Source organism: Bombina bombina, chromosome 1 (genome assembly GCF_027579735.1).
Source record: "Bombina bombina isolate aBomBom1 chromosome 1, aBomBom1.pri, whole genome shotgun sequence".
In the NCBI taxonomy this organism is placed as follows: domain Eukaryota; kingdom Metazoa; phylum Chordata; class Amphibia; order Anura; family Bombinatoridae; genus Bombina; species Bombina bombina.
Genome location: NC_069499.1, coordinates 1,232,550,490 through 1,232,622,578, shown reverse-complemented (window position 1 = coordinate 1,232,622,578; position 72,089 = coordinate 1,232,550,490).

The following is a 72,089-nucleotide window of genomic DNA, read 5'->3' as shown; positions in this document are numbered from 1 at the left end:
AAAAATCTTGGCTGTCTGCAGTAAATTAGTAATCTGAATAGGAAGTAAGAAGAACAAGAAAATGCAGAAGAATCCTGCACTGAACTGTTAGAGGAGCAGAAGTGAGGTAAACGCGGTAGCAAGAGCTACTGTATTTCAGTTATCGAATCTGTATTCTAGAAAATAAGTAAAGAAAATGTATGTGGAACTAACTGCACCAGAACCCTCAGTTAAAGAATCTGGAATATGGTATACCAAGCTGAGAACAGGAAAGCATGAATATTGTGTATGTTTACTGTACAGTCCTTAGCCCATAGCCCAACAGGTACAGGAATAGTATGCTGGAGATCTCTGTGTATTTATTCTACATGAATAGAACAGAGAAGGGTCAAAATATTGCAATAATTATTATTTCTGTCAAAATGGAAAACTTAATTTTGACTATAACTTTTCTAAATTCCATTTGAATTAAGACTCCCCGTCACAATTTTAACAACCCCAAAACACGTTCATACAGAAGAATATTAAGCCCATGCATACTGCACCATTAGTGAAAAAATGTCTATGTCTGGTGTATTTCAGATCAGCTGTTCTTAATTTCTCAAGGATTCAACAACAAGACTGGTCTCTGATTAATCACCTGTTCTCAGGTAGGGATATCCTGAAATCCTGAGGGCTGGAGCTAAAAATACTATCCTGAGGGCTGGCGCTAAAAATACTGTTTCAGGTTTTAATAATATAAAGGACCACCCAGAAATAGCTCAACATACTGTATAAGTCTGTTTAGTGAGCAGCAAATCGACTTTGTGACCAAAATGTATCATTTCCTGCACAGTGATAGCAATATGAAGTATTTTGAAACAACGCATACCTCCTTCTGGTGCAATAATATTTTCTTTCCCACCAATCTTCTGTTTTAGTATGTGTTACAGGATTTAAGCAAGGCGGTGAGGCATCTTTCTCAAATACTTCCAGCCTTTAATAGTAATAAATCAACACTGCATGAGCACAAAATGGATAAGCAAAACACTGATCTACTCAGAAAACTTGTAACCACCAGTCTTTTTATAAAAACATTTAAACATTTTACATGAAAATAAAGAAATATAGTTTCTAATTTAAGATACAAAAAATAAAACCATATACTTGTAGTAAAGGGACAGTCTACACCAGAATTTGTATTGTTTTAAAATATAGATAATCCCTTTATTACCCATTCTCCAGTTTTGCATAACCAACACAGTTATATTAATATACTTTTAACCTCTGTGATTATCGTGTATCTAAGCCTCTGCGAACTGCCCCTTTATTTCAGTTCTTTTGACAGACTTGCAGTCTAGCCAATCAGTGCCTGCTCCCAGATAACTTCACGTGCACGAGCACAGTGTTATCTATATGAAATACGTGAACTAACACCCTCTAGTGGTGAAAAACTGTTAAAATGCATTCTGAAAAGAGGTGGCCTTCAAGGTCTAAGAAATTAGCATATGAACCCCCTAGGTTAAGCTTTCAACTAAGAATACCAAGAGAACAAAGCAAAATTGGTGATAAAAGTAAATTGGAAAATTGTTTAAAATTGCATGCTCTATCTGAATCATGAAAGTTTATTTTGGCCTAGCCTGTCCCTTTAACATTAAAGCTGCAGCTATCATTCAGGCAAATTAAGTATCTTTCTAACAATTATGTGCTTGAACAATTACCTCTGCAGAAGCTGGTTTAAATCCCAAAGGAATATCAGATTATAAATATGTTAAAACAATAAACATGTGAAATGAAAATGCTCAAAAGTCCATTAGATTTCTTTTTGCAAAATACTTATAAAAAGTTTTCTCAGAACGTTTCCTGGCCATACACATCTAACACTTGAGCATGCTCTGAGTACAGCACTGTTTCTAATACAATTGTAAATGTTATTATTGTGCCTTCTTTATTCAGTTATATTGAATGTTAAAACTCAAGCCTAGTCATTGAATGTTACAGGAATTATGGACTCCTCCTAGAGGATGATTTGGAGAAAATAACTAAAGAATAAAAGCCACTGGACTGATAAGAGTATAAAAATCTTGTATTATTTTCTATGTGCACATTACAGCAAAATAAGATTAAACACATTTGTGTAAATGTTATCTGTATATCTAGTCATTTGTTACCTGAACGAACTTTCTTATATCATTAATTCAATATTTAAGGGACATACAACTGCAAAAAGAAAATGTTCTGTGTTAAATCGTTTTATTATTGCACTATTCCTTGCAAAGGTATTAAACACATACTTAAAGTCAGCTGCAGAGCATTAGTGAACTACTGGTACTTAGCTGATGTCAGGCTCTGAGGTCCTTACCAAAGCATGGTAGAACCAAGTTAATCCAAAATCTGTAAACAGGAAGATGGTTTGGGGTCTCGCTGGAAAGGAGGAGGTGTTAAAAGACTCCTGCTAATGTCAATCTGTTCTTAGTTATATTCTAATGTTATTCCTGGTGGGGTTTTTGTCCCTGATATCTGTGTCCCTGGTTTTGACCCCTTCTTATGTCCTGGTTTATACTCCTAGTCTTACCCTTGCATGTAACTTGCCTGATTGATAACACAGGTCTACAAAAATTCTTTAGTACAATAAAAAGTGTTGACACATACAGCAATATTGGATTTAAGCTAGTAAATATTACTCAAAAATGTGATGACTGTCCATGTCTTTGGTATACTGCATCAGGAGCATCATAATATTATTATTACCAGGTATTTGTAGAGTGCCAAGAGATTCTGCAGCGCTAATCCTGATACAACATCTAACAGTAATCTGCCATCATAGAGACATTCCAGAATCATTGGAAGCACTGGTCTATTGACCTGATATCTTGGTAGAAACACTCACCTTATTCATCACTTACATCACCAAGGTTGGTAGGGAGGAAATGTAAATCAATTATAATTTATTCAAGTATTACACTGTGTGTCAGACAGCCCTTTTCTGTGGGATGTCTTGCGTGACGTCATTTTTGCAATCATTCTTTTTTTTATTATTATTTAGAAGCTATGTTTTTCAAAAAAATTTAAGTAGGTTTTACTTTTATAATAATTATAATTCAATGTGGGTATTTTGTTGACCTAAATTGGAGCACAGTTTTATAATCCTTTAACCCCTTGAGTGCTAATGACGGCTCTGAGCCGTCACAGAGTTTCCCACTCTGGTGCTAATGACGGCTCAGAGCCGTCACTAGCACTCTCCCACCTTGAGGGAGATCTGGGGGCTCCCACCCGCTCCTACCCCGGCGATCAGGCCTGTATATTGACAGGCATCGCCGGGGCTTCACGTTTTGCGTGGTGACATCACACGCCATGACGTGATGACATTACCGCGCAACTTTATTTATACTTAACAATAAGTATAGGAGCAGGGGGCATGCTGCTTAGAAGCCTGTATCTCAGGCATCTAAGCAGCTACAGACCCCCAAGGTAATTGCCTAACCTTTCCAACAGTGTAAGTATTGGGGATCTGATAAAAGAAAAAAACAAAGTTAAAAAAAATGTTCAAAAAATAAAAAAAAACTTTAAAAATCTTAGCACCCAGGTGGGAAAGTGCTTAGCACTCAAAGGGTTAAGTGATATGTGACATCCCATTTTCCTAAATGCACACACAAGTTTATTGACACCATCACAGAAATCAGGATATTTCGTTTTACATAGAAAGTGTTCATAAACCCACTGAAAACTCGTCTAAGTTTCTCATTCTTCACCAGTCAGAGTTTCCATAAACGCTCCATCTTTTAGGATATCTCGGATTTGGGGTCCACCGAAGACTTCTTTAAGTTTACGTGTGCTAATGCTTGGAAATTTTCCAGTCAGGTATTGGAACCCTTTAGAGTTCATTTTTGCCTGTGTAATCAGGCTGCTAATTTTTTGGAAAATAACTTTTGACTCTCCTTTTGCTGTGACATTTGGTTTCTGACAGATACTCTGGTATTGAACCTTTGATTGGCTGCTGACTATACCTCTGGATTCTCCCTGAGTAATTATATTTGGTTCTGGTTGAGCTGCTTCACATTGTTCCTTATATCCTTCTTCAACACATCTCCTCCCAGCTTGGTTCCAGATCCTCAACAAGGTAAATCCGTTATAATACCTTATGACAAGACCCATATGTGTGTAACCACCAATCACCAGCTACCTCCTAGTAGTGCATTACTGCTCCTGAACCTACCCAAGTATGCTTTTCAATAAAGATTATAATGATAACAAAGTATATTTTAGAATTAAAGTAAATTAAAGTCTTTTAAAATTGCATGCTCTGTCTAAACCATAAAAGTTTATTTTGACTTTCATGCCCCTTGAGTTTTTGTGAATAATTTCTGTGAACAGTCTAGATTTTCATTTGAGAAATTAAATGTTTTTATGTACAGACTAATAATAAACAATGGATATTTGAACATAAAGTGTTCCAGTTTTATATGGAAAAATACTATAGAATGTTATTTTAAAGATTTTCTTTTTAGATTTTTATAGTAAATAAAGAGATGACAGTCTGCAGAATCTACAATAAATTTACTTTCCACAGTCAATAAAATCTGTATGGCCAATTAAAAAGGTAAATAATTTAGTCAATTCAGGGCCTAATTATAAAACATTCTATTTGTATTTATATTCTTTTTTTAATACTTCTCATCTTGCTATGTGTTTTATGGTAATAACATCCATCAATTTGATGTGGTTAAGGAGAATTGCTTTTCAGAATCACTTGAAGCATAATGCTTCTATTGAAGCTAATTGTTCTGGGTAGTATAATGCCAAAGGGTTTACAAATGTCTAAATACTGATGAGGTCTTAAAATGACCCTTTTGCAGAGGTGGTAGCAGTGAGCAAAAACCAAGCGATTAAAAAGAACACAAAACTTAAGCTATTGCTATATACAGATAAACCAACAAGTGTATGACTGTGTGTGTGTATGTGTGTGTGTGTGTATGTGTGTGTGCGCGTCTGTGTGTGCATCTGTGTGTGTGCGTGTGTGTGTGTGACTGTGTGTGTGTGTGCATCTGTGTGTGTGTGTGTATCTGTATGTGTGTGTGTGTGACTGTGTGTGAGACTGTGTGTCTGTATGTGTGTATGTGACTGTGTGTATGTGTGTGACTGTGTGTATATCTGTATATGTGTGTGTGACTGTGCGTGTGACTGTGTGTGTGACTGTGTGTGTGCCTTTATGTGTGTGTGTGACTGTGTGTGTGCATCTGTATGTGTGTGTGACTGTGTGTGTGCCTTTATGTGTGCATCTGTATGTGTGTGTGACTGTGTGTGTGCCTGTATGTGTGTGTGTGTGGGCATCTGTATGTGTGTGTGTCTGTATGTGTGTGTGGGACTGTGTGTGTGTGTGCGTCTATATGTGGGTGTGTGACTGTGTGTGTGGCTGTATGTGTGTATGTGACTGTGTGTGTGCGTCTGTATGTGTGTGTGTACGTCTGTATGTGTGACTGACTGTGTGTGTGACTGTGTTTGTGGGTGCGTCTGTATGTGTGTGTGTGTGACTGTGTGTGTGCGTGTCAGTATGTGTGTGTGTGACTGTGCATGTGCGTCTGTATGTGTGTGTGTGTCTGTCTGTGTGTGCGTCTATGTTTATGTGTGACTGTGTGTGCGTGCATCTGTATGTGTGAGACTGTTTGTGTATATGACTGTGTGTATGACTGTGTGTGTGTGATTGTGTGTGTGTGCGTCTGTATGTGTGTGTGTGTGTATGTGTGTGTGTGTGTATATCTGTGTGTATATGTGTGTGTGTGAAAGAAAAAAAAAGAAACATATTAAAGGGACATGAAACCCAAACATTTTCTTTCATGATTCAGATAGATAATACAATTTTAAACAACTTTCCAATTTACATCTATTATTTAATTTGCTTCCTTCCCTTGTTATCCTTTGCTGAAAGGTTTATCTTGGCAAGCTCAGGAGTAGCAGAGAACCTAGGTTCTAGCTGTTGATTGGTGGTTGAATATATATATCGATTGTGATTGGCTCACCCATGTGTTCAGTTAGAAACCATTAGTGCATTGCTGCACCTTCAACAAATGATCCCAAGATAATGAAACAAATTAGATAATAGAAGTAAATTAGAAAGTTGTTTAAAATTGTATTCTCTATCTGAATCATGAAATAAAAAAATGTGGGTTTCAAGTCCCTTTAAGTGATATTTAAGCATTTACAGGGACATGCTAGTGAAAAATAAAACTAATTGATGCCATGTTGAATATTTAAAAAAATAAATAAATAAAAGTTTGTCTCTTTTTTTGTCTAGCACCATTATAATCTAACAAAGAGTGGTTTCCGGTATGTCACTACCATGAAGGGAAATATACTGAAGTACCACTACTGTAGGGATGGGCGAATGTGTTTATATCCGAATTCGAATGTTAGAACGAATGTTATTGTAGAAATTCGATTTACATAATAGAATGTTGATAAGAACAAATATTCTTAAAAATTCGATTTTCAAATGTTATTTACAGTTTTGGAATGTCACATTCAAATTCGAATGTTACATTCAAATATCACATTCGAATATTACATTTATAAAACACAATTGTAGACTAGAAACACTATTTCGAATTCGAATGTCACATTTAAAACACAGTATTAGACTAGAAATACTATTTCAAATTCGAATGTGACATTCGAATTCGAATGTAGCATTCAAATTCGAATATTACATTTATTAAACACAGTTGTAGACTAGAAATACTATTTCAAATTTAAATGTCCCATTCGAATTCAAATGTCACATTCAAATTTGAATATTACATTTCGAAATTGAATGAATACATAGCTAAACATTCTATTATTCGAACGAATATTTTCGAATTTTATTGAAAAATTCGAAAACGAACATTCGAAAATAGAATGTTAGAATGTTATATAAACATTTGAAATTTGATTCGAACAAATGAATGTATCAAAATTCGTTTTAAATTTTGAATTTTAGAAACATTCGCCCATCCCTAGCAAACATTAAACACAATTAACAGTTTCACTGGTTAACTTTTGTAATTCACCCTGTTAAAAGTGGATCATGCATTTCAAAAGAGCATTATTTAAACATGCCAAAATATGTTTCTATATATAGAAAAGGTAAATTTCAAGCAGTTTATATTCTATAAAAACTAACTTGAAGTACATGTTTGTACAAGACTGGACAGTTGCAACAAAAAAAAGCACAAGACTATCTGTTTTGAAAGAAAAAAAAAAGTATTTTTTCATTATCTTTTTAAACCCTACAAAATGGTAACAGTCAGGTGCAATTGGTTACAGCTCCTGGAAAAAAAATCACAGCAGGTGAGCCAATCAGAACTGGTATGTGTATGTTTCCACCAATCATCAGCTATGTTCTGTTTCTAAGTTGCATGTCAGTGTACCAGGTGCTTAACTTTAACACATATAAACCTTTTTACTGGAATAAAAAGTGATGTATTTATTTTTTATTTGACTGTAAAATAGAGATAATTTGAAAATTCTAGATATTTTATATATTTTTTTAATCTGCTATCAGATTCTGTACAGATTTGCTGTATTATAAACTGCAATACATATGCTCAGCTTTGTGACTAACAAAACTGTTCTTTAATTGTTTTAATAATGAATGGAGTTAAACGCTATTAAAAATGCCCACAGCAAAAGGAATATGTTATATGTAAATATATAAGAACCTCAATGGATTGCAAACTGCTCAAATGGCTTAAACAAATGACATTGCTTTCTTCCTACAATTGTTTATCTTTCATTACCAGCAAACAATATATTCTAGGAAACTAAACAGCTGTTGCAGCAAAGTGTTGCTTGAAGCCCGTGTTATCTAAATGAATTTATCACTTCAGTCTCAACTGGCGCCATATGTTGCCCAAGCTCTGACATGGAGGTAAGACGCGAGGTTGTTTACCTGGGCGCTTATAAAAGAATACAGAAGCAACTGAAGACCTCAAAAGGAACTGCTACAAGATACGTCACATAACAGATAAATGTATAAAATGTGATGCCATGAATTAGATACAATTGGTGAAAATAGGTTACATATTGTGAGAAAGCGCATTTAAAATCCTTCAAGAACTTTTTTTTTTTTATTTACAACCATCATACTGAATGACTATATCCTGGTAGAACAAGACCATTTTAATAAATTATTTAAAACTAAAAAATGAAACGCGCACAAATGGATTTCGGTTTTGATTAGAAGAATTTTCATATAACACAAGTAAATGTATCATTATTTCAAGGAGAGGTTTTACGGTGAGCAATGCATCTATACATATACGCCATGTATTTTTATTCCTACACCAGCACCTCCTTAAAAAGAGAGAGACTGCATGTATTTTATTCCTACACCAGCACCTCCTTAAAAAGAGAGAGACTGCATGTATTTTATTCCTACACCAGCACCTCCTTAAAAAGAGAGAGAGACTGCATGTATTTTATTCCTACACCAGCACCTCCTTAAAAAGAGAGAGAGACTGCATGTATTTTATTCCTACACCAGCACCTCCTTAAAAAGAGAGAGAGACTGCATGTATTTTATTCCTACACCAGCACCTCCTTAAAAAGAGAGAGACTGCATTGTATTTTTCATCTATGGCACATAATGAGTCAAACTGCAAACTCAATATATGCTCTATGAGCAAGCGCAATGTAGGGTAGCAACCTGTCCGGGAATGGCACTGAACCCAAATTTTTTCTTCCGTGATTCAGATAGAGCATTCAATTTTAAGCAACTTTCTAATTTACTCCTATTATCACATTTTCTTAATTCTCTTGGCATCTTTATTTGAAATGCAAGAATGTAAGTTTAGATGCCGGCCCATTTTTGTTGAACACACTGTGTTGTTCTTGCTGATTGGTGGATAAATTCACCCACCAATAAACAAGTGCTTTCCATGGTCCTTAACCAAAAAAATAGCTTAGATGCCTGCTTTTTCAAATAAAGAAAGCAAGAGAATGAAGAAAAATTGATAATAGGAGTAAATTAGAAAGTTGCTTAAATTTGCATGCTCTTTCTGAATCATGAAAGAAAAAATTTGGGTTCAGTTTCCCTTTAACCTTTACACTTATATTTTCAATATTTAAACAACTAACATAATTGTAAAAATACATTTACATATTATTCTAAGGCTAATCTTTGCTTTGAATACATTGTGTCTAGCATGTATTTACTATTAACTATCCCTTAGACTTCTATTGAAAATGAAAAATATTCATTATGTTATGTCCCTTTAATTAAAATATAATATATATATGAAGTGGATCTAATATTTTAGGGTTTGCACTTGTGGCTGTTATTTAGTTAGATCACTTGTCTGGGAGAGTCATAGTGGGGGCATGAACAGCTGAGATTAATTGTATTAGGGGATATTGTGGTGGGAGCAAATAAGAAGGAGATGTTATTGGCTAAATTGGTTATGACGATGCAATGAGGATATTGTCATGGTAAACTTTTTTGAAAGAGGGCATAAAAGAGTGGGGAAACGTCATTTTAAAGCATATTAAAGTTTTTGAGTAAAAAAAATGAGGTGTGATGTTGTCCATCAATGGAGAAGTAGAAGTCAGCCAATGACCAATCACTGCTTTGAGATTGTGATATAAAATTGTGACTGAGCACATGGTTCACAAGCCTAGTGTCTATGGGGTATATTTATTAAAGTGCGGACAGACATGATACAATGTAGCGTATCATGTCCGCTGCACATTGATAAATGCCGACAGCATACACTGTCAGCATTTATCATGCACCAGCAGTTCTTGTGAACTGCTGGTGAAATGCCGCCCCCTGCAGATTCGCAGTCAATCGAGCGCTAGCAGGGTTGTCAATCAACCCAATCTTATTGGATCGGGTTGATTTCTGTCCGCCGCCTCAGAGCAGGCGGAGAGGTTATGGAGCAGCGTTATAGAGCAGCGTACGGAGCTTGATAAATTGACCCCTATGTATGTAGATGTTCTAAAATATTTCCCTAACTGATCAACATGGGATTTGTAAATAGTGTAGTATAGGAACTGTAAATCTGTCAATAATCTGACAAATAATTGTGAAAATTACAATCTTTGAGACAGTGCAGAAATGGTTTATTTGGTGTTTTATTTGAATTCTTAGCAACTTTGTCCCACTGACTTGGACTTTCTAATGTAAATCTCTATAATCTCTGAAACAGATTCACTAAAGCACGATCTCTGCATCATTTTGTGTATATGTTCCATAGACATACAGTACATCCCAACATTGCCCACAGAGACAGGGAAATCAGAGGAATTAAAGGAACAACAAAAGAGACAGGGAAATCAGAGGAATTAAAGGAACAACAAACCCAACCTTTTTATTTCATGATTTAGACAGCAACTTTCCAATTTATGTCTATTGTCTAATTTGCTTCATTCTCTTTTTCTTTTGAAGAAGCAGCAATGCACTACTGGGAGCTAGCTGAAGGCATTGGGTGAGCCAATAACATGAGGCATATATGTGTAGCCACCAATAAGCAGCTACTGAGCCTGCCTAGGTATCCTTTTCAATACAGGATACCAAGAGAACAAAACAAATTAGATAATAGAAGTAAATTGGAAAGTTGTTTAAAGGGACAGTCAAGTATAAATTAAACTTTCATTATTCAGATAGGACTTTTAATTTTAATTGACTTTCCAATTTACTTTTATCATCAAATTTGCTTTTTTCTCTTGGTATTCTTAGTTTAAACTAAACATAGGTAGGCTAATATGCTGATTTCTAAGCCTTTGAGGGCTGCCTCTTATCACATGCTTTTTTAATCTCTTTTCAACACAAAGAGACAGAAAGTACATGTGGGCCATATAGATAACACTGTGTTCAGGCACAGGGGGTTATTTAAGATTAAGCACAAAACAATGCTAAATTTAAGACAATAGATAATAAACAGTCACAGTCATGTGATCAGGGGGCTGGAAGAAGGTTCCTAGATACAAGGTAATCACAGAGGTAAAAAGTATATTAATATAACTGTGTTTTCCGTGCAAAACTGGGGAATGGGTAATAAAGGGATTATCTATCTTTTAAAACAATAACAATTCTATGGTTGACTGTCCCTTTAAAATCACATGCTCTACCTGAATGATGGAGGAAAAAAATGTGGGTTTCATGTCCCTTTAAGCCCACTGGTGTGTATTGTGGGCAGGGCTATGGCATGGGGTTGGGCAGCTCAAATCCTGGGTGGAGCTTGGGCAGTCCCTAAAAGCTGAAACATTTGCCGTGGATGAGATGCTGCAGGCGTTTTAGGAGTGAGTCCTTCATAACTATAGCAATACCCCAGGATCTGGGAAGGTTGGGAAGTCTGCGTAGGTAGCAAAGAAATTATAGCAATATCAACTAGAGAAACCTTCCTATTCTCAGTAAATCTAGACTGCTGTCCAAAATATATTTGTCACATTGTTTTCCATATTTTGACAGCTCTGACTTTCTATAAACATTCAAAACACAGCACATTGGGCACATTTCCAAATACTGAAGCAAATTTTTGCACGCAAATATATTCCCAGCAAAAAAAAAAAAGTATGTTTTACAATCTGTCTGTAAGTGAAAACCATTGCTATAGTCTTTGGAACATTTTAATTAAGCTAAAATTGCAAAGCAAATCTCTACTCACTCCTTGGGGAACAATATTAGAAATACAAATCGTATACGCTGTTATTTGCCTAAATTCCTGTTTGCTAGTTTATAACCCATCTCTTGCAGTATCATTCTTACAACATATTGGCTTGATGTAATGATATGTAAAAAAAAAAAAAATCCAAATTATCATTTAAGAAAAAAATGTCTTAAACAGTTTCAGCTGTTTTATGTTTTTGTTGTCTGTTTTAGAAAAAGGAAAGTTTACAAAATGTTATGCAGGGCTTGGAAAAAAAAAAAGCTTAATGTAAATTAAAAAAAAAAAAGTTTCATGAAACAGCTGTCAAAAACTTGTCTTGTGAATGGCATATTTTGATCTTCATTGTTTTTTTCATTCAGCAACAAACTTGCAGATAATTGTTCCAGTTCTGTTGGCTTTCTATAAATTATTAAGCAATATTCAGTTTCCAATTTATGAGTTCCTAAATTCATCCTCTATTTGTTGTTTGCACATTGTGTAGGTGTCTAGAGGCATTAAACATTGGTAAGAACAGCAAGGTAAATATTCTTGTGAGCAGTGTTCCCTCTAAGGACAGTTTTGTGTGCAGCCCAGCAGTGAAACAGTTAACAAGAGTACCATAAATTGCCATCTGCATTGTGCAGTGTTTGCTAATTGCAGGGTGTTGTTACCCAATTAACTGTTTCACTGCTGGGCCGCACACAAAATTGGCCTTAGAGGGAAAACTGCTTGTGAGTTATGTGCATGATCTGTATAGGATTCACACGTTGAAACTAGTTCTTAAAGGGAATTCTATTATAAAAATTGACTTATGCCATAATAAAGACAAAACACAAAATGATTAAACTAGTACATAATACGTAAACATCCCTTTGCAAGCTCACATCATAGGTGGTGACCTGGGAAAAAAGACAAAACCCCTTGAAGGTTCTATTTGTGAATGGTAGGTGGGTTTGTCTTTTTCTGAATAAGCAATCTTTTATGCACCATTTACATATATATCTTAATGCATCTTATACTCAATGGTTGTGTAAGGTAGAAAAGTGGTTTTTACTCAACAGATATAAGGCCAGGAAAAGGGGGTTCCAGCCTCTTTCTCCTGGGATGTTCTACAGCAAACGTTTCCCCAGACCCCCTTTAATTTACTTGTTTACATTTTTACCCAAATAACATGCTAAAAATAATGCATATTGCAGGATTTCAAGAGAGTTTTCACAAGGATTTTTAAAGACCCCCCATAAAAGCAAAATATACTCAGCCATGGCGAAAGGTGTTTATTCAATAATTAGTGATTTATATGATAATAACATTCTACATAAAATAAAATGTTATATTTCACTGCAGCATTTAAGTTAGTGTTTTTGTTGTTAAAGGGACAGTAAAGTCATAATTAGACATTCATGATTTAGATAGTGAATACAATTGTAAACAACTTAACAATTTACTTATTTTATTTAATTTGCTTCCGTCTCTTGTTATCATTTGCTGAAAGGTTTATCTAGGTAAGATCAGGAGCAGCAAAGAACCTAGATTCTAGCTGCTGATTGTTGGCTGCATATACAGTATATACCGATCATCATTGGCTCACCCATGTGTTCAGTTAGAAACTTGTAGTGCATTGCTCCTCCTTCAACAAATGATACTAAGTGAATTAAACAAATATGATAATATAATTAAAGGATTACTGTCTTTAGCTTTTCTTAGGCAAAACTCACCCAACATTAAACATTGCAATTATAAATTAAAGAAAATCTACCTTTTCATTTTCAAAAACGAAGCTCCCTTTAGCAGAAAAATAAACTTTTATTTCATGTCACTGACGTCACGTTAACCAGCCCTCAAATGTGGGCCGTCTAAGCAATAATATTCTGGCCAATCGTATCCCCAGTATTAACATGTAATTAAAATATAATTTCGTCATTAAACGCATGCGCAATCGTTTTCTATTAGTATCGCATGCGCATATTGCGGCATAGAAGCCGACATCACAGACAGCAGAGAAAATAACGCATGCGCACACTGCGCAGCATACTCATCTGAAGCTGGATCAACAGAGAGTGTCTTCTTAGCCCTAAGACGGTGACGTTGCCGATGACGTTGCGTGTAGTCGCGCATGCGCATTGTGTCCGTTAGTCGCCATGTTCCAACTGGAGTTGTCCTCCAGGATTGGAATACAGTTAGGGAGTATCAATACGTGGGTTTGGAAAAAGGTGAACATGATTAAACTGATATATTGCAAACAACAAAGATTTGAAATAGGATGTACTTTAAAAAAGTAATTATTTATTGGTATACTATTGTTAGAACACGAGTGAATATTTGACTACAGTGTCCCTTTAAACTGGAAAGTTGTTTAAAATTGTATGTTTTATCTAAATCACAAAAGAAAAATGTTGGGTTTCATGTCCCTTTAAGCAAAAAAAAAAAAAAATAGGACCACCTATAACCCCACCAATCAGGCCTTACATATGAAGCCACGCCCTAGAGGGACTAGACTAAACTCCAAACCAACCTAAGTCCACCTGTCCCGAGTCATGGGCATCCAAATACATTTTCCTGGAGAGGGAGGAGAAACATAACATGTCCCAAATATAATAATATTAGTAAAGATAAACAAATACAAAATATATTTATAGTTGTAAAATCCACTTTATTTTTATTTTTTTAAATCCAAAGCAAGTATCTAGCAAGACAAGAAATTTGCATCTGTACGTCAATCTGTTCCAATATCATAGGATCTTAAAGGGACAGGAAACACCTTATACTTACAAACATTTTCTGCAGTCTTCCAATAGATTAACATACCATCAGAGATCAAATTACATTAGAACAGATTAACACCTTGTTTGCTGGGATTGTTTTTTAATGTCAACCCCCCCCCCCCCCCAACTTTCTTTATTTGGAGGAGCAAATTAGAGAGTCTTGAGTCTGTAGATGATAAGGCTTTCCCCTGTAACTGTGTTAAAGGGACCGTATATACCAATTTTCATATAACTGCATGTTATAGACACTACTATAACGAAGAATATGCACAGATACTGATCTAAAAATCCAGTATAAAACCTTTTAAAAACGTACTTAGACGCTCACAGTTTAGCACTATTAATGAGGTTAGTCTGGGACACCCACTGAAAGCGGCTGGGTAAACAAAAAGAGCAGACCCCCCCTTCCCTGCATTTTAAAAAACAGATAACTTAAACATGAGTTTGCAGGAGTCTGTAGACACGTGTATACATCTGACACTGTGGAGCTTGGTTAGCAGTCTGAAAATCAGCACAATGTTCTTAAAAAAATAAGCAAAACTATACATTTTTTTTATAAAAACACTACAAGATGGGCTATATAAATGGATCATCTACAAAACATTTATGCAAAGAAAAAGCTAGTGTACAATGTCCCTTTAACAAAACCTCAATTGTCTAGCTTCAACAGAAAAATGTTAGTCTTAAAGGGACAGTCTAGTTCAAAATAAACTTTCATGATAGGGCATGTAACTTTAAACAATTTTCCAATGTACTTTTATCACCAATTTTGTTTTGTTTTTTCTATTGCTATTCTTAGATAAAAGCTAAACCTAGGAGGTTCATATGCTAATTTCTAAGCCCTTGAAAGCCTCCTCTTCTCTCAAGGAATTTTGACAGTTTTTTACCACTAGAGGGTGTTAGTTCATGTGTGTCATATAGATAACACTGTGCTCACGCACGTGGAGTTCTTATGAGCCAGCACTGATTGGCTAAAATGCATGTCTGTCAAAAGAAGGGGGCAGTTTGCAGAGGCTTAGATACAAGGTAATTACAGAGGTAAAAAGTGTATTTATATAACTGTGTTGGTTATGCAAAACTAGGGAATGGTTAATAAAGGGATTATCTATCTTTTAAAACAATAAAAATTCTGGTGTAGACTGTCCCTTTAAGAAGCCTGCTATGTGCTCTTCGGTTTTTCAGACTGGAAAATCTACACATTTCGGACTCAAATTACATGAAATGGGAGAATCATAAATAATTAAAGTCTATTGCAAAGTTGTTTTATTGTGCATATTTATGCATTTTATATTGCAATCTTAAAATGTTTACTGTCCCTTTAAAGTTGGGATCACCTACCTCCCAAACAACCACTGCATCTGACAAAGCCACTGTCTGTCCAATGAATGTGAGGGTGGTAAATGGTAAATTTGAATACACCTTCCAGCCATGAACATACATATTCAAATAACTCCATAATAAATGTAAAGTAATACAAATGAATAGTCTTGAATATTACAAACTCATAATATGCAAAGTTCTGATGACATAAAAGATACATTTTTGCCAATAAGGTTTTACCATATAAAAGAGCTGAGAAACGTATTAGAAAACAAAGAGCAAGAATGACAACATTCTGTAATATTTAATTGGAATAAAGTGGTATCTTATAAATTTTCTATAATTCATTTACCTTTCTCCAAGAACCCTACAAGAGCCAACAGATTCCACATCTTATAATTACACTTGTGTGCAGCATTAAACTAACTTCAGTAGTTAAACCACTAGTGAGATAACATTACTTTGGCATTGTTTGCTTTAGAAACGGTACTTAATTTTTACTTTTACTGCTTATCAAATATTTATGGAAAAGCTGCCTAGGTTTAAGAAATATTTTTAGGGACTTTTTTTATGGTTCCTGTGAATTTTAGCTGTGAGGTGTTTTTTATTTTTTTTTAACAAAGAGATATTTTTTTTTTCTTGGGCAGGATGTGAGCAAACATTCCCTTCAGTGATTAGTTTACTCTGGATTTTCTTCTATTGAGGATGTTTTAGAGCCTTACAGTAAAAACATTTCAAGTGATGTGTTTCTTAGACAACTCATCAAACAAATGGTTTAGCATACTGAGAAGAAAGTGGGCATCTGCATGTACTTTTTTTCCTGGAGGGGGCAATAAAATGTTACAAACATATAACATATATATGTTTCATTTTTAAAATAACAATATGATGTTTTAGAGGGTCGTGTGAGTTATGTGACCCATTATTTGATAAATTAGCTCTGATCTTTTTAAAAGGAAATGTGTGTTGCTTTTATTTTAGAGCAGTCAGTGAAATGTGCCATGTAATTAACCACTTGGCTGCCAGAGACCATTAGCGTTAGAGGTGGTTCTTATGCCATTATATTTGGGTCTGCAAAAAATGATCCACAAAGCTAAATATTAAGAGGGAACTGATGGGGGCTGCTAAACATATTCCTACCTTATTTTTATTTATTTGTACCCCCTTTAGCTTTCTCCCTGATCTGTGCAAGGAACAAAACGTAAAGAAAAAAACAAATCACTTTTTGAGGGCACTACAGAAGAATGGGGGTGCGTGACTCTAGAGCTGCCAGAGGCTGGAAGCCAGGAGACTAAATCAAACTAAATATAGACAGCTTGAGTAAACAGGTATCATAGTGTGATTCCCTGAAAATAATATTACAATGATAGCAATGCAACACAAACTCAAGAGCGCCATCTATCTGTATGTTACCTCATTCGTATGCCTTGAAAGAGACTAACAAAAGAAAGAACCAGTGGAAAACAGTGGCCTTTCTACGGGGGTGCTATGTACCCCATTCTGTACAGTGACATCAACAAATCTTTTAAATGCTAGTTGTCCTCGGTTTTCTAGGCAGTACCTTTTTTTTTTACATGCCAGGTATGCGGTGCAGAGCAAGAGGAGATACAAAAGGGAGAAGGGGACTTTAAAAAAATTAAAAAAGATAACAATAGGTACCCAGCACCCCCTGTACCCTTGGCATTTACCTTTGTGGTCAACCTTTTTTGCACCCTTAAATGTGGGTATTAAGGCAGAATTACACTATAGAATTGGGAGGTGGAATAAAGGGAAATTGTATGCAAAATCTTCCTACCATGCATATAAAACAAGTAAAAAATTTTTGCTTAATTCTCTTGATATCCTTTGTTGAAAAGCATATCTAAATAGGCTCAGAAGCTACTGATTGGTGGCTGCACATAGATGCCTCATGTGATTGACTCACCCATGTGCATTGCTATGTCTTCGATAAAGGATACCTAAAGAATGAAGTAAATTAGATAATATAAGTAAATTGGAAAGTTATTTTAAATTGTATTCTCTATCTGAATCATGGAAGAAAATTTTTGGGTTTCATGTCCATTTAAGTAAAAGCTGAATAAAATGAAATTTAGAGTGTTCATTCTGATAAGATGATAAAGGTACCAGCGAATAGGGACAAGATATGAAAAAAATAGTTGTATAAAACATAGGAGCTTACTGTTTAAAAAAAAAAAAAGCTGTAATACATTTTAGATTGTTTCTCCCTCCCCCAGTTTAATGGTACAGAGAACATAATTGTTTAATGTCCTTTTATAGTTGTGAATGGGAAGAGGAGAGAAAAGTGTCTGATAAGAAAAAGATAGAAAAGAAGACGTGGTCTGGGCGATGGAAGAAGGTAATAGTACAGGGAGAACATCTAAGAACACAAAAAGATCTTTGTTCAATATACTGAACCAGATTACAAAGGGAGTACAATATTGCGCTTACGCAAGCACGATATTTGCACTCCACTCAGTAATACCATGGCACCTAAATGTGTGCTGGTATTACAAGTACAGTGCAATGTGAACACTACCTCACGTTCGCATTGCCGCAGGCCAAGTGCTCACGAGAGTAAGCTTCCATAGGCTCCAATCGGAGCCTTGTTTTCATGCCGCCAGCCACAGCAAACAACCTTGTGCAGCACACCTCCATGTAAAGGTACATCCCCTCACTTTAATCCCTTATAATTGCTTTGTGCAGTTTTTATTTTTTATTTTTAAAAAGATGCTCATATTTATATTTTATTTTAATGTACAGTCCTCTTTATTTTGTGGGCAATTGGGACAACTTTGCGCAAAGTGAAACCTCGAGCTCGCTGTAACCAGCCACTTGTAATGGCTGATGATTTAACGTGCGCCCCATAAACGGGCAAATTTGCCCCTTTACGGGTGCATGCTAACATATCGCTCTACTTGTAATCTGGCCCACTGAAAGGCTTGATGGGGCTGTGAACTGCATTGACATCAGTTTCATATAAATTTAAATTACACCTATCTTGTGCACAAAGGAAATGGCTGTAATCTCACAGGACACAATTATATTTAGTTGTAAAGTAGTATTCAAGTGAATCAAATCAGCACAGTGGTTGAGTAACAAACCATTGCTGGACAATCTCATTTACTTAAATGACCACATACACAGCACCCAATAAGTTGTCTGCTTACTAACTTGTAGTTGTACTAACAGTAAAACAGATAAGTCCATTGTCTATATATGCATGTGTAATAGTGTAGGTTTGCAGTATTCAGCTTATTTTTATTTATCGTTTCCACACAAAGGACAACTAAACAACCTATATATATATTATATTAACATAAATCTCAATATGTTGCTCTTATAAATTATAATCAGAGGATGATGAGAAGAAGGTATGGGGGGTCCATTCTTCACCAATCTAGGTGGAACTTGGAAGAGGATCACATGGAACAGCAAGACAACCTGGAACATAAATACAAAAAGACCCAAAAACAGGTCATGATCATAGCCCTAACCCTAGCCCTATACATCAATGTCACACACTAACCTTCCCTCAACATAGTCAATACGATTTTTGCACTGCGGTGGTGAGATTTTAGTATAGTAGGAATTGCAGCCTGGGATATTGTGCTGGGATAACAAAACACCGTTTGATGAAATGGGAGCTACAGTGACTCACAGGCTTTATGCTGGAGAACCCCAGGATAGTGTTTGTGTGTGTGTGTGTGCACTCGTGCATATGTTTGTGCATGCATGTGTGTATACGTTCATGTGTTTGTGCATGTGTGTGTATGAATGCGAGCATGTGTTTCTTTATGTGTGTGTGTGCACTCGTGCAAATGTTTGTGCATGCGTGCATGCATGTGTGTATACGTTCATGTGTTTGTGCGTGTGTATGCACACGAGCATGTGTTTCTTTATGTATGTGTGTGTGTGCACTTGTGCGTATGCTTGTGCATGTATGCATACGTTCATCTGTTTGTGCATGTGCGTGTATGCACGCGAGCATGTGTTTCTTTATGTGTGTGTGTGCACTCGTGCGTATGTTTGTGCATGTGTGCATGCATGCATGTGTGTATACGTTAATGTGTTTGTGCATGCGTGTGTATGCACGCGAGCATGTGTTTCTTTATGTGTGTGTGTGCACTCGTGCAAATGTTTGTGCATGCGTGCATGCATGTGTGTATACGTTCATGTGTTTGTGCGTGTGTATGCACACGAGCATGTGTTTCTTTATGTATGTGTGTGTGTGCACTTGTGCGTATGCTTGTGCATGTATGCATACGTTCATCTGTTTGTGCATGTGCGTGTATGCACGCGAGCATGTGTTTATGTGTGTGTGTGCACTCGTGCGTATGTTTGTGCATGTGTGCATGTATGCATGCATGCATGTGTGTATACGTTAATGTGTTTGTGCATGCGTGTGTATGCACGCGAGCATGTGTTTCTTTATGTGTGTGTGTGCACTCGTGCAAATGTTTGTGCATGCGTGCATGCATGTGTGTATACGTTCATATGTTTGTGCGTGTGTATGCACGCAAGCATGTGTTTCTTTATGTGTGTGTGTGTGTGCACTCGTGCGTATGTTTGTGCATGTGTGCGTGCATGCATGTGTGTATACGTTCATGTGTTTGTGCATGCGTGTGTATGCACGCGAGCATGTGTTTCTTTATGTGTGTGTGTGCACTTGTGCGAATGTTTGTGCATGCATGTGTGTATACGTTTATGTGTTTGTGCATGCGTGTGTATACACACGAGCATGTGTTTCTTCATGTGTGTGTGTGCACTTGTGCGTATGTTTGTGCATGCGTGCGTGTATGCGTGTATACGTTCATGTGTTTGTGCATATGTGTGTATGCACGCGAGCATATGTTTCTCTATATGTTTATGTGTGCACTCGTGCGTATGTTCGTGCATGTGTGCGTGTATGCATTTGTGTATACGTTAATGTGTTTGTGCATGTGTGTGTATGCACGCGAGCATGTGTTTCTTTATGTGTGTGTGTGCACTTGTGCATATGTTTGTGCATGTGTGCGTGCATGCATGTGTGTATACGTTCATGTGTTTGTGCGTGTGTATGCACGCGAGCATGTGTTTCTTTATGTGTGTGTGCACTCGTGCGTATGTTTGTGCATGTGTGCGTGCATGCATGTGTGTATACGTTCATGTGTTTGTGCATGCGTGTGTATGCACGCGAGCATGTGTTTCTTTATGTGTGTGTGTGTGCACTTGTGCATGTGTGTGTGTTAGCTATGATGGTTTGAAAGGTAAAACACAGGAAAGAAAAAGTGTTTTTGTGAGACAATGTTATAAACAGTATGTTGTGTAATATATATTGTGTTATTGCATGCCTTTGCTTCACTTATTATGTGTAATGTGTAAGAGACAGTAAAACCTTTTAATTTCAATATATTTCCAATTGTATGCTATAGAATATCAGCCAAGTCTTAAACAATTTCAAACAAATTAACATCTTGTTTGCTGCAGTTGTTTATCAATAGTCAAACTCCAACCATGGAGGAAACAATCTAGGGTTGAGTCTGCAGACAAGGCTAGCAATCTAGGGTTGAGTCTGCAGACAAGGCTAGCCACGGTCACTAAGTTAGTATAAAGTACATTGTTTTGCAGTTATCAGCTAAACCCATTTAGGACAGATGTGTAGCAGGTTCGCCTTGATGAGTCAGCAGGGTGCATTTCCAGTTCTGAGAATTAGGAAATCAAAAATATGTGAAAAGGTGGCATAATAAATAATTAAATTAGTTGTTTTACTATGCATAACTAAATATTTTATAATAAAATCTCAAGGTGCTTACTGCATCTATAAGTATAACACATATACTGTGTGTATAAAATGACAAAATATTATTAAATTACAATTTTTATACTGTGAGTACGAGGTAAAACATGAAAACACAACTAACATTATTCTGTCTAAAGACCTAGTTGATCCTGCGCCAGCACGCGGTGAGATCACTTTGAAATACTGTTTACTTAAAAGCTAAGTATTTGAATTTTCGTTGTCTGATCTTTCTCTTGAAACAGATTAATATTGCTAGTTGAAACATACACCAGGATGTTTATTGCTATTTGATTTACTGCACTATATTTTGCTCTGCATGTGAATTATCATTTAATGCAGTTTTGTAGATATTATGCATTTTATATCTAATGTATTTATATTTTTATGTCCACTGTGTTGTGTAGTGAGATTTTAGTAAAACTGTGTGGATTCTGCTGCTATTTTTTTTTTTTTTTTTTTTTTGGGGGGGGGGGGGTACTTTATTAACCATTAAGGTAAATACATTTATAGATGTAACCATCTGCAAATCTCTAGATTGCACTATTGCCTGGAAAAAAGAGATATTTTAAATATACCAAATTTTTAGAAAAGAATATGTGACCTTCTGGGTTTGGGGTTTGTCAATATTACTGGAAATCACTATGTAACAACCATTTCCTTTTGTGATAAATTCAACAACTGTAGGAGCTAATTCTGTAGATGGAATGCATTTACCAGATGCAAAGCAATACTTTCTCTAAGGGTGTCCTGTCCACATGTTTTTTTATTTACAGAGTTAAAGGGACCAGTGGCGTCACTAGGGCTGGTGTCACCCGGTGCGGTAAGTTATGGTGTCACCCCCCCCCCCCCCCAGAAAGCAGACACACACAAAAACACAGGCAAACACACATACAAACACTCAGACACACTTAAAAACATACACAGATGCACACACAAACACTCGGAAACACACTCAGACACACACACAAAAACACACACACAAAAACACTGAGACACACACACACACACACACAAAAACACACACACACAAAACACTGAGACACACAAAAACTCAGACACACACTTACAAAATATATAAACTGCACTGCATTAATTATAACGCTCATGCCTAGAGATGCTCCCTGGCTCAGCAGAGCATCAAGTGAAAGATAAACAGAGCACTCTAAAAATAAATCACTAAAGAAAAGGTTTAGGTGCAAACTATGAATATTCTGCTCTCTGACTCTGTTCCAAGTCTGTCAGTGCACAGCCCCGGGCCGCGTGTCTACCGCTTCTTATGGCCAATCACCTCTGCACTCTGTGCACCCCCAGACCCCCGCCCGCCCTCCTACCTGTTCAGTGTGCACTTAGTGTACCGTAACCGTAATGGTCTGGTGGGCATCATACGTGGCTCCTTCACTTTAAAGACAGTGTCAAACAGTCATGCGGTCAGGTACCAGGCATCCCCTCATGATTTGCCAGTTCCCGTTTAGAGAGACAGCACAGCAGTGAGTGACTCCACTGCTCCACATGTCACTGAGCAGTGAGCACAGATAGGCAGGCAGGTTTAGGCTAGCAGCACAACTTTGCAAGCCCCACGGCATGCCCACAACATTCATAGCGAAATTGGGCAGGGGAGAAGCAAAGTACAAACAAGCAAAAGCAGCCGGGAAAACTATTTGTTGAAATTGCAGCACTGGCTCAAGGGGCAAAAAAATAGTGTGTCTACAACTTCCCCAGTCCCACCAATGTTCACAAATGCCAGCCCCTCTAATAAAAAAAAATCTATGCATCTCAACATTGTATTTCTTTGAATTTCAATAAAATTAAAAAAAAAAAAAAAATATATATATATATTTTTTTTTTGGTGTCACCCCCTGGAGGGTGTCACCCGGGTGCGGCCCGCCCCCTTCGCCCCCCCCCCAGTGACGCCACTGAAAGGGACACTTTAGAGTAAAATTTAAAATTCTCTGTGTTGGCCCCCAATTCCATTGCTGTATGTTTAATCCTATAAAGGGATTATAGAGATAATTAAAGTTACACACCAGGCACATTCAGATAAGGAAATAGCTGGTGAGCCAGTCAAATTCAGGCATATATAAGTATGCTAAATCAGTGACCACATACTCCCCTGAAGTGACTTGGGGGCATTGCCCGTAGGGTTTCCAGTATTTCAACTTACTATCCAATGAAATAAATATTTAAAAAAATATTCTGATCTCAGTCAACTGTGGGCACATGTAATTGTTCTGAAAGGTAATTAGTTTATCAATAATATGTACCAATGGACAAGAGTATTTTATTTTGCACTAGAATATCATATTATGTTCACTGATCAAACATTCAGCTTTATATGTGCAAGACATATGTGCATAACTATTATTTTAGCATTATGCTAAAAGCTAACAGAAAAAGGTTAAAGGGATAGGATGTTCAAAACTAAAATGTGCATGGATGCATTTCAATTTTAAATAGAAGCACTTTTGAAGTATAATTCCAATAGCAAACATGCTTCTATTTAAAGTTATTACATACGCCGTGATGGATGTGCACCAGTATTTAGACACCACCCCCTCTCAGAGAGTCGGCAGTGGCTAGGGACACAAAAAAAACAATTTTTTTTCTTTCATGATTCGGATAGAACATGTAATAAGATACTTTCTAATTTATTTCTTTTATAATTTTTTCTTTGTTCTCTTGCTATCTTTATTTGAAAAGCAGGAATGTAAGCATAGGAGCCGGACCCTTTTTTGTTCAGCACCTGGGTAGCCCTTGCTGATTGGTGGCTAAAAGATCAGCAATTGCTACCCAGACGTTGAACCAAAAATGAGCCTATGCTTACATTACTGCTTTTTCAATTAAAGATAGGAAGAGAATGAAGATACATTTATAATAGGAGTAAATTAGAAAGTTGCTTAAAATTGCAAGCTCTATCTGAATCATGAAAGAAAAAAGTTGGTGTTTGTGTCCCTTCTCACCATTACACACCACCGCCAGCTCTCAAAGTTTAAATACTGGTGCACGGCGGCAGGCCCGCTGCCACTGAAAAACATAACGTTTACTAGAAGCATTTTTGCTTAGAGAATTTTTTTGTGCTTTTATGTTCCTTTTAAAGTTTACCAAACCTACATGGCTACTTTTACAAGGACCTTCTAGCCAACATGCATAAAATGTTATACAATTTTCATGAGATGGTATCTCTGTATTTTGTTGGTTAAATATTAGCATATCAATTATCAAATAAAGATAACAGGGTATTTTAATTATATATTCAGTGCTCATACATGAACATTTAAAGATCTACAAAGGTTTGAGATTAATTTGGCCAATAATAATAGTAGTAATAATAATATAAACTTACTGTATATGCATAGTAAGGTTGATCATTTCCTATCTGATTTTAATTTTACAACATAATTGTAAAAGCTGTGAGCAGCATCATTTTACAAAAACACCTCTTTATTATATTACTTAGAAGGTTTCAGATGAGTGGGGAGAGGCTGAGAGTCATCTGTGAGTGTAAGTTTGAGAATATGCATATAAAGTCTGAGAACAAACTGAAATGCTGGCTGAGCATCATGAAAACTTTATTTCCAAAATCTCTGTAATGGTGGCTGAGCATCATGGGAAATGTAGTTCCAAAACCTCTGGAGGTCCACAATTGATGACCCCTGCTCTAACTTAGAGAATTTTATTTTTATACTTGTATGTCGCTTTAAAATGAATGTATCACTTCCATGTCCCTTTAAGCAGAGTCAGCTTAAACACTCATCTAGCCTTTAGGTAGATAGCTGAGTACACAAATCATTCTGAATGAAACAGCTTATAACACCGATTCTCCATTCAGCAAGAAGCTTTTGTGTGTATTTGAAGTTCTTGATGCTCAGTAATAACAGATGGTTTCACGCAATAAACAGGTCAGGTGTAAATCGGAGAATGATTATTTTGTTAGAAGTAAACAACAAGTGGTGAAAGAAAGTATTATCCATTGATAAACAGTACAAGCTTAAAAAACAGGAAGCAAAAAAAATCTAGATGGGAATTTATTACTGAGCTTTGAACTAAATGGCATATGCAGACTTTGGCGTTCATAAATTAGACACGTTGCATTAAAGTCTAGGGTTGAAAAACACAGGAAAAGGTTGAGTCAGTCAGAAAGCACTTATTTTCTGAATGTCAACTAACAGTTCCCAGGATATAAAATATGGCGCTTGTTGTGACACTATTGTAATGGCGCAGTTGTACACTTGCCTTGTTTCTGTGGGCTTTATGGTCCATAAAGTTTAATAACAAAATCTTAACAGCTCAACAGTGAGTGAACAATACTGGGAGGCTGCTGTATAAAACCAAATCGGTATTTTATCAAGGTAATCTTGTGAGCGTTTCTTGTAGCTTTCTCACACTTTAAGTGGTGTTATGGGGGCTGTGTATTTCTATATACAGACTCCTGAAATGTTCCTTTTCTTTTAAATAAAATCAATAAATAAACTATAAAAGAAAAAAAAAATCTGGAAAGCAGTTCTGGCAATATTAAAGCAATTATACTAATGATTAATATATGTAATTTATGGGGTGAAAACCCTTTATCCAAACTACTTGGGACCGGAAAAGGTTTGGATTTTGGAATAGTTTGTATTTCAGAATATTTGTATAATTTGCACTTGTAAACTAGAACAGCTTGGGGAGGGGTGGAACCAAGTGTAAACACCAATATCTTATGTTATTTAGGCAATATTTACTGTACATGTCATAATACAGCCTATACATGCAACCTAAAGGCTTTTTACATGATTTTTAATATTTTTGTATACATACTACCACCAATCACTATGGTTGAAGCTCACATGATCGCGGCTTAATCACCATTGGTCCGTGTCATGGCACATCACTACAAACAATAACAGATGACACATGGAGATGCGATCAGAGGGAGACTAAATACAGAATAAAAACAGAATGAACAATTACTCTAAAATATTCCTCTATTGCAACCACATATAGCAGTCTCTCTCTAATCTACCTAAGACATCATATAGCTTTGAGTACGGAGAAGAGTTACTAAACAAAAACAAAGAAGAAAATCATATATTAAATTAAAATATTATAATGCCAAAATGTTATAGTCTTTTAGAGACCATGTTATTATTAAGTAGTCCCAAAGATTCAAAGGTATTAAAAAGATATGCATATGCTAAAGAAACATACCATCATCAATTAAAATATTTAACCCTTTCAGGATCAGGGTGTCTCCGTTTGAAGTAGCTTTTTGCCCCTGTCACCACCACATCTCAACGGTAGCACATGTTTAATGAAGTGAGTGCATCTAATTAGGAATTGTTTTAATGCACCCTACACATGAGGAGTATTTCCTCTATGATATACTATGGTGGATTTTGCAATAAATGTATGGACTAAAATGCCACATATAACAATCTATTTAACATCCGTTGGATGCATTTGTATGGATGAAACAACTCTGCAGTGATTAAGACAACTTAAAAGGGACATTGTACACTAGATTTTTTTTCTTTGCATAAATGTTTTGTAGATGATCCATTTATATAGCCCATCTGGGAGTGTTTTTGTAACAATGTTTAGTTTTGCTATTTTTGTAATAACATTGTGCTGATTTTAAGACTCATAACCAAGCCCCAAAGAATCAGATGTACACATGTGTTTACAGACTCCTGCTGGCTCCTGTTTTGTAATCTGTCTTTTCATATGCAGGGAAGGGGGGGGGGGAGTGTCGGCTCTTCATCCTTTTCCAGCCTAACCTCATCAACAGTGCTAACCTGGGAGCTTCTAAGTAAGTTTTTGAAAGGTTTTATACTGGAGTTTTAGAACAGTATGCATATTCTTCTTTATAGTAGTGTCTATTACATGTAGTTATATGAAAATTTGTGTATTCTTACTCTTCAAGTATTTCTAATTAAAATTTTTACGATGAAAGAACTGTCAAATACTCAAATATCTAACATCAATATAGGCGAAGATGTGGTAAATACCAATCTATTTATGTTTACTGATGAGGATGCAGAGAGGATACGGGTTGCTACAGACTTTTTGGAGCTGAGAGGTAAGACATCTTTTGATGTTTATCATAAATTATTGGGTTTGCAAAAGAGAGAATTAGACCACCACTTGCATGCAGTATATCTCCCAAATTATCACAGAAAAAACAAATACTAATTGGGTTTCAGATAAGAAATATCCCAACTATAGGGATATCCAACCCGGAGTTCTGTAGGAAATGGTGCTCTATTTTAAAAAAATATTTGTATGATTTAATTTTGTTGGTCATAGAAAAAACTAATCGGTGAAGAAATTTGATCAAATTAGAAATTCAGGTTGGGAAACAGAGTTACGATATCTTAATGGAGGATACTTCTGAGAATCAGGTCAGTAAATTGCATACCCAGGTGGCATAATACAAAGAGGAACTAATTAACTTTAAAAATAAGAAGTTAACTACTGTTGAGACAGATTACTATGAGAAATGTATATATCGCTGGATGTATGGTAAAGAGGATATTCAGTTTGGTAATAGACATAGGAGACTCCTTAGATTTACAAGTAGTGTGGAGACCGTTGACAGTAGCAGGGGTGACTCCTCAGAAGGGGACTCTATGGGGAAAGGAGATCCCAGCCTCTGGGGTCACCATTCGCTCAGCGACCAAACATCTGTTACCAAAAAGAGAAGAAAGCATCCCCATACCAGGAGGGAGGGTACAAACAAAAAGAAACCAAAGAAATGACAAATAAATCTAAGCAATCATGTATTAACTGAGGATGAATTGAAACTACTTAATCATGGTCTATCTTTCATCCCTGGACCTAAAATTGATCAATTTCAAGCTAATATAGATATTTTTTAACTACAACGTCAGCTTAAACTGAGGGAGAATTTTAAAGATAAACAAAAAACAAACAAGTATAAACTTTTCGAAATGTGATCCCCCTAACACTAATCCTTCTACACGTAGTTTCACTAGAATACTTTCTGTAGATTGTGACCTGTTTGATCCATCAGCTATCATTATTCACCCTGCTGATAAGGGCAGGTCAATTGTGATTCAAAATTACACTGACTGTAGGATGGAAGCTTTGAAACAATTAGCTGATGAATCTGTATATAGGCATCTTAATGTTAATCCCACTCAAAGCTTTAAAAAGATAATAGATAGTATTTTACAACCAGGATTGGTTATGGGTGTTATTGATGATAATGCATTTTAAAAAAGTTTTAGACTTTAGAAATACTGATTTTTCATACAGTAAACAAATATTTAAAAGGTAAACTCTTATTACAGGGGTTCAAGAACAGTGGGAATTTTTGAAGGGTGCCATTTTAGATGCAACTGCACACTGTATTAGACATGTCTGTAAAAGTAAAAGAAAGTAGAAACCAATATGGTTTTCCAAAGAAGTAGCACATGCTGTAAAGACAAAAAAGATATCTTATAAAAATTACAGATAAACACAGTCAGATGATGATATGCAAATATGGAGACTCCAACAAAAAAAGACTAAGCAGTTAATTAGGAAGTTTAAAGCTTATGCAGAAGAGAATATAGCACAGTCAGTATAACCTTGGGACAAAACATTCTTTAGATTTATCAGTGAGAGAAGAAAAATTAAGGTTGGAATAGTAAAATTGAAAACAGTTGATGGTAGAATAGTTGAAGGAGATAAGCAAATTGCAAAATGTCTCAATGATTACTTATGTCCATACATTAAGGGATGCTACAAAAATGGAAAAAAGCTTAACACTAATCTTTTTACAGCGGATGAAATTTTGTTAGCATTATCAAAAGTAAATGTAAAAAAGCCAGTGGGTCCTGATAATTTTCATCCAAGGGTTTTAAGAGAACTTCGATCAGTGCTAACTGCCACATTAACTGATCTGTTTAATCAGTCACTATTAACAGGAGCTGTTCCAGATGATTGGAGAATAGAGAATGTAGTACCTCTTCATAAAAAGGGCAGTAGGGAAGAATCTGGTAATTATAGGCCAGTTAGTTTAACTTAAATAGTAGAGAAATTAATGGAAAGTCTATTAAAAGAAAGAATTATGACTTACATAAATACAAGCAATTTAGAGGACCAAAAGCAACATGGTTTTACTTCAGGGAGATGTCAGACTAATCTAATTGACTTCTTGAATTATGTAACAAAAGTATTAGGCCAGGGTGGAGCAGTTGAGGTAGCATATCTAGATTTCAGCAAAGCATTTGACACCATCCCACACAACAAAGTAATTCACAAACTGTATCTCCTTGATCTAGAATCAAAAATTGTGAACTGGGTAGAATGCTGGCTTAAGGACAGAAAACAAAGTGTCTTGGTAAATGGAGTACATTCAGCAGAGGGGACTGTTACTAGTGGTGTTCCTCAGGGGTCAGTTCTGGGGCCTGTTTTGTTTAATATATTTATCAGAAATATCAGCAAAGGGCTACATGGGAAAGTATGTCTGTTTGCAGATGATACAAAAATTTGTAATAGATTAGATGTTCCAGGGAGTAGACAACATGAGAATTTATATACAACAATTGGAGGATTGGACAAATGACTGGGATCTAAAGTTTAACACAGCAAAGTGTAACATTATTAATTTAGGGAAGAAAAATCCAAACGTTAATTACAAACTCAATGACACTTTACTGACTGTTACAAATGAGGAATGGGACTTGGGAGTGCAGCAATGACGTCAGTGCTGCACGCACCAGGAGCCGACACTGCCCCTGGCAACGAGCAGGAAAGGAGACGCTGCACCCCTAGCAACACCATCCCACACAACAAAGTAATTCACAAACTGTATCTCCTTGATCTAGAATCAAAAATTGTGAACTGGGTAGAATGCTGGCTTAAGGACAGAAAACAAAGTGTCTTGGTAAATGGAGTACATTCAGCAGAGGGGGCTGTTACTAGTGGTGTTCCTCAGGGGTCAGTTCTGGGGCCTGTTTTGTTTAATATATTTATCAGAAATATCAGCAAAGGGCTACATGGGAAAGTATGTCTGTTTGCAGATGATACAAAAATTTGTAATAGATTAGATGTTCCAGGGAGTAGACAACATGATAATTTATATACAACAATTGGAGGATTGGACAAATGACTGGGATCTAAAGTTTAACACAGCAAAGTGTAACATTATTAATTTAGGGAAGAAAAATCCAAACGTTAATTACAAACTCAATGACACTTTACTGACTGTTATAAATGAGGAATGGGACTTGGGAGTGCGGCGATGACGTCAGTGCCGCACGCACCAGGAGCCGACACTGCCCCTGGCAACGAGCAGGAAAGGAGACGCTGCACCCCTAGCAACGGCTAGAGTGGTGCTGCTTGACAGTAAAGTTCTTATGCCACTTTACAGATGATTAGTTAGGCCTCATCTTGAGTATTGTGTGCAGTTCTGCAGGCCATATCTTCAGAAGGATATAAAAAAACTTGAATCTGTGCAAAGAAGGGCTACCAAAATGGTACATGGTCTAAAAAATAAAAAGTACCAGGAGAGACTCAATGACCTAAATATGTATAGCTTAGAGGAGAGAAGGGAAAGAGGTGATATGATAGCAGACTTGCTGGGCCTATGGCTCTTATCTGCTGTCAATAACTATGTAACTCCCTGGTTGAGGATCATCCAGTGGTACCAGTTTTGTACCTCTTACCGAAGATACATATATCTTTGCCAATTGCTCCAGGCAGACTGATTGTGTCTGCCAGGAATTCACATTGTGCTAAGGTGGCTGAATTCATTGATCATCAGCTACAGCCAATAGTCAAGAATTCTTTCTCTTTTCTTAAAAATTCTTCCTCTTTGTTAAGGATTTTGAGGGGTATGGATTGGTTGGAAGGGAATGATATGATGGTTACCATGAATGTTGAAAGCCTATAAACTGTGATCCTTCATTCGGAGGGATTGCAGGCTGTCAGGTCCATGGTATGTACTTCAGACGCATATGTGAGACTAGAGATGTGCATTTGGAGGTTTCATGAACTTCTGAATGTGGAAGAAGACAGCCCTTTGTGACACTCATCTATTTTCATTCTGGAATTCATTCTTGTGCAACAGCAAGACACTAAAATCTGGATTTCCAAATATTTTAGCATCTGCTGTTGCACAAGGGTGAATTTGGCAATGAAAATAGCCAAGCGGCATGAAGGGCCACCTTCTTCCACATTCGGAGGTTCACAAAACCTCTGAATGCACATGTCTATGTGGGACCACCCACTGAGTTCCTGCTAGAGTTGTTGGAGTTTTGTTTAGAAAATAACTATTTTAAGTTTGAGAATACTTTTTATTTGCAGCTTGCAGGAATGACAATGGGTTCCAATATGGATCCTACATTTGCAAATCTCTACATATGGTATGAGTATAATGTTATGCGACCCCCTCTAAAGTTAAATTCTATACCAGGTATATTGATGATGTTATGCTTAGGCATAACATCCTTGGCGAGGATCTGAGGAAGCTTTACTGGCATAGATTAGCTCATTGAACCAATATATATCACCTATTAGGTTTAAATATGAGTTTAGTAAGGAAAGAATACACTTTTCTTGATTTAAACATCTTTAAGTGGCTATAGGTTTGGCACTTCACTTTTTACCAAGCCAACAGATCTCAATTTCTTAATTTTGGCCAATAGCTACCACACCCATCATCAAAAACAAAGTATTATCATCACGCAGCTCACTAGGGTTGTTTGTAGCAACACTGACAATTCAATAAGGTTGAATCAATTGGAAGAAATTAAGGTGAAATGAATGCAACGTAGTTACTGTGAGAAATACATTAATCTGACATTGTATAAATTAAAGAGGGAAGTACCTAAAAATTGTTACTCTCAAAGTCTACTGATGGTGACAAGGTTGTTAAAAGGACAGGCTAGTCAAAATTTAACTTTCATGATTTAGATAGGGCATGGAATTTTAAACAACTTTCAGTTTTACTTTTAAAATCAAATTTGCTTTGTTCTCTTGATATTCTTTGCTTAAAGCTAAACCTAGGTAGGCTCATATGCTTATTTCTAAGCCCTTGAAGGTTGCCTTTTATCACAGTGCATTTTGACAGTTCTTCACAGCTAGACAGCACTAGTTCATGTGTGTCATACAGCTAACATTGTGTTCACTCCTGCGGAATTATGTATGTCAGCGCTGATTGGTTAAAATGCAAAAAGAACTGAAATAGAGGCTTAGATACAAGGTAATCACAGAGATAAACAGTATATTAATATGTGTTGATTATGCAAAACTGGGGAATAAATATTTATTTATTCCATATGGATCTTAAGTTGGATTTAAAAGATTATATTTTTAAGGGAAAAAAAAATAACTCTATGAAAACTTCTTTATTTGTTGCACTAATATGTAGCAAAAAACACAACTTCTTCTTTCCATGACACTCCGGATGCGGATTCCTTAACATGGCTGCAGTGCAGTCTTCATATAGGTAACAGATATTTTTATGCTTAAATTAATATATACTTTTGGATTGTGCTAAGATTCATAGGAACTTTTATGTCTCAGTTTGCCACTTTTTCCTACCCTTTTCAGTAACCTGGGGGTGTTGTGTGAGTGTGGCCATTTATGTGACCCACCTTGCCCTACACACTGCATGTACAGAAGACAAATGTATTATATGATCAATATTTGAACATCTGCTGCTTTCCCTCACCACAAAGCACTGCAAGGTTGCACCTCTTTCTAGGGCCGGACTGGGAATAAAAAGCAGCCCTGGAAAAATATGAAGACCAGCCCTATTTTCTCCACACTTCAACACCTTACAAAAACCCAGACCGGCTCCGGTATAATGATAAAAAGGAAAACTTTATTGTATTAAGTTAAAACAATCGATCACACCAGTATTGACATACCAAGCAGCTACTGCCTAGCTAAAACATGTAAAGGCTACAACTTCGGCCCGATGACGTCACTGACGCGTTTCAGGTGTTACCCGTAGTCATAGTCTGGACGTGGGATTCAGGGTTCAGTAAACTGAATCTTCGGCGTGGAAGCCGACACCCACGCTTCACAGAGGGACGGCAGAAAGGAAGGACTGTATCCAATAGTAAGTTGACATTCATTTGTTCCAATATATGGCTGTTATAGATACTATAGTCTACATGTGAATTAATATCATTATAACATACATGTGTTTAGTCAGATGACTATTTAGACTGATACGGTTTATTATAGCATTTAGTATCGCTCTAAACATCTTTCAAGCTGCAACATTTATGACAGCTGGGAGTAAAAAGCAATATGAATTGTGTCGATGTTTGCTTAGCATGATGGTCATTGTATGGATTGAATACATGTGTTATTCCATATTGTTTGGATCCTACTGCACCTTGAACAGTGACCAGTGTGTGTGTGTTGCTATTTTCAGCCCTATTTTCTGTTGAGTCAGTAGAATGCACATGGCCCCTTTTTCTCAAATTAGATTACTGAGATACTACTTCCCCAATATTTTTTCAGAATTAAATTATATTACTTTGCATTAAATAAAAATGCCAGAGGGATATTTTATAGGCACCCTATAAATCAATTGCATCCATTAATCACCCCTTTAAATTGTAGCTTTCCAGCCCCAGGTTCTGCAGCCCACCGGGAAATCTACTGGTATCCTGGTAGGCCAATCCAGCCCTGCCTCTTCCACTGTCTATGTTCCATGTACTTGATGTTGGCTGCAACAAATTACCTCTGTTCCAGGACACAAGATCTCTATCTCCCAAGAAGTAGTTCTTAAAAAAAAGCCACAGCATTGGCCGAACCACATTGAAGAGCTGCCCTTAAATGATATAACAATTACCTTTACTTTTATAGTGGCTGGAACTACTCACTGGATATTGATATTCTGAAAAGACTGTTACATTACATGTAAGTGACGATCAAAATTATCAAAGCAGGGCACAAAAAACACCTACTACTGCTGACAAACATCTCACCAAGAGGACAGATTGCCTCAGTACTGGGTTCAGCACCCACAGAACCCTAAAAAAGGTCGTCTCCTATGCCTAAATTCCTGCTTTTTCAAATAAAGATAGCAAGAGAATGAAGAAAAATTTATAATAGGAGTAAATTAGAAATTTGCTTAAAATTGCATGCTCCATCTGCATCATGAAAGAAAAAATTTGGGTTTGTGTCCCTTTAACTGAATGCATACACGTTTTTTATTTTATAGTACATGCAAAAGAAAGGCTATATATAATTAAAGAGACATTAATCCTTTAAGGACTAATGTTTCTCTTTTATCCCAAACATTTTTCCCCTTTAAATTGTTCCCAGTGATCAATTTTACCTGCTGGACTGTATTAAATTGTTTACAGGTAACTCGTTTACCCTTATTTCTGCATTTGAAATAGCTGATTTACCCTGTGGAATCACAAAAAAAATTTACATAAAAAATACTTTATTAAAATACATTTTACACTTTTTTTGCTGGAAGTGTTTACTGGGAAAGAAGGGGAGGGGCCAAGAGAAGCCATTGTTAAACAATTGATTGTCATTTTATTTACATGTAATCACTGACTGGCTGTCACTGTGATCACATGGCCATGGGGCAGTTTTTTGGGCATCACTGGATGTCCTCACCTCCACCCCCCCTTTACAATTATCAGTTAATGAAGCTCTGCATCTCAGGTAATCTTGGAACTTATATTTGGTAGGTAACTTTTAAACTGTACAAAAAATGCAACAATTTAACTCTCTATTATGTAAGCTAAACTGAAGGTACAGCTGACAAAAAGTCAGTGAAATCACAGATCTGTGAAAGTGCGCTGCTTCTGTCACGGGATGCAACAATACACGAGATACAAGATGGAGGCACCCACTGTAAAGAGGCAGAGCTTTACCAGCTGTAATGAGTTAATATAAGAGGACAGTTTTACAGGCAAAGGAGGGAACTCAACAGCATTGTAAGTAGTAACCATACTACTGTAGTTTTACCCAGCAGGTTAATGTCCCTTTAAATACAGCTTTTGATTAAATTCAATTAAATCCACTGGGTAGTTAATTTGCAGCAGATCCAAACTAGACCAGCCAGATAGACAACTGCCTATATTGTCTTATTCGGATTCCTACGTTGTCTGTTTAGGGGTAAGTGACCTGCAGTCTGGTATTGCCCCATAAGTAAAAGTAAAATAACAAAATGTACTCCTTCCTGTTCTTAAAAATATTATTTGAATAACCTTTCTGTAGTACAGGAAGAGTATAATCATGCTTGTCTATGTACTGGAAAATTATTTGGGTGCACTAACTTCCTCTGATGTAATAAACATGAACTTTAAGTCAAATATTCTCATAAATCCATAAAATACAATAACTAAAATAATACTTGTTTTACAAAGATAGACCTCTTAGAAATTGAAATTAAAATTCTGAGTTGCAATGTAGTAATGTTTTATTTTTGAAAATGTATATCGTGTAGAATAACATGTATATAATAATTTAGCTAAGGGTGAACAACACATTTTTGCTGACTCTCAAGCATGGCTGTAGCGATATACAAAGTGTGCATTTGTAAGTGTTCAATATACCGAGTAGTGCAAATGACTCTGTGTGTATTTGTGCACATTCACAACAATAAACAAGCCCATGCATAATTGGTAAGACATGTTTTATGAAGAAAAGAAAAAAAAACATACACAAGGGGCCCCATTACATATGCGGCATCGGCCACAAAAGCCGGCGACGCCGTTTTTGCGTGGGTTTGGTATCCTATATGCAGCTCCGCATATAAATGCGGCACGTACATTTCACCCGTCGCACGCAATTTTTACTCCCATAGGCTAACATGGGACTGTGTCGCAAATCGGTATCCAATATTCAGCGCAAGGACTAACGTGGCGAAAATGGAGAAATCTTACTCCATTTTTACCTTGCCATAAAAGGCAGCCGTAGCAAGCCTTGTGCTGAGTATGGGAGCACCGTAACTCCCGAAAATGTCTGTAAAAATAAACACCTAACGCATGCGCAATGTCTATCTACCTGTCAACCGCAATAACTAATAAAGCGTAGTAACCCCTATATCCGCCATCAAACCCACACTGCAAGTAATAACTAAATTATTAACCCCTAAATCCACCAACCGCAATATCGCAAACTACCTATTAAAACTATTAACCCCTAATCCGCCAGTATTAACCCTTAAACCACCATTAACCCACAATGCAATAAACCTATTAAAGTATTAACCCCTAAACCGCCAAAGCAATAAACCTAACCCCCTAACCCCCCCTAACCTAACACCTCCTAAATTAACCCAAATTACCTAATTTACAAAATACTAAAGTTACTATTAAATTAAAAAAAACTAACACTACTTTAAATAAATAAACTAAGTATAAATTAAAGGGACAGTGTAATCAAAATTCTGGAATAGACTGTCCTTTTAAGCTACAATTACAGAAAATAAAAAAAAATCTAAGATTACATAAAATAAAAAAGAAAATTACCAAATTTTAAAAAATTATACCTAATCCCTATGAAAATAAAAAATCCCCCCAAAAATAAAAACACCCCCTACTCTAATAAACTACCAGTAGCCCTTAAAAGGGCTTGTTGCAGGGCATTGCCCCAAAATAATCAGCTCTTTTACAACAAAATACACAAAGCCCCCCCAACAGTAAAACCCCCCACCCACCAAACCCCCCCAAATAAAATAACCTAACACTAAAAACCCTAAACTACCCATTGCCCTGAAAAGGGCATTTGTTGGGCATTGCCCTTAAAAGGGCGTTTAGCGCCTTTACTTCCCACCCTATCTAAATAAAATAAACCCCCCAAAAAAACTTTCTTTATATTTGTATTTTTAAAGTAGTATTAGTTTTTTTAAATTTAATAGTAACTTTAGTATTTTGTAAATGAGGTAATTTGGGTTAATTTAGGGGGGCTTAGGTTAGGGCTATTGCGTTGTGGGCTTTGGCAGTTTAGGGGTTAATACTTTAATAGGTTTATTGCGTTGTGGGTTTTGGCGGTTAGGGGTTAATAGTTTTAATAGGGTTAATGGCGGATTAGGGTTTAATCGTTTCAATAGGTAGTTTGCAATGTTGGGGTTGGCGGATTTAGGGGTTAATAATTTAGTTATTACTTGCGGTGTGGGTTTGATGGCGGATATAAGGGCGGATATAGTTTTATTAGGGTTATTGCGTTGTGGGGGGTTGTCGGTTTAGGGGTTAATACATTTATTATTAGTAGTGAGAGGGGGGATTGCGGATATAGGGGTTTTACGTGTCGGGTTTATTTCTGGGAGGTGTGTTAGACTGTTACGGGAGATTTGATATTTTCTTTACTTTTCTTAGGCGCCCGCAGTTTCTAAAATGCCGTAAGTCACTGGCGACTCCAGAAATTTGTATTTACGCTCATTTCTGGACATCACTAGTTTATCAGACTTACGGCACTTTATGAACTGCCGGCGAGGTTTATGTAATACCCCGATGTGCAAGGTGAAATTACAGGCGGCGCAGGTTGCAGTGATGGCGCTGAATCCTGTAATCGCGCACTAGGATAGATACCTGATTGCCTTTAACTAATGAATCTATTCATTTTTTCTTGTCACCCAAAATATAAATTTTAGAATAGAGTAAAGGGTGATATATGGCGAAATATTTGAATTTGATCATTTTATTCCTGTCTTTATTGGGGAAACATTGGAGCTACTGAAATGCACTGCATAGGGATACAGTTAAGCATGGCAGATACATATTTTAATTAGTATTATTTGAGCTTCTGTTATTAGGAAAGAAAACAGATGGAGAAATTAGGTTTAGTAAGACATAATTCTACATATTTCCCAAATATTTCCTTTAATGCCATTAAGTAACTTAATTTCACATAACAGACTTAAATTTAAATATAAATTCACGTTGTTAAAATGTATTTTGCTTTTAAATTAGTAAGTTTTCCCTTTTTACCAAACTTGTATCTATTTCTATATGTAGTTTATGTGAATTTAAATTGTAAGCAAAACGTCCAGCGCAGAAATAGACTGCATAATAATTATTATATATTTATGTATGTACAGAGTTTTCTGATGCTCTGATTAATTTATGCTTAGAAAATTACAATCAGAACATAGTCAAATATCCTGTTGTGGATCTTTCTTTTAAATTCATATCAAATAATATAAATTAAAGAAGAACAATGAACGAGTGAAAGGCTATAAAATTTGCATGTTCTATGAATAATGTTGAAAGGCTTCAAATGGAATTTCTGTGATGGTTTTTTTTTTTTTTGCCTGGATAAAAAATGGCATTTATCAAAAATCTGATCTGATGGGTAATACATTTATAGAGGCGAGGCAAGAGATTAACTAGTATGAAATTCAGATTTAAGTGTGTTATATGCAAATTACTAGGTCTGCTATTTCCAGATTCATGTCTGCCGTAAGAGGGGAAAAATAAAGCAATTGATTGACCTGCTCTAGTCTGTAAACAGCACGGCTTCTACATATAATTTATATGTACACAACCAGAGAGGAAGCAGTCAACACTTATTTTATTTGTGAAAAAATATTAGATATTTTTGTGTAGCATAGGTTATAAGTTAGAATATTATTTAGTTTAAAACATTTTTTAGAGTTTATTTCAAGAAGCCGTTTACTGAACAAAGCTTCTGAATGAAACTGCAGTTATCAAATATTGCTATCATCATTGCTGTCAGTTGGTGGAAGTGGACTGTTGATCTTGGAGTTAAATGCTTAGGGGCTGAATTATCAAGCTCCGATGCCCCTGTTTCCGCGTGATAGGCTCACCGGAAACAGCAGTTATGAACTTGGCCACCATAACTTGGCCGCCTGCTCTGAGGCCATGGACATCAATCCACCCGATCCTATACGATCGGGCTGATTAAAAATGAATGTCTGTCGGACATGCTACGCTACAGCGTTTCATGTCGGACAGACATTGAAAAATTGGCCACTTAGTCTTGGACAGACCTAAATTGTCTTGCATTTCTGTGATTATCAAAAAAAAAAATAGCAGTGGCCCCTTATTCATTGCTGATGAGCTTGCTGCTTGATTCTGAAATGCTTTGAATGCCACGTGCTCAGATTAATTTTCCAACTACGGTCCAAACACATTTTCAACATTGTGTTATGCATCTAAAGCTGACTTTTTAAAAGGTAAAAAAACTAAAATTTTAGTATAGAATGAAAAGCGGGGACCAAATACAGAGCACTGGAAGGATAATTTAAGGCCCTGGGCCTTAGGTTTACAAGGCTGATCTAGGTTGAGTTTTACACGTTACACGCTTGTGCAAAAGAATAGACAGAGCAGAAATCTGTCCCTTTAAAGAACTAGCTGATAATCCTTTTTCCAAACCCTCTTGGAGAAAGGACAATATCCTAGGAATCCTAACCTTACTCCATGAGTAATTATTGGATTCACACCAATAAAGGTATTTACGCCATATCTTATGATAGATTTTCCTGGTGACAGGCTTTCGTGCCTGTATAAGGGTATCAATGACTGACTTGGAGAAGCCATGCTTTGATAAAATCAAGCGTTCAATCTCCATGCAGTCAGTCTCAGAGAAATTAGATTGAAAGGACCTTTTAGTAGAAGGTCTTGTCTCAGAGGCAGGGTCCATGGTGGAAAGGATGACATGTCCACTAGGTCTGCATACCAGGTCCTGCATGGCCACGCAGGCGCTATCAAGATCACCGATGCTCTCTCCTGTTTGATTTTGGCAATCAGTTGAGGGAGCAGAGGAAACGGTGGAAACACATAAGCCAGGTTGAAGAACCAAGGCGCTGCTAGAGCATCTATCAGTGCCGCTTCTGGGTCCCTGGACCTGGATCTGTAACAAGGAAGCTTGGCGTTCTGGCGAGACGCCATGAGATCCAGTTCTGGTTTGCCCCAACGAACCAATTGAGCAAACACCTCCGGATGGAGTTCCCACTCCCCCGGATGAAAAGTCTGACGACTTAGAAAATCCGCCTCCCAGTTCTCTACACCTGGGATATGGATTGCTGATAGGTGGCAAGAGTGAGTCTCTGCCCAGCGAATTATCTTGGAGACTTCTAACATTGCTAGGGAACTCCTGGTTCCCCCTTGATGGTTGATGTAAGCCACAGTCGTGATGTTTTCCGACTGAAATCTGATGAATCTCAGGGTTGCTAACTGAGGCCAAGCTAGAAGAGCATTGAATATTGCTCTTAACTCCAGAATATTTATTGGGAGGAGTTTCTCCTCCTGAGTCCACGATCCCTGAGCCTTCAGGGAATTCCAGACTGCACCCCAACCTAGAAGGCTGGCATCTGTTGTTACAATTGTCCAATCTGGCCTGCGAAAGGTCATACCTTTGGACAGATGGACCCGAGATAGCCACCAGAGAAGAGAATCTCTGGTCTCTTGATCTAGATTTAGCAGAGGGGACAAATCTGTGTAATCCCCATTCCACTGACTGAGCATGCATAGTTGCAGTGGTCTAAGAAGTAATCGCGCAAATGGCACTATGTCCATCGCCGCTACCATCAAGCCGATTACTTCCATACACTGAGCCACCGAAGGGCGCGGAATAGAATGAAGAACACGGCAAGATTTTAGAAGCTTTGATAACCTGGATTCTGTCAGGTAAATCTTCATTTTTACAGAATCTATCAGAGTCCCTAGGAAGGAGACTCTTGTGAGTGGGGATAGAGAACTCTTTTCCTCGTTCACTTTCCACCCATGTGACCTGAGAAATGCCAGAACTATGTCCGTATGTGACTTGGCAATCTTAAAGCTTGACGCCTGTATCAGGATGTCGTCCAGATAAGGGGCCACTGATATACCTTGCGGTCTTAGGACAGCCAGAAGTGATCCCAGAACCTTTGTAAAGATTCTTGGAGCTGTAGCTAACCCGAAGGGAAGAGCCACAAATTGGTAATGCCTGTCCAGAAAGGCAAACCTTAGTAACCAATGATGATCTTTGTGAATCGGTATGTGAAGGTAAGCATCCTTCAAATCCACTGTGGTCATGTACTGACCCTCCTGGATCATAGGTAGGATGGTCCGAATAGTTTCCATTTTGAACGATGGAACTCTGAGGAATTTGTTTAAGATCTTTAGATCCAAAATGGGTCTGAAGGTTCCCTCTTTTTTGGGAACCACAAACAGATTTGAATAAAAACCCTGTCTCTGTTCCGACTGTGGAACTGGACAGATCACTCCCATAACTAGGAGGTCTTGCGCACAGCGTAAGAATGCCTCTTTCTTTATCTGGTTTACAGATAATCTCGAAAGGTGAAATCTCCCTTGATGAGGGGAAGCTTTGAAGTCCAGAAGATATCCCTGAGATATGATCTCCAACACCCAGGGATCCTGAACATCTCTTGCCCACGCCTGGCCAAAGAAAGAAAGTCTGCCCCCTACTAGATCCGTTACCGGATAGGGGGCCGTTCCTTCATGCTGTCTTAGAGGCAGCAGCAGGCTTTCTGGCCTGCTTGCCTTTGTTCCAGGACTGGTTAGGTTTCCAGCCCAGCTTGGATTGAGCAAAAGTTCCCTCTTGTCTTGTAGCAGAGGAAGTTGATGCTGCACCTGCCTTGAAGTTTCGAAAGGCATGAAAATTAGACTGTTTGGCCTTTCATTTGGCCCTGTCTTGAGGAAGGGTATGACCCTTACCTCCAGTAATGTCAACAATAATTTCCTTCAAACCAGGCCCGAATAGGGTCTGCCCCTTGAAGGGAATGTTAAGTAATTTAGACTTTGAAGTCACGTCAGCTGACCAAGATTTAAGCCATAGCGCCCTACGCGCCTGGATGGCGAATACAGAATTCTTAGCCGTTAGTTTAGTCAAGTGAACAATGGCGTCAGAAACAAAAGAATTAGCTATCTTAAGTGTTCTAAGCTTGTCAAGTATTTCAGTCAATGGAGTAGCTGTCCGAAAGGCCTCTTCCAGAGACTCAAACCAGAACGCAGCAGTGACAGGCGCAATGCATGCAAGGGGCTGCAGGATAAAACCTTGTTGAATAAACATTTTCTTAAGGTAACCTTCTAATTTTTTATCCATTGGATCTGAAAAAGCACAACTGTCCTCGACAGGGATAGTGGTACGCTTTGCTAAAGTAGAAACTGCTCCCTCCACCTTAGGGACCGTCTGCCATAAGTCCCGTGTGGTGGTGTCTATTGGAAACATTTTTCTAAAAATAGGAGGGGGGGGAAAACGGCACACCGGGTCTAGCCCACTCCTTATTAATGATTTCTGTAAACCTTTTAGGTATTGGAAAAACATCAGTACACACCGGCACTGCATAGTATTTATCCAGTCTACACAATTTCTCTGGTACTGCAATTGTGTCACAGTCATTCAGAGCAGCTAGCACCTCCCCAAGCAATACACGGAGGTTCTCAAGCTTAAATTTAAAAGTAGAAATATCTGAATCAGGTTTCCCCGAATCAGAAATGTCACCCACAGACTGAAGCTCTCCTTCCTCAGCTTCTGCATATTGTGACGCAGTATCAGACATGGGCCTTAAGGCATCTGCGCGCTCTGTACTACGTCTAACCCCAGAGCTATCGCGCTTTCCTCTGAATTCCGGCAGTCTGGCTAATACCGCTGACAGGGTATTATCCATGATTGCCGCCATGTCCTGCAAAGTAATCACTAAGGGCGTCTTTGATGTACTTGGCGCCATTTTAGCATGAGTCCCTTGAGCGGGAGTCAAAGGGTCTGACACGTGGGGAGAGTTAGTCGGCATAACTTCCCCCTCGCCAGAATCCTCTGGTGATAATTTTTTTAAAGATAAAAGCTGATCTTTATTGTTTAAAGTGAAATCAATACATTTAGTACATATTCTCAAATGGGGTTCCACCATGGCTTTTAAACATAATGAACAAGGAGTTTCCTCTATGTCAGACATGTTTATACAGACTAGCAATGAGACTAGCAAGCTTGGAAAACACTTTACATCAAGTTAAACAAGCAATATAAAAAACGTTACTGTGCCTTTAAGGGAAACAAATTTTGCTAAAATTTGAAATAACCGTGAAAAAAGGCAGTTAAACTAACAAAATGTTTACATTGTATGTAACAAGTTAGCAGAGCATTGCACCCACTTGCAAATGGATGATTAACCCCTTAATACAAAAAACGGATTAACAAATTGAAAAAATTGTTTTTTAAACAGTCACAACAACTGCCACAGCTTCACTGTGGCTTTACCTTCCTCAATATATGACTTTTGAAGCCTTTTGAGCCCTTCAGAGATGTCCTAAAGCATACAGGGGACTGCTGAGGGAAGCTGAATGTCTCTGTCTGTAATTTTAACTAGGCCCCTCCCACTCATATTACAACAGTGGAAAGCCTCAGGAAACTGTTTCTAGGAAAAAATCAAGCCAGCCATGTGGAAAAAACTAGGCCCCAATAAGTTTTATCACCAAAGCATATATAAAAACGATTAAACATGCCAGCAAACGTTTTATATTGCACATTAATCAGAGTATATACCTCTGATAGCAAGCCTGATACTAGTCGCTATTAAATCAGTGTATTTAGGCTTAACTTACATTAATCCGGTATCAGCAGCTTTTTTCTAGCAAATTCCATCCCTAGAAAAACTTAAACTGCACATACCTTATTGCAGGATAACCTGCACGCCATTCTCCCTCTGAAGTTACCTCACTCCTCAGACATATGTGAGAACAGCAGTGGATCTTAGTTACTTCTGCTAAGATCATAGAAAAACGCAGGCAGATTCTTCTTCTAAATGCTGCCTGAGATAAAATTGTACAACTCCGGTACCATTTAAAAACATTAAACTTTTGATTGAAGAAAAAACTAACTATATTACACCACTTTCCTCTTACTACCTCCAGCTATGTTGAGAGCTTGCAAGAGAATGACTGGATATGGCAGTTAGGGGAGGAGCTATATAGCAGCTCTGCTGTGGGTGATCCTCTTGCAACTTCCTGTTGGGAAGGAGAATATCCCACAAGTAATTGATGATCCGTGGACTGGATACACCTTACAAGAGAAATAAAAGTTGGCTCTGTGAATAATGGAACATCTCCTGCTATTTACACATCAGTAAGCCCTTGCGTCTACAAGAACTAGAAATCTGCTTGTTATATCTAGGATTTTGTATTTATACTCTTTTATTTCATTCTTCAGTTAATTCTATCTATTTACAGAAAAATGTAAATATCAATAGTCTATAAAATAAAATTAGAAAAATGCTATTGTGATATATATCTCCATGTCAAAATGTATGAACATATGTACAATGTCATACTGGGGGGTGAGCATCCCACATCTTGACTGCAGCCCCTCAGTGTCCATTTCAAGTGACTAACCAAGCCCCGCGTAGACTCCACCACACACCTCCTGGACATATTCAAGGATCTCCCAGACACGCCCCATACCACCTGTATCATTACTGATTTGCAGTAACCCTGCACTCCCCACAACTTACTGGTGGAACACTGCCCATGGGTTTTTTAACCTCCCACACCCTGGAAATTGGCAAATGTTTCAAGATATGCAGAGTTTTTTTTTAGCTATAGCTCTGTATAAAATCCTAATATGCACATATTGAATTCTGCAGGGTGCACTACAGCTTCCATGCATTCAGTGGAAAAAACACAGAAATAGATGCAAAAAAAAGTTCAATGCATGCTACCTACCTACCTAGGTATTCTCTTCAACAAAAACTACCATGAAAGTAAAAGTAGATGTGATAATAGAAGTAAATCAAAAACTTTTTTTTTAATTGTAAAAATGTAGGTTTCATGTCCCTTTAAGCTCTGGGTATACTCATTAATTTATACTAATTATTTAGTCATCACATGATACTTACTCAATCTTTTTTAATGGTAATAGACCATTTCAAAACCAAGAGATATGTTTCTTTTGAAGTAAGCAATCATAACTATATATAGCGTGCAAAATCTCTAGCCAGCTCAAGGAAGTGCGTAGGTTACAAACAGTCCTCAGCAGACCGAGGCCTTACATGTTACAAATCTCCGTTTTGCCAATCCAAAGAGGGAATATAAGCTTAAAGGCCTGAATTTAACAAACCTAATTATCAAGGCTTAATTAGTACCAAGGGTAAAGCTTCATGGAACACCTGCAGACTTAATTTATGTCCTGACAGAGAGGAACAAGTGTTAATGGGCTGTATTTATGGTAATATCTGTACCTTGGAGAGAGCATGAGGGGGATAGAACACAAGACTAGGCGATAGTTTTCCATCTCATGCTACAGAGCAAACAGAAAAAGATTTTAATCTTAATATTAGTTTGTACACTATCCCTTAGAGATGTAATGTATCTGTGATGTAGAATCTAAGACAGCATGGATATATGGTAAATTAATTTTTCTTAAATGTTCTCTCTATAAATAAACTAATCTGTAACCAACTGTGGTCATTTACTAGCCGGTTTGTAAGATAGTCAGAAATAAATCACATTAAAATAGCATCCTGCCCTCCCCCCAAAAAAACAAAAACAAAACAAACAACAGCAACAAGAACATTTGGAAGCCACTGCAAGCATTCAGGGTTGGAACAGGGCAAATCATGTTCTTGAGACTTCTATTGTTCAGCTAAAATATATAGGCCTCATGGAGAACAATCTTAAAAGTTTAGTAAAACTATTTGTGTGTCTTTTGTGCATTACTGTCAAAATGAACCTACATGGAATTCTGGAAAATGAAGTCCTTGATAATCCCCCCGAGACTGTATTTTAAAGCTCTTTTTAAGCTTAACATTTCATCCTCCTTACCACCTTATGGCAATTACATTTACAGTATTAAATATATATACATAAAAGGGGAGCATACTGATGCATGTAATATAGCTTTACAGTAGGAAGATCAGTTTGTATCACCTAAGCTAAATGCAGGATGGAGGGAGTTCCATAATATTCATATGATTCTAATTGGTATATTATGCACATATACACTTTAAATGTCTGTAAAGTCAAAATTTAACTTTCACAATTTAGATAGGTCTTGCAATTTTAAACAACTTTCCAATTTACTTTTATCATCAAATTTGCTTTGTACTCTTGGTATTCTTTGTTGAAGGCTAAACCTAGGTAGGCGCATAGACTTCTAAGCCCTTGAAGGCCGCTTCTTACTTATCTCAGTGCAATTAATTATCTTTTCACTGCTAGACAGTTGTAGTTCATTTGTGCCATATAGATAACATTGTGCTCACTTCCGTGGAGTTATGCACGAGTAAGAACTAATTGGCTAAAATGCAAGTTTGTAAAAAGAACTGAGATAAGGGGGCAGACTTCAGAGGCTTAGATACAAGGTAATCACAGAGGTAAACAGTGCATTAATATAACAGTGTTTGTTATGCAAATCTGGGGAATGGGTAACAAAGGGATTATCTATCTTTTTAAACAATAAAAATATTAAAGTAGACTGTCCCTTAAAACACGCTGCACTTGTATGTGTGTGCAGGCCAATCATTGTCAGCAGCCAGTCAAAGAGCCAGTGAGTAGTGAGTATATTTATATATCAGTCTGTTAAGTGGGATAAGTAATAAGTGTAATGATGGGATATTACAGAAAAAAATAACAACTCTAAACTCAAAATTAACAGTATCACTTATGACATCATCAGTCACCTCTAAATTACATCAAAACTCATGAAATAAACATATAATTCCTATGAGTCGGTAAATTTATGTTGGTCGTTTGTTAAAAGAAAATGTTATAATGAAATGTCTGCTTGACCTCCTATATGTCGTTGTCAGCGAGCTATATTGAAAACACGTACAGTATTTTGTTTTGCATAGCATGATGATGTCACATGGCCTGGGAATAAAAATTTGGAGACCTGCCCTATTTTCCATTGAGTCGGTAGAATGCGCACGCCCCATTTTTCTCAAAAGGGATTACTGGGATACTCCTTCCCCAATATTTTTTTTCAAAACTATATTATATTAGTTTGTAATAAAAAAAAGTGCCAAATTGTTGTTAAATAGGCAACCTACAACCCAATTACATCCATTAATCACCGATTCTTTAAAGCTCTCTGATCTTGAGAGATTATCACAAAAATCTCACCAGTACTGGCCCCTCAAACAATTTTAGAAAGGCAAATTTTACAATGGGGGGGCTGTTTCTTTTGCTAAGGGTGTTCTGGATCTGAAGGAGAGACAAATGTATTACAATACAATGCTAAAAGATACACAAAAACAGCTCATGGGATTTCTCTCCATGCTGCGAAGCTTTTGATAACTGGACCCTTGGACAGAACAGAGTATTATATCATATTGAAGAACCTGACTCCACTCCTGGGTTGCCCTAACTTCATCTCCTGGCATTCCTGGTTCAAAAGAGAACGGTTACCACATACTGTAAATACACATGGGATAATATGCTGTTGGCATTTAACATTGCACAAGCAGTTCTGGGGAACTGCTTGTGAAATTCTGCCCCCTGCAGATTCGCGGCCGCTAGCAGGGGGTGTCAATTAACCCGATCATATGAGATTGTGCGAATTGCTGTCCGCCGCCTGAGAGGTGGCGGACGAGTTAAAGAGCAGTGGTCTTAAGACCGCTGTTCCTTAACTCCTGTTTCCAGTGAGCCTGAAGGCTCGTGCAGAAACGGTTACATTCAGGGCCATTCGTCCCTTATTAAATCGGCCTCTATGGCTCTACTGCTCTAAAAATGTAATGCACATTATGTATTATGCTATGTGAAATATTCTTCAGGATATTTGTTTTGCCGAAAAACTCTCATTTACCCACATTACAATTTTTTTTCATGACAAATATGTGATGTAAAGTTTACTTATTTTTGTAGCCATTCAGATAACAGCTTCTCACGCCCTTAGTTATACAAAATAGTTTCACTTTCCAGTCAGGAACTGGGGCAGCTGTACACTGTACATCATGTTTAAAGGGACAGTCAAGTCAAAATTAAACTTTCATGATTCAGATAGAGCACACAATTTTAAATAACTTTCCAAATCACTTATATTATCTAAATCTGCACAATCTTTTTATAAGCACACTTTTGAGGCACCAGCTCCTACTGAGCATAACCATAATTCACAGCATATGCGTTTATGCATTTTGTAATTGGCTGGTGGCTGTCACATGATGCACTGGGAAGGAAAATAAAACTAACTGACATTTGTCAGAAAAAAATCTACTACTCATTTGAAATTCAACTTAAGTGCATTTCCTTATTATGCATTTATTGATTATGATATTCTACTGTGTTCAAATGTCCTTTAATGACGAGGAGCAGCCCAGCCCCCAAAATGAGACTAAAAATGGGTGGAGCAATGTTTTTAAGTACATTGTTGTTCTAGATTATAATATGTAATGTTTATAAGTTTAAGAACACTTAATTTTCATACAAAGAGAACATTTACTAATATTTCAAACTTGTCCTGTTAAATGAATGGAAGAAAGTGTTAGAAAATCATGTTCCTTTAATTATAATTATGTTTCAAAGGGGCAATATTCAATAGTACATTATATTGCAAAAGCTAAAATACTCAAACAAAAATCAGTGTCAGAATGGCCAACGTGGGGAGCAGACCTCAATGTGAACCGTATTCTGTAAATCATCTAAATAGCATGTTTAAAAATAACACACTATTGTATGTCAACAAGCTAATGGTGTAACATTAAATATGTATATTTGAGATACTGTACATACTGTAACCAGTGTTCACAACATATGAGCTCAGGAGAATCTGCAAACCATTTGGCCACACTGGGATTCTAAGAAGCTGGCACTATGACGGCTAAAAAGAGCTCACATTACATATGCTCCTGACAACTGTGCCTGAATTAAGGTGATATTTCATCCGTAGCAATCCTTTATAATTAAATGTTTTAAAGTAGAAAATACTAATCAAGAAGATTTAAATAAAAGTAATGTGATTTTAAGTTCTAATGAAGAATGGGCATGTGCTACCCTGCTGCAATTTGTTTTTGTGTCAGAAGTGACATGTGATTAATATATGGCACAGAAAACAATAACATTAACTGGCACTGTGAAAGTGAATATATATATATATATATATATATATATATATATATATATAGTAACAAACTCAGTAAGGAAAAGCCACCTGGGTTTGGTGCAACCCTCTAAAAACACACAGAAGGCACAAAAAGAAAAAAGAAAGAGAGCGGTACCGCATAATACTATTAAAATGATTCATTTTAATTAAATATAGCATTTAGAAATCTATGCCGTCCCCTTAAAAAGTTAAATTATTAATAGGTAAGCAGAACCAATACTGTACAAGTGATAGAAAAAGTGGGCCACAGATTCCTGGCCAATAACTTCAACTTTGCCGTCAGGGGCGGAGGTGAATATACACGGATAAAAAGTAAGAAACTGGTGCGCTTCTGCCATTTTATGAGGGCCATTTTCAATGTTAAGGTCAGAAACCTTCCTACCTAGTTCAAGTTCTTTAAATACAGGGTACAATAGTGAGTTATTTACCCAGTACACACCAGCATCATGCGGGGCACAGTCAGGACATCAAAAAGCTTTTACCCATAAAACGGAGGAGATACAGAATCAATACGTGTTAGCTACTACAAATGTGCTTGTACCCTATACACAAAAGATTCATCCAGATTCAGGCCTGGACTGGCCATAGAACATACAGGGCAAATGCCGGTGTGCCGAGCTCTTATGTGGACCTTGCTGCTATACACCACCCTCTTTTAATATGGGTAACTAGGGTTGCACAGATACCATTTTTTTAAGACCGAGTACAAGTACCGATACTTTTTTTTCAAATACTCACCGATACCAATTACCGATACTTTTTTTAATGTCATGACAGTTTACCAAGCACAATACAGACTAATGATTTAAGATCGCTTCTTTATAATTATGAACTGTATCTCAAAAGACATTTTGAAATAATAAAACAGTTTTATGTGCTTGTTGTCACAAAGTTCACAGAACATGTTTATAAATTAAATTATTACAATAACATATATTAATAATAACAACAATAAATAACAGCTGCAGCAGCTGGGGCTGGAAAGCTACAAGTTAAAGGGGCGATTACTGTATGCAATTGGGTTGTAGGGTGCCTATATAACTGATAAATCTGACACTTGTACTTAATACAAAGTCGTATAATTTAATTCTGAAAATAATATTGGGGAAGGAGTATTCCAGTAATCCCCTTTGAGAAAAATGGGGCATTTGTATTCTACTGACTCAACAGAAAATAGGGCTGGTCTTCATATTTTTCCAGGGCTGCTTTTTATTCCCAGTCCAGCCCTGGCTAAGGGTGTTCCTGTGAGTACAGTATATTTTGAGCATAATTGTGCAAGATGAGAGGCTTCCAGCTGTAAAGTAGCAGCTTTTGGAGCACTGCTCTGATGTACAATAATACAAATAACAGCAATGTGTATTGGCAGAACAGAAGTGAACAATTTTTAGTTAAGTCTCCACTCCAGCTTAAAATGAAATGGGAACATGCAGTTTGAAAAATGCCACAAGATGGCATATGGGTAGGAATTGGAGGTATCGGTTTAAGTATCGGTGCATTTGCACGAGTACAAGTACTCATGCAAATACTTGGTATCGGTGCAACCCTATGGGTAACAATTGGAAAGATGTTACAATCTGCCTATTTTGTAAAGCAGAAAGTATATTTTCTGGCTGGCTGGTAAGAGGTACTGCAGGGCGAGAGATCTGGTGTATTATGGCTACCTAACTGACATAGGTCTAACTAATGCCTGGGCCTATTTTTGTGTATTATCAGTAAACATTTGGTTACAAAGTAGTCATTCATTGGTCCAGACTACTCATATAACTAAATTTGCCATTGGTCTTTGGCTGATTATGCGACTTTGCTTATTATTACACGTGCAAGGATAAAATAACACAGCACAATAGGTTGGCACAATATCATACAGTGTTTGTGTATATTACTATATTTTGCCAGAGAACATTCTATATATAACACATACTCTCAATTTTAACTCTCTCATTGCCTCATGTTGTATAAATAAAACATCATGTTTAAAATTACAATTATAATTCTGGCATCTTAGTCTTTATTTGAGATAAACCCAATAATTATTACATTTATTCATGCAATTAGGTATAACATCATTCATTAAGAAAATTCATCTAGTTTCTTTCTATAATAAAACACTTGTACAGTTTTTGTTCCTCTTACATATTAGTAATTTTACTTTTTAAGTGGACCGCATAGACTGTAATTTGCAAAGATTTGAGGGGCGTCATTTTATTCTTTGATCCAGGCAGCACAATGTATTTGGCTGTGACTCTGGGTATCCCACAGCTTTTTCTAGTGTATAGTCTAATTTGTTAGAACGCCATTTTTGCAGTACTAATCCTAGCGCTGATCACAATCTTGTATTTGTTTCTGATAGATAATAATTTCTGAACTTTGTCCGGTTTTGTCAGTGGTTTTTTTTTCACGTTATTACAAAATTAAAATTGCAAGGGTTTAGTGATTACATCACAGGTGGAAGGGTCCTTTTAATAATGTGTAGTGATACTAACATGTAATAAGTGTTCGAAAACCTGTTGTGTGAGATATGTTTGTATGTTTATTTAAAGGGACATTAAACACTGAATAAATGCTAGATAGAATAACGCATTCAAAGAAAATATTAGTACGAGAATAACGTGTAGATGTATTTTTTTAAAGTTCCAATAGCTGTTTAGATATTGACAAAGTATGTCCAAAGTTTTAGTGTCTATAAAACAATGGGATCTGCCATGTTGTAACTTAGGCCAATTAGGGACAGTTATAAATAGGTTACAAGAGTGTGCAGCCAATGGCTGTGTGGAATGTAACAGTGTTCTGCACTTACATTTCAAACACAAACTGAATCAGGAAAAGCGGACAATATAAATAATGAAAGTATTTTGCAGTGTCTTTTTATATATATGATTTATAATTTTATATTACTATCTCAAAGTGTTTAATGTCCCTTTTTTATTATTATTATTATTATTATTATTATTATTATTATTGTTTTTAACTTTAATTGATCAACAAGGAAGCATTTATATCTGTTTGGTGACATTGTCATCCAATATTTACCCATGTGCAAAATCAATGTTAGATTAAAAAAAAAAACGTTTTGGTGTACTGTTGAATTTGATAGCTGACAGGTGGTTCTATAAATGTGTTGTTGAAAAACAAAAATGAAAAACGTGCTGCCAATAATCAATGGAAATGGCTAATTGTAATCAAATCAACATTGTAAATGACTAACCGGCAGTGGTTAAATGCAAATTATTATCAAACAACAGATTTTGATCAACCCCATACATTACCCCCTGAAAGGGGTCAAGTAAATGGAGCTACAAGTTCCTGATTGGCTCACCACCTGTGTCCTGTGGCTTTCTGAGACAGGCTAGTGGATCAACAGTGATTTGTGAGTGGAGCCACTACAGGAGGGACAGTGCTATGAGTGTGAAATGGAATGGGCCAGGCATGTCATGGTGTGTTGTTCAGACTCAGGTTGTCTCATGGGGGAGCCATATTAATTGTTTGCCCTGATGGGGGTAGTTATGTTAGGGACAACAGGAAGACTACACAACCTGTGACAATCCTGCAGCATCCTGATGACTTAAACACTTTGCAGGGGTAAAACACATATTAAAGGGACATTGTACACTAGATTTTTCTTTGCATACATTTTTTGTAGATGATTAATTTATTTAGCCCATCTGGGAGCGTTTTTGTAACATGTTTAGTTTTTCTTATTTTTTTAATAACATTGTGCTGATTTTCAGACTCCTCAACAAGCCCCATAGTATCAGATGTAGACTAAAGTGCTTTCGTCTGTTTGTGTAATGGGTCTTTTCATTTGCAGGGGAGGGTCTGCCCTTCATGCTTTCTCAGTCCCTTTCACTGGGTGTCCCAGCCTAACCTCATCATTAGTGCTAAACTGGGAGCTTCTAAGTAAGTTTTTAAAAGGTTTTATAGTGGCTTTTTATATCAGTATCTGTGCATATTATTCTTTATAGTAGTGTCTTACGTGCAGTCATAAGAAAATTAATGTATACTTTCCCTTTAAGCTAGGGTAAGTAATGCACAAATAACTTGCGCTTAGTTAGAAAATTATATTTTTGCTTTATGTCAATTTAATCTATTGATTTCTTTTTTTAAATGAGCTATTATAAATTAGCAGAATCTGTTGTTTATAACTAAGACTTTAAATATTATGCAAATGCAGTAGTGTATCAAGCAACACAAATACAGCATAAACAACACATGTAGCTTAAATATATATTAATTCTGGCATTTATACACAAAACAAACATGCGCACTAATAAATTCCCGTAAAGTTAAACAGAGTTTTTACGAGAAAGACCACAAAAATCTATGTGTTGGTTACAAATGTTCATGTATTCAAAGGCATTGCATATATCAAAAGTATGTGTAATTTCAGTGTTATGGAAACATCACTTATATAACAGTAAGGAACAAATATTTTTAAATATTAGGTGACATCATACAGCAAACAAGTTCAAATAGATTACTCAAGTTTGAGGCATTGAGGCAAGTGGGTGTTGATAAAAGCTTCAGGACTACAGAAATTAAAAAAAAAAAAACTACTACTGCAAAAGTTAACATCTATATAAAAAAGCAACAATAAAAAGATTTTTAAAAGGGGGGTGGAGTCTGCTCTCATTGCAGAAAGACGCGTCTGTAAAGCTCTTGAAACTTGGAAGATATTTTGTGGGTTTTATACAGTAAAACTACATTATTTTACACTTATATTGACACCTGTTTAGTAGAGATACGACAGATAATCTTGTTCTGACTGTGCCTCTTCCTATGCTCTTTGAGACAGCTGTGCGACACCCGTTTCCACAGGCCTAGAAGCCAGTACTCATCCTGCTGAACCTGGGCAGCGTGAAGATCTCAAGACATAAGCCCTGTGTGAGGTGTGTGGCATAGGTCTGGGGCTGCCGCAAACTTACCCCACCCCCCAAACTCTGGGGTTAAGATATTCTGTAATAAGATAATTCTACAACTCAGCAATCGGAAGTATCTTCAACTGAGATTAGCAATGCAGATATCTAAGATGGAGTCTAGCGAAAATAACCTCTTGGTAATGATCATTGCCCTTTTAAACGAGTATTTCCTGAAGCTTGAGAAAGACCTAACTGCAGCCTGGAGAACTGACAACATCCTGATCCAACAGGCAGATACAGCCGCAGGTGAGAGCCTAACAGAGTCCCTGCAAATGACAAGGAGGAGAAGCAGTAAACCCGAGACCCCAGAAGCCATGTGTCTCGCTGAGGAGGACAAACTGTCCACACGGAAGATTTAAACCTCACTGAACCTCCAACATGGAAGACCCTACCAAAAGTAGCGCACCCAGTTGCCACGATTGCAAGCAAAGAGACTACCAAGCGGATAGAAGCAGAAGCGGGTTTTCTGGATCCCACAGCTAAAATAGTACCCATCCCTAGCGTGAGTAAATTGATGGACTACTGCTATACCCTCCGAGTTCAGGAACTACTCTGAAACTGCAAGCGCCTCAGAGCAACACATTTTAGGTATTCCTTAGCCCTGTCGCCATTAAAATATGCTGCTCCCAAATACTTGGAAGACAGGCATGGGGTAAAGAGATGGTGCAAGAGCCTGTTCAATAGCCCTATACTCGGGTGCCCTCACAAAAGAGCAGGCATAGGATAAGGATTTTACAGCAACCTTGCCAGACTATTTATCTGCTTGTCCCAGAACTGATTTTTACGATCTGTACTGTATATTTCCGGCTATGAACCTGCAAGGACACTTCATACATTCGGGTATAGGTCTATCTATAAATCAATGTTTATTTAAAGATTTGTCAAAACCCAAAAACAGTACTGATGTGATTGTACAAATGTTTCTATTTATCTGTGTTAGACCTAAAAAGTTCATGCACATATTCCACTAATATAGTGTTGTCTTTTATTTCGATGTTATCCTTACAGAGCTGGAATAGGGAGTGGTTTGACATTAATCAAGTTACTGCCTATATATGCCCTTTTTTAACTCCATTTATTAATTGGACCCTAGTATTGTGCTGCCAGTGGCCGGGGCGGCACGATCACATTAACCCTTATTAATAGCTAACTACCTTGTCTTAATAAATCAAGAGTTTTAGGAGAGAGCAGATATTTATATAGGCTTAAAACATAACGGTAAATACTCACACTTAATAGCAACTAGTCTCAAATATGTCCAGATCTTATCTAAGAAGTGGATATGTTACACACTGCGTTGTTAAACTCACTGATTCACTGATAGTTTAGTTGATTATTATCCAAATAGATTTGTTTATGATTAACACAGGTTAAGTTTTAACTATCTACGGTACTATCAAGTTTAATATACTGAATTGGATTGTACCTAGAATATAAACATGGCTCATAACACATTGTAGAGTAATACCCGCTCAGTATATTCTGTGCACTGCTCCCCCCATATCTCAGACCTTGTCTCCAGATACTCTCCCTCCCGTCCCCTTGGCTCTGCTCATGACCTCCTATTCTCCTCCTCTCTTGTTACCACCTCACATTCCCGTTTACAGGACTTCTCCAGACTGGCTCCCATCTTGTGGAACTCTCTGCCTCGCTCCACAAGACTCTTCCCTAGTTTTGAAAGCTTCAAGCGCTCCATAAAGAATCTACTGTTCAGGGATGCATACAACCTACACTAACCTTTCTTTATACAGTTTCCTCTCCTCCATTGCTATCCCCTGAACCCCCTTAGCATGTAAGCCTAAGAGTCCAGCTGTTTGTAGATCACCTTCTTAAGAGCTGACTACAACAGTGCGACTCTTGGCAGGGCCCTCTACCCGTTTGATCTCTATAACTGTTTTGTTGTACTCAGCCTTTGTTTATAGCGCTGCAGAATCTGTTGGCGCTCTACAAATAACCGATAATAATAATAATACTTGCTGGGACCTAAAGCTAAGTTCTATTTCTCTTTCCCTTTTTTTTTTCTCTCCCTTTTCTTTGTGATAACATGTATATATATATATGGGACAGGAACTTACGCGGTTTGCATACAAGGATGTCTTTTCTGTACATTGTTTTTGAGCTGTAACATTTAGCTCTTATTTACACTGGCTCTTATGCATAAATGTTTTATTGAGTAATGTTTGGTGTAACTAATGACCGGGGCAAGGAGATATTCTATTTCTAGGATGTTGTTCAAAAGCATATACTAACAGATTGCAAAATACACTAATATATGAGCTATCACACAAACCAACAAGACCCTAGATAATGTAAGTAAATTGAGTGATCCTGTGATATTCTCAGAGGTTTATCACCTACAGGCCCCCTGACCCTCTTTAAAAATGCTAAAAACTTAAGAAGTAGGTGCAAGATCACACACAGCGCCCCATAAAGAAAATATATTTCTCTTTAGTAAAGATAAAATCTATATTGTAGATAAAGCTCCTCATACTGCTTGAAACATGCACAGGGTCATATCTTACTGCTTATTTATAGCAATCTCATGCCCACTCCATAAGAACCCCTTCACTCCTTATTCATTCTCCTTATACTATACCACAGAGACAATGTCTTTTGCTTATCTGTTGAAGCAGCTTCACTAATATCTTTGCTTATTATTCATGTATTATCTTCATATTTATCTCAAGATTGAGCCATATAAAGACCCAAACGTGGTCTCTCACCCCTTTCCTTATACCGACTATCATAATAGGTGGACAAGGGTCCAAAAGTAACCCAATTTGTTTTCATTGACGGTATACTTAAATGAGAAAATCTGAGGTTTTAGATATACTTATATGTTACATTTATGTTTGCTCTAAAACAAGTTTCCATATGTATTGGTCTTTGTATGTAACATGTATGCAATGTTCTTTACTGTGTATGTTTTTTTGGGTTTCATGTACTTAAAGGGACATGAAACCCAAAAATGTTCTTTAGTAACTCAAATAGAGCATACCATTAAAAAACAAACAAAAAAAACAACAACTTTCGAATGTACTTCTATTATCAAATTTGCTTAATTCTCTTGTTACAGCAATGTACTACTAGGAGCTACCTGAACACATCAGGTCAGCCAATGACAAGAGGCATATATGTGCAGTCACCAATCAGAAGCTACCTTCCGGTATTGCATTGCTGCTGCTGAACATACCTAAGTATGCTCTTCAATAAAGCATACCAAGAGAACAAAGTAAATTAGATAATAGCAGTAAAGGAAAACGTTATTTAAAACTGCATGGTATATCTAAATAGCAAACGTTTAATTTAGATTTACTGTTCCTTTAATTTGGACGGACAATTTTCATAATTATTCTGAAAGAATGACAATGTGGACAAAAAAGAAGATAGAGCAGGGGTGAGGAGACTTATGGGTGATAGCCCACCAGTGTTTTGAAGGTAGGACTGTGAAGGGAAGGTGCTTGTGGGCAGGCAGTTATCTCATGAGCAGGGCAGACTTTGTGCATCTCCTGGGCGGAGCTAAGGCAATCCCTAAAGATCCTGACCTGGCCAGAGAAGCTGCAGTAACAATCCATCAGGATCTGAGATGGTCGGGAGGTCCGCTCGTGTGTCTGTTGTTATGCTTTGCCTCTCTAGTGCATCCGTGTTGTTAGGAAGAATTTATCATTTTCTCTGACATTTTTTAGAACATTTGTGAGTGCATTTGTGCTTGGTGCAAAATGAGTATAATATAATTGAATACTAATCTGAATAATTCATTTAATTTTGTTTTCTTTAGTGCACATTTTATCTTGATTGCTCATACCTCCTTGGAGATTCTACATAGCGGAAGAACTATTAGTTTTTCCTGTACATTAATTATATATAAATATTGAATATATTTAGGTAATGGTCTTTCCAGTTGTAGGTGTTCTTTTGTCCTTTTTTTCTCTTTATACTGTCCATAGTTGTTAACAGAAGATCCAAGAATTAAAATAAATCCTTGCTCTTCCCGCATGAAAAATATAAAGCATTTAAACGGATAGTAAACCACAAAAATGTTCTTTTATGATTCAGATAGAACATACAATTTTAAACAAATGTTCTTCATTCTCTTGTTATCCATTGCTGAAGGGAGAGCATTGCACTACTGACAGGAAGCTGAAAATATCTATTTAGCCAATCACAAGAGACAAATGTGTGCAGGCACCAATTAGCAGCAGCTCCCACTAGTGTATGATATGTGCGTATTCATTTTTTAACAAGGGATACTAAGAGAACAAAGCACATTTGAAAATAGAAGTGAATTTAAAAGTGTCTTAAAATGACATGCTCGTGAATCATGCAAGTTTAATTTTGACTTTCCTATCCCTTTAATAACTCTAAGTTAATTACGTAAAACATTGGAGACCTTTTTTTGGATTACCACGTGTGGCAATTTAATTAATAAAAATCCCATTTATAAATTTTAAATTAAAGAGACCTTATTTTTTTTTCATAATGCAGATTTTAGATAATTAAGCCAAACTGCAATTTTTTTTATATAAATTTTAGCCTAGCTTTTATTATATTATTTTAAAAATCAGTCGTCTAGATTACGAGTTTTGCGTTAAGCTGAAAAAGCAGCGTTAACAGGTCCTAAAACTGCTTTTTCACTACCGCTGCTATTACGAGTCTTGCAGGTTTAGGGGCACCGCACACTTCTTTGGCCTTACCGCAAAACGACTTACGTAAACTTTGTAAACCCTTTTTTCTATGGGACTTCCATAGCGCCGGCATTACGATTCTGTCCTGGGAGGCCAACAAGTGAGCAGTACACCCTCTACCTCCAAGATTCGTAGCGCATTCTAAAGTCAGTAGTTATGAGTTTTACACTACAACACCGTAGCATAAAACTCATAACTAAAGTGCTAAAAAGTACACTAACACCCATAAACTACCTATTAACATCTAAACCGAGGCCCTCCCGCATCGCAAACACTATAATAAAATTTTTAACCCCTAATCTGCCGCTCCGGACATCGCCGCCATTATAATAATAAACATATTAACCCCTAAACCGCCGCACTCCCGCCTTGCAAACACAATTTAAATATTATTAACCCCTAATCTGCCGCCCCTAACATCACCGCCACCTACATTATACTTATTAACCCCTAATCTGCCATCCCCAACGTCGCCGCCACTATAATAAATGTATTAACCCCTAAATCTAAGTCTAACCCTAACACCCCCTAACTTAAATATAATTTAAATAAATCTAAAGAAAATTACTATAATTAACTAAATTATTCCTATTTAAAACTAAATACTTACCTATAAAATAAACCCTAAGCTAGCTACAATATAACTAATAGTTACATTGTAGCTAGCTTAGGGTTTATTTTTATTTTACATGCAAGTTTGTATTTATTTTAACTAGGTAGAATAGTTATGAAATAGTTATTAACTATTTAATAACTACCTAGCTAAAATAAATACAAATTGACCTGTAAAATAAAACCTAACCTAAGTTACACTAACACCTAACACTACACTACAATTAAATAAATTAACTAAATTAAATACAATTAAATAAATGGACTAAATTAAATACAATTAAATAAATTAAATTAGCTAAATCAGAAAACCCCTAACTAAATTACAGAAAATAAAAAACAAATTGCAGATCTTTAAACTAATTACACCTAATCTAATAGCCCTATAAAAATAAAAAAGCCCCCCCCAAAATAAAACCCTAGCCTAAACAAAACTATCAATAGCCCTTAACAGGGCCTTTTGCGGGGCATTGCTCCAAAGTAATCAGCTCTTTTACCTGTAAAAAAAAAATACAAACAACCCCCCAACAGTAAAACCCACCACTCACATAACCAACCCCCCAAATAAAATACTAACTAAAAAAATCTAAGCTCCCCATTGCCCTGAAAAGGGCATTTGGATGGGCATTTCCCTTTAAAGGGCATTTAGCTCTTTTGCAGGCCCAAAGCCCTAACCTAAAAAATAAACCCACCCAATACACCCTTAAAAAAATCCTAACACTAACCCCGAAAAGATTCACTTACTGGGAGAAGTCTTCATCCAAGCGACAAGATGTCCTCAACGAAGCCGGCAGAAGTGGTCCTCCAGATGGGCAGAAGTGGTCCTCCAGACGGGCAGAAGTCTTCATCCAGATGGCATCTTCTATCTTGATCCTTCCGGCGCGGAGCGGGTCCATCTTCAAGACATCCGACGCGGAGCATCCTCTTCAAACGACAGCTTCTTCGTAATGAATATCTCTTTAACTGACGTCATCCAAGATGGCGTCCCTTAGATTCCGATTGGCTGATAGAATTCTATCAGCCAATCGGAATTAAGGTAGAAAAAATCCTATTGGCTGATGCAATCAGCCAATAGGATTGAGCTGGCATTCTATTGGCTGTTCCAATCAGCCAATAGAATGCAAGCTCAATCCTATTGGCAGATTGGATCAGCCAATAGGATTGAAGTTCAATCCTATTGGCTGATTGCTTCAGCCAATAGGATTTTTTCTACCTTAATTCCGATTGGCTGAGAGAATTCTATCGGCCAATCGGAATCTAAGGGACGCCATCTTGGATAACGTCACTTAAAGAGATATTCATTACGAAGAAGCCGTCGTTTGAAGAGGATGCTCCGTGTCGGATGTCTTGAAGATGGACCCGCTCCGCACCGGAAGGATGAAGATAGAAGATGCCGTCTGGATGAAGACTTACTCCCGTCTGGAGGACCACTTTTACCGGTCTGGAGGACCACTTCTGCCGGCTTCATTGAGGACATCTTGCTGCGTGGATGAAGACTTCTCCTGGTAAGTGATTCTTCGGGGGTTAGTGTTAGGATTTTTTTAAGGGTGTATTGGGTGGGTTTATTTTTTTAGGTTAGGGCTTTGGGCCTGCAAAAGAGCTAAATGCCCTTTTAAGGACAAAGCCCACCCAAATGCCCTTTTCAGGGCAATGGGGAGCTTAGGTTTTTTTAGTTAGTATTTTATTTTGGGGGTTGGTTGTGTGGGTGGTGGGTTTTACTGTTGGGGGGGTTGTTTGTATTTTTTGTTTTACAGGTAAAAGAGCTGATTACTTTGGGGCAATGCCCCGCAAAAGGTCCTTTTAAGGGCTATTGATAGTTTAGTTTAGGCTAGGGTTTTTTTTATTTTGGGGGGCTTTTTTTTATTTTGATAGGGCTATTAGATTAGGTGTAATTAGTTTAAAGATCTGTAATTTGTTTTTTATTTTCTGTAATTTAGTGGGGTTTTTTTGTTGTGATTTAGCTAATTTAATTTATTTAATTTAGTTAATTTATTTAATTGTAGTGTAGTGTTAGGTGTTAGTGTAACTTAGGTTAGGTTTTATTTTACAGGTCAATTTGTATTTATTTTAGCTAGGTCGTTATTAAATAGTTAATAACTATTTAATAATTATTCTACCTAGTTAAAATAAATACAAACTTGCCTATAAAATAAAAATAAACCCTAAGCTAGATACAATGTAACTATTAGTTATATTGTAGCTACCTTACGGCTAGATTTGGAGTTTGGCGGTAAAAGGGCTGTTAACGCTCCGCGGGTTTTTTTCTGGCCGCACCATAAATTTAACTCTGGTATCGAGAGTTCAAACAAATGCTGCGTTAGGCTCCAAAAAAGGAGCGTAGAGCATATTTAGCGCAAATGCAACTCTCGATACCAGAGTTGCTTACGGACGCGGCCGGCCTCAAAAACGTGCTCGTGCACGATTCTCCCATAGGAAACAATGGGGCTGTTTGAGCTGAAAAAAAACCTAACACCTGCAAAAAAGCAGCGTTCAGCTCCTAACGCAGCCCCATTGTTTCCTATGGGGAAACACTTCCTACGTCTGCACCTAACACTCTAACATGTACCCCGAGTCTAAACACCCCTAGCCTTACACTTATTAACCCCTAATCTGCCGCCCCCGCTATCGCTGACCCCTGCATTACACTTTTAACCCCTAATCTGCCGCTCCGTAAACCGCCGCCACCTACGTTATCCCTATGTACCCCTAATCTGCTGCCCTAACATCGCCGACCCCTATGTTATATTTATTAACCCCTAATCTGCCCCCCACAACGTCGCCGACACCTACCTACACTTATTAACCCCTAATCTGCCGAGCGGACCTGAGCGCTACTATAATAAAGTTATTAACCCCTAATCCGCCTCACTAACCCTATCATAAATAGTATTAACCCCTAATCTGCCCTCCCTAACATCGCCGACACCTACCTTCAATTATTATCCCCTAATCTGCCGACCGGAGCTCACCGCTATTCTAATAAATGTATTAACCCCTAAAGCTAAGTCTAACCCTAACACTAACACCCCCCTAAGTTAAATATAATTTTTATCTAACGAAATAAATTAACTCTTATTAAATAAATGATTCCTATTTAAAGCTAAATACTTACCTGTAAAATAAATCCTAATATAGCTACAATATAAATTACATTTATATTATAGCTATTTTAGGATTAATATTTATTTTACAGGTAACTTTGTATTTATTTTAACCAGGTACAATAGCTATTAAATAGTTAAGAACTATTTAATAGTTACCTAGTTAAAATAATTACAAATTTACCTGTAAAATAAATCCTAACCTAAGATATAATTAAACCTAACACTACCCTATCAATAAAATAATTAAATAAACTACCTACAATTACCTACAATTAACCTAACACTACACTATCAATAAATTAATTAAACACAATTGCTACAAATAAATACAATTAAATAAACTAGCTAAAGTACAAAAAATAAAAAAGAACTAAGTTACAGAAAATAAAAAAATATTTACAAACATAAGAAAAATATTACAACAATTTTAAACTAATTACACCTACTCTAAGCCCCCTAATAAAATAACAAAGACCCCCCAAAATAAAAAATTCCCTACCCTATTCTAAAATACAAAAATTACAAGCTCTTTTACCTTACCAGCCCTGAACAGGGCCCTTTGCGGGGCATGCCCCAAGAATTTCAGCTCTTTTGCCTGTAAAAAAAAACATACAATACCCCCCCCCCCCAACATTACAACCCACCACCCACATAGCCCTAATCTAACCCAAACCCCCTTAAATAAACCTAACACTAATCCCCTGAAGATCTTCCTACCTTGTCTTCACCATCCAGGTATCACCGATCCGTCCTGGCTCCAAGATCTTCATCCAACCCAAGCGGGGGTTGGCGATCCATAATCCGGTGCTCCAAAGTCTTCCTCCTATCCGGCAAGAAGAGGACATCCGGACCGGCAAACATCTTCTCCAAGCGGCATCTTCTATGTTCTTCCATCCGATGACGACCGGCTCCATCTTGAAGACCTCCAGCGCGGATCCATCCTCTTCTTCCGACGACTAGACGACGAATGACGGTTCCTTTAAGGGACGTCATCCAAGATGGCGTCCCTCGAATTCCGATTGGCTGATAGGATTCTATCAGCCAATCGGAATTAAGGTAGGAATATTCTGATTGGCTGATGGAATCAGCCAATCAGAATCAAGTTCAATCCGATTGGCTGATCCAATCAGCCAATCAGATTGAGCTCGCATTCTATTGGCTGATCGGAACAGCCAATAGAATGCGAGCTCAATCTGATTGGCTGATTGGATCAGCCAATCGGATTGAACTTGATTCTGATTGGCTGATTCCATCAGCCAATCAGAAAATTCCTACCTTAATTCCGATTGGCTGATAGAATCCTATCAGCCAATCGGAATTCGAGGGACGCCATCTTGGATGACGTCCCTTAAAGGAACCGTCATTCGTCGTCTAGTCGTCGGAAGAAGAGGATGGATCCGCGCTGGAGGTCTTCAAGATGGAGCCGGTCGTCATCGGATGGAAGAACATAGAAGATGCCGCTTGGAGAAGATGTTTGCCGGTCCGGATGTCCTCTTCTTGCCGGATAGGAGGAAGACTTTGGAGCACCGGATTATGGATCGCCAACCCCCGCTTGGGTTGGATGAAGATCTTGGAGCCAGGACGGATCGGTGATACCTGGATGGTGAAGACAAGGTAGGAAGATCTTCAGGGGATTAGTGTTAGGTTTATTTAAGGGGGTTTGGGTTAGATTAGGGGTATGTGGGTGGTGGGTTGTAATGTTGGGGGGGGGTATTGTATGTTTTTTTTAACAGGCAAAAGAGCTGAAATTCTTGGGGCATGCCCCGCAAAGGGCCCTGTTCAGGGCTGGTAAGGTAAAAGAGCTTGTAATTTTTGTATTTTAGAATAGGGTAGGGAATTTTTTATTTTGGGGGTCTTTGTTATTTTATTAGGGGGCTTAGAGTAGGTGTAATTAGTTTAAAATTGTTGTAATAATTTTCTTATGTTTGTAAATATTTTTTTATTTTCTGTAACTTAGTTCTTTTTTATTTTTTGTACTTTAGATAGTTTATTTAATTGTATTTATTTGTAGCAATTGTGTTTAATTAATTTATTGATAGTGTAGTGTTAGGTTAATTGTAGGTAATTGTAGGTAGTTTATTTAATTATTTTATTGATAGGGTAGTGTTAGGTTTAATTATATCTTAGGTTAGGATTTATTTTACAGGTAAATTTGTAATTATTTTAACTAGGTAACTATTAAATAGTTCTTAACTATTTAATAGCTATTGTACCTGGTTAAAATAAATACAAAGTTACCTGTAAAATAAATATTAATCCTAAAATAGCTATAATATAAATGTAATTTATATTGTAGCTATATTAGGATTTATTTTACAGGTAAGTATTTAGCTTTAAATAGGAATCATTTATTTAATAAGAGTTAATTTATTTCGTTAGATAAAAATTATATTTAACTTAGGGGGGTGTTAGTGTTAGGGTTAGACTTAGCTTTAGGGGTTAATACATTTATTAGAATAGCGGTGAGCTCCGGTCGGCAGATTAGGGGTTAATAATTGAAGGTAGGTGTCGGCGATGTTAGGGAGGGCAGATTAGGGGTTAATACTATTTATGATAGGGTTAGTGAGGCGGATTAGGGGTTAATAACTTTATTATAGTAGCGCTCAGGTCCGCTCGGCAGATTAGGGGTTAATAAGTGTAGGTAGGTGTCGGCGACGTTGTGGGGGGCAGATTAGGGTTAATAAATATAACATAGGGGTCGGCGATGTTAGGGGCAGCAGATTAGGGGTACATAGGGATAACGTAGGTGGCGGCGATTTGCGGTCGGAAGATTAGGGGTTAATTATTTTAAGTAGCTTGCGGCGACGTTGTGGGGGGCAAGTTAGGGGTTAATAAATATAATATAGGGGTCGGCGGGGTTAGGGGCAGCAGATTAGGGGTACATAAGTATAACGTAGGTGGCGGTCGGCAGATTAGGGGTTAAAAATTTTAATCGAGTGGCGGCGATGTGGGGGGACCTCGGTTTAGGGGTACATAGGTAGTTTATGGGTGTTAGTGTACTTTAGGGTACAGTAGTTAAGAGCTTTATAAACCGGCGTTAGCCAGAAAGCTCTTAACTCCTGCTTTTTTCAGGCGGCTGGAATCTTGTCGTTAGAGCTCTAACGCTCACTGCAGAAACGACTCTAAATACCAGCGTTAGAAAGATCCCATTGAAAAGATAGGCTACGCAAATGGCGTAGGGGGATCTGCGGTATGGAAAAGTCGCGGCTGTAAAGTGAGCGTTAGACCCTTTAATCACTGACTCCAAATACCAGCGGGCGGCCAAAACCAGCGTTAGGAGCCTCTAACGCTGGTTTTGACGGCTACCGCCGAACTCTAAATCTAGGCCTTGGGGTTTATTTTATAGGTAAGTATTTAGTTTTAAATAGGAATAATTTAGTTAATGACATAAATTTTATTTAGATTTATTTTAATTATATTTCAATTAGGGGTGTTAGGGTTAGACTTAGGTTTAGGGGTTAATACATTTAATATAGTGGCGGCGACGTTGGGGGCGGCAGATTAGGGATTAATAAGTGTAGGTAGGTTGCGCCGACATTGGGGACGGCAGATTAGGGGTTAATAAATATAATGTAGGTGGCGGCGATGTTGGGGGCAGCAGATTAGGGGTTCATAAGTATAATGTACGTGGCGGCGATGACCGGAGCGGCAGATTAGAGGTTAATAAGTATAATGTAGGTGTCGGCGATGTCGGGGGCGGCAGATTAGGGGTTAATAAGTGTAAGATTAGGGGTGTTTAGACTCGGGGTTCATGTTAGGGTGTTAGGTGTAAACATAAAATGTGTTTCCCCATAGGAATCAAGGGGGCTGCGTTTTACTTTTTCTTAGCCGGCTCTCCCCATTGATGTCTATGGGGAAATCGTGCATGAGCACGTACGACCAGCTCACCGCTCACTTAAGCAACGCTGGTATTGAAGTGCGGTATGGAGCACAATTTTGCGCTACGCTCACTTCTTGTCTTTTAACGCCTGGTTTGTAAAAACTTAATACTGCATAGCTCCTAACACAAAACTCGTAATCTGGCCGAGAGTTTCTTCATTCCATTTTGCATCTGTTTTACCTTGAGGAAAGTGATATACACTAATCTGGATGTCTTTGTTTACTGCTGTGAGTGTGCACATATGCAGACGTCATGCGCTCCAGCATTAGCAAAGACACACTTTACTGTCAACGTTCCACAGCGGTTGCTGTGATCATGACACTACCTCGCCGGTTCAAGAGATCTGGCAGTAGCAGCAGCATCCTATTCAAAAGTATTCTCTCTAAATTTAATGTAATATTAATAACTAGTCCTAAAGCCCGTGTACCGCGGTTCCAACCCTTGCTCCCTCTCTCTCCCCACTCTCTCTTTTGCGCTCTCTCTCTCCCCCCTATTTTGTGCTCTCTCTCCCCCCTCTTTTGCTCTCTCTCTCCCCTCTTGTGCTCTCTCTTTCCCCTCTTTTGCTCTCTCTCTCCTCTTTTGCTTGTGCTCTCTCTCTTCCCCCCTCTTCTGCTCTCTCCCCCCTCTTTTGCGTTCTCTCTCTCGCCCTCTTTTGCTCTCTCCCCCCTCTTTTGCTCTCTCTCCTCCCTCTTTTGCTCTCTCTCTCTCTCTCTCTCTCTCTCTCTCTCCCTCCTCTCTTTTGCTCTCTCTCTCCCTCTCTTTTGCGCTCTCTCTCCCTCTCTTTTGCGCTATCTCCCCCTCTTTTTTGTGCTCTCTCTCTCCCTGTTTTGCACTCTCTCTTTCCCTTCTCTTTTGCGCTCTCTCTCTCCCCACCTCTTTTGTGCTCTCTCTCTCCCCCCTCTCTTTTGAGCTCTCTTGCTCCCCCCTCTCTTTTGAGCTCTCTCTCCCTCTCTTTTGTGCTCTCTCCCCCCTCTATTTTGAGCCCTCTCTCCCCCTCTTTTGTGCTCTCTCTCTCCCCCTCTCTTTTGCTCTCTCTCTCCCCCTCTCTTTTGCTCTCTCTCCACTCTCTATTGCTCTCTCTCCACTCTCTTTTGCTCTCTCTCTCCCCCTCTTTTGCTCTCTCTCTCCTCCCTCTTTTGCTCACCCCCCTCTTTTGCTCTCTCTCGTCCTATCTTTTGCTCTCTCCCCCCTCTCTTTTGCTCTCTCTCTCCCCCCCATCTTTTGCTCTCTCTCTCTCCCTCACCCTCTTTTGCTCTCTCTCTCCCCCTCTCTTTTGCTCTCTCTCCACTCTCTTTTGCTCTCTCTCTCTCCCCCTCTTTTGCTCTCTCTCCCCCCCCTCTTTTGCTCTCTCTCTCCTCCCTCTTTTGCTCTCCCCCCTCTTTTGCTCTCTCTCGCCCTCTCTTTTGCTCTCTCCCCCCCTCTCTTTTGCTCTCTCTCTCCCCCCATCTTTTACTCTCTCTCTCTCCCTCACCCTCTTTTGCTCTCTCTCTCCTCCCTCTTTTTCTCTCTCCCCACCTCTTTTGCTCTCTCTCCTCACTTTTGCTCTCTCTCTCCCCCTCTCTTTTGCTCTCTCCCCCTCTCTTTTGCTCTTTTCCCCCCTCTTTTGCTCTCTTTCCCCCTCTTTTGCTCTCTCTCCCCGTTTTTACTCTCTCTCCCTCCCTCTTTTGCTCTCTCTCTCCCTCCTCTCCTTTGCTCTCTCTCCCCTCTCTTTTGCTTTCTCTCTCTCTTTCCCTCCTCTCTTTTGGTCTCTCCCACCTCTTTTGGTCTCTCCCGTTGGCCGCGAGGGCACGCCCATAGACCACGCCCCTCACCATGACCGGCCACGCCCCCATCACAACATGCCAAACCACGCCCCCATTACAGCCCACCTGGCCACGCCCCCATCAGACAGCTTCCACAGTGCACACTCCTCTGCTGTTCAAGGCCAGGTATGTTAGTCCTCTGCAGTCTCTACTGCGCATGACTGCATCTGACAAACATACCTGGCCTTTTATTATATAGGATATTGTGTAAGCACATAAACCACAAATGATTATCAAATACGATTGAAGACTACTCATTTTAAGTTCAGAGTAAGTGCTTTTGCATTTGTTGATTATGCAAATCTACTGTATTTACTGGTTCTTTAAGCTGCAGGGGTTCCTGTTCAAAATGTACAATGCTTTGAGAGATATGTGTCCTCTGGCCAGCTCATATACATACTAGTGATCTAGTGTTGTGTAAACCAGAGGCGTAACTAGAATTCACAAGGCCCAGGTGCAAGAATCTAAGAAGGCCCCCTATCCCCCCCCCCCCCACAAAAAAGTGAATTTGATACATATCTTTTTTTTTAACATTTAACACAGAAAAAAAATGTGTATCAGATTACGTCTGCAAAAGGAGGTACCCTGTGCCCACAGTCTGTGAGATGGTCTGACCCCCTATTACTGTATATAGTGACACTGTTTAACCCACCAGTACTGTATATAGTGAGTCAATGACACAGTCTGTAATCTGCCGGTGAGATTGCTGGCCTGGCCCTACCCGCCCCAGTACTTTATAGAGTGACCACAGTAGTCTGTGACATGGTCCAGCCGCCCCCGTACTGTATATAGTGGTACTGTATAGTGACACTGTTTACCCCCGCCCCCCCTTGCTATAGTAACAAGGTCTGTAATTTGCTGGTTCCACAAACATACACACACATACAGTACATGCATAAATACACACACAGTCACATACATACTGTCACACTGGTATAGGAAATCTAGAATAAAGACACAGTATTTTGAACAGGTCAGGTGAATCACAACTGCTGAGATGGAAGGTGGCAACAAATAGAGAGTGTATGTAGCAAGAAGATACTAAAAACCACAATAGTCACAGGGTGTGTGAAGGCGGCTTTCCTGTATCAGCAGGCTGTAATTAATGTATAGGAGGAGATTCGTTATGTTAACCCTATTGCAGGCTGAATAGAGTGGCTACACTCTAGTCTGTAGTGAAAACATATAACACAGTTCCTCCGGTAAGATGTTAATCAGAATACCCAAATTTATATGAGAGAAATGGTCAGAATGAACTTTCAATAATTAAATGAAGTTTCAGCAGGCTATTGTAAGAAACATGGAGTATCACATATGAGGGTAGGTTTATGCGAAGGGTGGAACTATGTTATAATAAACAAAAGAACACTGACAAGAAGACATATGCATTTTGAGGATATTACAATGGTAAGCGTTATAGTGCTGGCACATATCAAGGCTGAGAGTCAGAGGTAGTAACACTTACAGCGTAGTCGGAGGAGCAGGCTAGTGCTGAGGAGCGAGCGAGAGAGCAGCTGGCGTGTGACGTCACCGCGGTTGTTGCGGAGCTCCGTGGAAGTGCTGAGACAGGAGACAGGTATGTGAAGCAGTGATCCTTAAAGGGACAGTACAACCAAGGATAGTGTATATGGCAGAGATGTATATCCTGACAGGATCCCCCCTTCAAAGAGCGACTCCGGAGCTCAGGGTCCAGGAGAGTCGGGATGCCGTTGATGAAAACGAGACACCAACCTGGGTGCGGAGATGTTAACAGAGGGTTCCCAGGAATCCTCATCAGGTGGGTAACCCTTCCAGCTAACCAGGTACTGTAATGCCCCATTCATCATGCGGGAATCTTTGATGGATCGAACCTCATATTCGATATCAGGGTCGACAGAAACCAGAGGAAGAGAAGAAGATGAGGCGGAACCCCTCACTGCCCGGTAAGGTTTCAGAAGGGAGACATGAAATGTCGGGTGGATTTTCATAGTAGGAGGTAGGGTGAGACGAACAGCATTGGCATTGACGATATGCGCTATGGGATAAGGACCAACAAAGAGTGGGGATAACTTCTTGCAGGGAGTGTTCATACGTAAATGTTTTGTAGAAAGCCATACCAAGTCACCTACTTCATATTTTGGAGGAGCTGTCCTGCGTCTATCGTAGTACCGTTTGTAGAGCCTCTTTGCGTTTTCAATTGAGGATTCAATACGAGTGAAATTCGAGGAAATGCTTTGGGAAAGCTCAGCGATTGAAGGAGAAGAAGAATCTTGAGTAGGATACAATTGGAATGTTGGATGAAATCCGTAATTTGAGTAGAATGGAGTTTGATTAGTGGTGGCATGTAAGGTGTTGTTATAGCAAAATTCAGCGTATGGTAGCAAGTCCGCCCAAAGATGTTGTTCAGAGGAACAAAAAGACCTTAGGAATTGTTCCAGCCATTGGTTACAGCGTTCGGTCTGTCCATTTGACTGGGGATGGTATGCCGTTGTAAGCCGCCTGTCAATATGGAAGAGTTTGCAGAACTCCGACCAGAGTTTACTGGAGAATTGAGTGCCTCTGTCACTTAAAATGGTCTTTGGCAGGCCATGCAGCTTGATGACATTAGAAATAAGAAGCTGAACAGTTTCTATTGAGGTAGGTAGTTTATGGTACGGGATAAAATGACACATCTTTGTGAAAAGATCCACTACAACCATGATGGTGTTGTTCCTTGAGGAGAGAGGTAGGTCGACTATAAAGTCGAGAGCAATTTCGGACCACGGTGTCTTAGGAGTAGGTAAAGGTAGCAAAAGACCATATGGAGGTTGTTTATTCCTTTTTGATATGGTACAAATGGTGCAGGAGTGGACATGTTGGGATACATCGGCAGTCATATTTGGCCACCAATAACTCCTTTTCGCTAAATCCAGGGTCTTTTTTATACCAGGGTGACCCGCGAGTGGAGAGTCATGTAATGATTCCAGCAGAGGTAGACGGAGTATGGGAGGAATGTATAAACGGGAGCCATGATAATAACATCCATCGGACTTCAACTGTAGTTCCTGTAGTGGTTTCGAAAAATCCTTCTGTTGTTCTATATGAATAATAGGCCTGGTGTCGTATGTGAAACAGAGGAAATTTTCCGAAGGAATTATACTTCGTTGAGATGGTAGTGAGATGGACACAGGTGGTATGCGAGAAAGTGCATCAGCTTTCTGATTTTTTGTTGAAGGTCGATAGGTAATAAGGAAATTAAAACGTGAGAAAAACAAATTCCATCTAACTTGACGGGAGGTGAGTGTTCGGGAGGTTTTTAAATACTGAAGGTTACGGTGATCAGTATAGATGAGAGTAGGGTAGGTAGTACCCTCTAAAAGATGCCGCCAATGTTCCAGGGATAGTTTAATTGCAAGTAATTCTTTATTCCCGATAGGGTAGTTTTGTTCAGAGATGTTTAAGGTCCTGGAATAAAAACCCACAGGATGGAGAGGTTTATCTAGATTCTCCCGTTGAGATAGTACTGCTCCAATTGCGAAGTTGGATGCATCAACCTCTAAAATGAACTGAAGTTTTGGGTCAGGAAAACGTAGAATGGGTGCACTGGTGAATTTCTGTTTGAGTGTATTAAAAGCTGACTGACACTCTTGAGTCCACTTGAATGGAATCTTGACTTTTGTGAGTGTGGTTAGAGGAATTGCCAATTTAGAAAAATCTTTGATAAACTTA